Below are 72,089 nucleotides of genomic sequence, written 5' to 3'. Positions count from 1 at the left end.
TGTATGTGTAACGGTTAACCCCTAGAGGGCGCCAAAGCGCCTGGGTTTGTTTGTTAAGTTGGCTTGAGAAAGCCAACTTACTGATATCCGACTTAAACTTATTATTATTATTATTATTATTCTGAGACTAAATTTGTAAACACTATCTCCTCCTAGAGCTTTAACTCCACTAACTCCAAACTCGGCCCAGACCTTCAGACTGATCTCACGGGGTGTGCTATATCTTTTCTAACTGATCGGACTTACTAATTGCCCCGCAGGGGCAATTAACCGCCCCAAAAATCCCATTTACTTAACATTGAGAGAATTTTGACGGTTTGTTGCGCAGAGAGGGAATTTTGTAGAAACATTAAATTAACCCTATTTGAAGATGTTTGCAGCCTTTGTCAAAAGATACCATGCACAAGGGTATAAGTTTTACCCCCGGGGCAAGAGAGGTCCCCAATTTGCCCCATTGACATATAATGGGGATTTTGGCGATGAACTAGTCCCGCACCATTTATCGTAGACCCATGAGTGAGGTGTCAAAGTGTGCAGAATATTCGGGAACAATTTTTCCATGACTTTCCTAAGGGGTGGGCGGTTAATTGCCCCCGCAGGGGGCAATTAACCGTCCCATTGACTTATAATGGGGATTTTAGTGAATTATAACTGGTCCCGCACCGTTCATCGTAAACCAACAAATGAGGTGTCAAACCGTGCGCCTTATTCGGGAATGGGGTGCTGTGACCTTTCTAAGGGGTGGGTGGTTAATTGCCCCCGCAGGGGGCAATTAACCACCCACAGACTTAACATTGAGACCAACATTGCCCGAGTCCCATGAGTGAGGTGTTAAACCGTGCGCCTTATTCGGGGATCGGGTGCTGTGACTCTTCTAAGGGGTGGGTGGTTAATTGCCCCCGCAGGGGGCAATTAACCACCCACAGACTTAACATTAAAACCAACTTTGACCGAATCCCATGAGTGAGGTGTCAAACTGTGCGCCCTATTCGGGAATGGGTTGTCGTGACTCTTCTAAGGGGTGGGTGGTTAATTGCCCCCGCAGGGGGCAATTAACCACCCACAGACTTAACATTGAGACCAACATTGCCCGAGTCCCATGAGTGAGGTGTTAAACCGTGCGCCTTATTCGGGGATCGGGTGCTGTGACTTTTCTAAGGGGTGGGTGGTTAATTGCCCCCGCAGGGGGCAATTAACCACCCACAGACTTAACATTGAGACCAACATTAACCGAATCCCATGAGTGAGGTGTCAAACTGTGCGCCCTATTCGGGAATGGGTTGTCGTGACTCTTCTAAGGGGTGGGTGGTTAATTGCCCCCGCAGGGGGCAATTAACCACCCACAGACTTAACATTAAAACCAACTTTGACCGAGTCCCATGAGTGAGGTGTCAAACCGAGCGCCTTATTCGGGAATGGGGTGCTGTGACTTTTCTAAGGGGTGAGTGATCAATTGCCCTCGCAGGGGGCAATTAACCCCCCACAGACTTAACATTGAGACTAACTTTGCCCGAGTGCCATGAGTGAGGTGTCAAACCGTGCGCCTTTTTCGGGAATGGTGTGCTATGACTTTTGGTAGGGATCCGTCGCACGGTTTTCCCGAAATTCCCAAATAACCACCCTATTTTCCCCTATTCATTTCAATGGGAAATGGCCCGAAAAAGGGTGAAAACATGGGTCACTTTGAAAGCTTACCGTTCGGCCATAATTCGTCGTAGAAACATCATTCAAAGTTTAAACGGGTCACAAGACTTTGGACTTTTACGGATTGGGTCCATGTTTTGATAACTTACACGGTTGCTTCACGAGAGCAGCTTAAGTTTGATGAAAATTTAGATTTTCCACCATGCGTGCCACTGTCAACTGCCATATTCACAGAGTGTGAATCGGAGGGTGACTTTACACTGTCACCACGTCAATATAATACACTCTACGGGCATGAGGATTCAATATGTCGTAGTCAGGAAGTTCCTGCCACTCACGGTGAAAGATTTTTTGCGATCGGACCTGCGGTTCTCGGTTGGGAAGCGTTTGTTTGAGAGCTTAATTATTACAGTTTGCGGTTCTCTGTGTCTGTCACAGAAGAGTGTGCGTGCGCATGCATGACCCATCCCCCACACCACCGACTTGCTAATGCCAATTAGACTCAATCAAACTTCTCTTCTATGTACTATTTGTAACCCATTCAAACTCATCTATCTATCTATCTATCTATCTATCTATCTATCTATCTATCTATCTATTTGTAATCTGATTATTTCTATCTATCTATAGACTTCCCTTCTATGTACTATTTCTAACACATTTTAACTCATTCAAACTTATCTAACTTTTCTAATCTATCTATCATCTGACTATTTTAATTAATCTATCTATCTATCTATCTATCTATCTATCTATCATCTGACTATTTATTACTAATCTATCTATCTATCTATCTATCTATCATCTGACTATTTCTATCTATCTATCTATCTATCTATCTATCTATCTATCTATCTGTAATCTGACTATTTTTATCTATCTATAGACTCAATCATGAATCTATCTATCAATCTATATATCTGTAACTGTCTATCTGTCTGACACTATCTATCTATCTATCTATCTATCTATCTATCTATCTATCTATCTATCTATCTGTCTTTTAAACCTTTTAAACTTAAACTGTTTTAACTTTTTTAACTTCTTAAACTATTTTAAACTTTTCACACTTTTAAACTTTTATCTCCGGCTTTCTCAAGCCAACTTAAAGTTTGTCTAAACAAACTTTTGTATCTAGTTTTATGTTGGAGTTTGTTTAAGTTGGACTGCGTGTCCCAGACTGCACCTCGGTCAGGTGACGTGGGAATTCACCTGAACCGAGGTGAGATAATTAAGTTGATTATAAAGAGCCTGACTGGAGCACAGTCAGGCGTCTAGCTTTAGTTGTCGTTATTTTATGGTATTGATTTATGTCGGTGTCTCTTTATGTGTTTATTTAATAAAAACCATTGAACAAACCACCAGCTCGCCTCCTGCAATTATGCCACCCAAACACACACGCCGATTGAGGAATCCTGACAGTATGCAGTTACACAAGTAGGAATCTACCTCATGTCTTAGCATGCTTCATTAGAAAAAAGGTGTGTTTAAACACACATTGAAAGAAACAGGTTATGCAGGTTACACAAGCGAAAGTACACACAAAAAATTATAACATAGATTTTTGTACAAAGGTTTTATGTTTAGCACCGTCTTGTTAAGAAAATACAACATTAAAAAATGAGTAAGTACTTTCAATAAATCTAATTAGTTTTTTTTAATTGTTCACCTAGTGTAATTTGTAAAATCTTATTTATTGTGTGAATAAACTAAAACAATAATGCTAATCTGTTTTTCAGGGATTATGTTTTTGTGTGTGACTTTTCTGATTCTTTACAGTTTTTTGGAATCACAATCAGGTATGAACTCTCTCTCTCTCTCTCCCCCCCCCTCTCTCTCTCTCTCTCTCTCTCTCTCTCTCTCTCATATTCTTTGTGTGTTATACCTCTATACAATAAATTAAAAGCCTGCTTTCCTGTTTGATTTTTATACTCAGTGTGCTGTAATTTTACCGAAGTTATATAAGCTGGTTTGTGACTCTATTTAACTGGTGCATGAATATCTCCTCTTTCGGTGTTGAGAACCCTGATTTGCTAAGCTATTGGGGAAGTGTTGTTATGATCGATGGAGGAGACAGAAGGCATTTGATAGAAAGGCATTGATATATGGACTGACAATAAAGACTAGCCATTTTTATGTATATTTAAGCAGGTTCAGGACAAAACTTCAGTTAAAAACTTCAGATTTATTATCTTACCTTTGAGGTGTGAGTGCTTGCACTGAGAAAACTGTGCAAAATAATAAAGGAAAATCCTGTGATGACTTGCACGACTAAAATTCTCTAGAAGAACTGCGTGCCTTCTATCCACAAAGCAAAATATCTGGTAAAATAGAGAAAAGTAATGTTTTCATGCAAAAGCCTTGAATGTTTTTACACTTCTGAGGACAAATAACTTGCTCAAAAAATAAAAATAAATAATTCATACCTTTTGGGACCTTAAGGGCTCCATAAATCTGAGATTACATTTCTCTCTCTGAAGTTAAATTTTCTTCTAATTATATTTTCCTTATTAATCTACAAATCTAATTTAGTCTGCTTTAGTGAAAAAAGCAGACAGCATACAGTATATTTTTTTTTTATGTGCGCAAATCAAAATGGAAAATAATGCTGTTTCTAGAACAAGGTATGATTGCTGGTACCAGACAGGCTGATTTGAACACTATACTGTAGAAATTAATGATCTCCTGGGATTTTTACACACCATAGTCTTTAAACAGAATGGTGTGTCTTTGGAGAGTTCTGTTCAACTTGTTGTCTCATGTTTGGCCTGACTTGCACTCAGATATGAGGCTTTATATAAACAGAGTTTTGGCGCTTCCTAAATTATGTAGAATAAATGAGAACAAGATATTGTAACTGTAGCTAATATGACAAGGGCCAAATAGTGCAGTGAAAGGGAACCTACTTAATATTAAGCAGGTTGTCATAATGTTATGGCTGATTGGTGTGTTTATACAGTGGAACCTTGGATTGCGAGTAACCCAGTATGCAAGCGTTCTGCAAGACATGCAAAAATTTGTAATAAATTTTGACTTGAAAAACGAGCAAGTCTTGGTTTATAAGTACCAAATACCAAGTACTGGTTTATGAGTAGCACGTATGCACTCTTTGTTTTGATGCCAAGCGTCATGTGATCACAACTAAGCCAATGTTTTTTTTCTCGCATGCGCTGCGGAATTGTGGGTAATCGTCTTCCCTGCTCGCGCATCCCTCACTGGTATAATCATCTGTGCACGCATGTACTGTTTAATATAACACTTTGACCGTGTGTGTGTAAAGCCTCTTTTATTTTGTTTGTATGCATGTGTGTACAGCACGCATGTACTGTTTATTAAAACACACGTGTGTGCGCGCTTATGGGGAAATTTGCTTTGATTTATGAGTGTTTTGATATACAAGACCGCTTCCTGAAGAATTATGCTCCCGATCCAAGGTTCCACTGTAATACACATAATTTAATACAGAAAGTATTTGGTTTAATATCAGAAACTTTATCTGGACTATGGGAATATGACAATATTAGCATTGTATTATTTAGAAAATAACACTTTTGTTTGAAATGCTGTGGGTTTTACACACAGTCTAAATGTTTCAGTTATAATTTTAATGGTGGCACAATGACGCAGCAGCCAGAGCAGCTGCTTCAGAGTCTTGGACTAGATTCTAAGCTCATGTTACTGACTGTGTGAGTTTCCAAACATCCACATACTGTAGGTTTCCCTGTCTTCTCTGGATTCTATCTGTTTCTGAAAAACAGGACATGGGTAGATTGGGTAAGATAAATGAGGTCTCTGTGTATGTGCATGGTCTGTGTGTAACTGTGTGTCTGTGTGTATGTGCATAAATTTTATACTAAATCTAAAATATGGTGATTTGCGCATGATTTTTTAAATTTGGTTAATTATTATTACATATTAATTTAGAAATATACACATTAGATACCATAGATTTTGTAATTGTATAAAAACAAAAAAATGGCAAAGAGAATTAGACAAACCAAATTATCTGTTTCAGACTAAAGAGACAAGCTTTGTTTTTTGTTTTTGTTTTTTACTTATTGTACAAACATTTATTTTATGTTAAAAGCAAGATAGCAAAGAAGTGTGTTTGCCATTAGTCAACTGCTGCTGTAGCCACCAATGTTGATTTAGACTTCACAGCAAAATCATAAGGTGTCAAAACTTTTTTTTTATTTTAAAGCTAGTCTTCTAGATTGTTTAAATGTATTTTTCACAACAGTAAAGGTTTTTTGTCAAAATTTACTATTATTACTTTTAGTTAAAAAAACTTACATTTTCAACTATTCACTTCATGTGAGTAGAGATTTTAACACTATTAAATGTAATGTACACTCACTGTCCACTTTATTACTACTGTACTATAAAACTCCACATTCATGCCATTATCTAAGCAGTTGACCATGCAGCAGCAGCACAGTGTATAAAATTATGGAGATACAAGTCAAGAGCTTGAGTTAATGTTCACATTAAACATTAAAATAGGGGAAAACCCTCACTGATCTTCTGAACACACTCTAGAGTCTACACAAAATGGTGTAAAAGCCAAAGAACATCTTGTGTGCAGAGGTTCTGAAGCCTGAGTAAATTCTAGAGACTGTTGTGTTTAAAAATCCCAGGAAATATTTAAATTGACCACCCATGGGATGTACTGTCTTGTTTGGCACTGGGATGGTGGCAGTGGATGCTTTGGGTGCGATGAATTGTGTAGTGGGGCCTCCATGGATCAGATTTGTGGAGTTTGGAGGCCGGGTCTGTGGCCTTGGGTTCTTTGCCTGCTGGGCACCAGGCATGGTTGGCTGTGGTGCACTGGATGTTCTGGTGCCTTTCTATCACGGCCAGCATTGACTCTTTCAGTGATTTGTACTGCATTGGCTTTTCTGTGGGATTGGACTGGACAGGCTGGCGTTTGGTCACCCTGGTGAGCCTTGGGTGCACATTATTGTATCACCTGTTCCAGATCTGCTGTATAGTTGGTGACCAGTGTTGTCCAGTTCATGGTGATGTTACCTTTGGTATGATATGTGCAGCAGACATGTGAAACATGTGATTTGAGTCCCAGTAGAGCTTTCGTCTGGATAAACTTCTAGAATATATTAAAGGCACATACTTGGAAGTGCCATGAGAGAAATCTCTAACAGATTTCCATGGAGAGCTTACCAGATTTTTTTTTTCTCAAAAAAAAAAAAAAAAAAACAACCTTATGTTTCAAGAGGGTAAATAGGTTGACAAAGTAATCAAGATTATGCGTTTGAGCAAACTTTCTGTAAATATGCCAGTCACAGAGGAGACAGTTGCCAGTAATATTGGATTGGCAGCTGTCTTTCTCTGGAACCTCCCTATGTCTGGTAATTTTATTTTTTTCGTTGTGAGAGGGTAAACATTCATTTTGCAATACCTCTATGTCGAATAAAAAAAAGATTTGTTTTGTAGCACAAAATGTTGTGCTGAACAGTACATGGTTTCCCTCCTCCTTTTTCCCCCCAATCCAGAGAGTTTAAAGGTGGTTGGTCCCGAAGCTCCTCTTGTTGCTGTAGCTGGTGATGATCTACTTCTGCCCTGTTTTATTAAACCCAACAACAGCGCTGTGGACATGAGAGTGGAGTGGTTTAAACTAGATGCAGTGAACTCATTAGTGCATCTCTATGAGAATCATGAAGACAGAAATGAAAAGCAAGCTCAGTCCTACAAAGGAAGAACATCACTGTTCAAAGAGGAGCTCCAGAGAGGCGATGCTTCACTCAAACTCTCAGCGCTTCAAGTCACTGATGAAGGAGAATACAAGTGTTTTATTGAGGACAAATCCGGGTTTGATGACACCACTGTTCAAATCATTGTCGAGGGTAAGATCTACTACAATAAATACTATATTATTATTGTATATATAAACCACTTAAACATTCTGTAGTATATTTTGGTTATTATATGAAAGCATTTAAAATCAGGTATACACTCACTAGGTGTACTTCTAGTGTGCTTCTAAAACCCATCAATCATTGAAAATGTGCTCTTAGATTAAAAGCTGTCATCTAACCTGTATTGTTTGTTTAATGACTATAGTTAAGGGAAGCCACCCAGTGATCATGATGGAGAGTTATGATAACTCAGGAGGGATTAATCTAGTGTGTGAGTCCAGAGGCTGGAACCCTTCACCTGATGTTCAGTGGTTGGACAGAGAAGGAGCTCCTCTAACTGCTGAAGAGACACAGATACACAGAGAGACTGAAGGCTTCAGTGTGAAACGCCGCATCACTGTTTATGATTATAGTGACTCCAACAGATTTTACTGCAGGTTTCAACAAACTCATCACATGATTGAGGCAGAGGTTATTATTAATGGTAAGTGTCAATGATAAGTAAATACAACATACTGTATCTATTCTGCTGTAATTGTACATTATACTGTTTTGCTTTTATAGTAATTAATTATTTCAGATTCTAATTCTGTTTCTTGAAATGACATTACTGTGATGCATGTGGTATTTTTTAGGTAAAGTCTTTGATGCTTGGAAGTGGATTGTCGTGATTTCATTTTCTGCATGTCTTTTTACTGTTGGATGGATAGTAACTGCAGTCATTTTTCGCAAGAAAGGTAACATTTAAAAAATTTTCCCATGTACCATGAAGTACACTTCAATTTATAGCCTAGCTTCAGTTCACAGGTTCCCAATCTGACAATAGTCTGTTGACCACTTTACAGAGACAGATGTTAAAAAAAATAATGAAAGCTGGCCTTTTTATCTGTAAAAGCAGAAACAAATGTGTGACAGTCAAACACTCCAGGAACTGTAGCATATACTACCGGGGGAAAAAACCTTACCCCTTTATTGCCTTATAAAATTATACAGTTTATCTGAGATTACTGATTCATACTGAAGCGAAGAGATATAAACCAAATGATTTAGTAGTGTTTTTCCTGTTTAGGTTACATTACAGTATGTTTTTTATTTTTTAGTTATTTTATACTATATAAATACTTAATACTTTTATTTATGACATTATTTATTATCTTATTCTAAAGGAGAATATTAAATCCGGCACATAACAGTTCATAACATTGTTGTCATGTTTGTATTGAGGACTTTTGTCAATGTACTGTAAGTGCGTTACGGTCATTTCTGTGTGTTTACCACGTACTCTGTGTATACACAGTAAACTGTCGGGTTGATTGGCTCTGTTGAGTGATGGACAGACATACAGGACAGACATACATATATAAAAACATACAGACAGACTTGCAGACAGTAAATTTTCTGAGACTGGTTTCAGGTTCTCCAATGTATGAAATGTAAAGATATAATTGAAAGAGTGAGTATGAACAATACAGAACCTTTCTTTTTAGTTTTTCTTTTTAATTTATATAGTTAATGCTGCACAAATAATTGCAAAAAAATCTAAATCGCAATATAGACCTGCAGTTATTGAATCTGCAATTAATATACACACAGTCAAAAATTAAGAGTTTGTCAGTAAATTAAATACTTGTTTTTTTTCTTTTTTTAATAATAAATAATAAAGTTGATAAATATTTGCTAACATCCTCTTAACAAGAGATGGCATGTTTCCAATTATTTGCTGTTAGCCTAGATAAATATTTTTGAATCTACAATGGAACTTTTAATAGTTAAATTTTAGTTTAAATTTCCTAATAGGAAATATATATAGAAAACAATTGTGCATTTAAAAGTGATCCACAAAAATCTCTAAAATTAACTATTAACTCTCTTTTCAGTGCTGCAGCGACGGATGATGGAACATGGTATTTGGTTTGCAAAACTTTTAGGATTATTTTCATATAGAATTTTTTTTAGATTTACCAATTATTTTAACAAATGAATTGAAACTGATGAAAATATCATGAAACTAAAAAACATCCAATTCCATGTTTCACAGAGTTAGCAGAGATGAAGACTTTTGAAGGTAAGAACAATTTTACACACATTATAAACTCTCAGGATACATAAATCACTTAAGGGTTAAGCCACACTCTCCCTCATTAAACAATTACATTTCATCTGAAATAGAAAGAATAATCCCCTCATAATGCTGAGTTGACTAATTTCCCCATATTACATACTAATCCTGGGTAGATCCTTTGTTTGCTTTGTCACATGGGTTCTACAAGATGTTGGAAATATTCCTTTGAGATTTTTTCATCTTGACATGATTGCATCACACAGTTTCTGTAGATGTTTCATGCTGACAGTCTACCAGTCTACCACGTCCCAGTGGACTTTTCACAAGGTGTTATATAGGATTTGTATCTGGTGACTGGGGAAGCCACTACAGAAAATGCTGATCCCTTTGCCATGCTTGTGAAATTAGTTTGAGATTAATTTTGCCTTGTGACATGGTGCATTGTCATCCTGAAAAACAAAACAGAGACAACTGTAGACATGAAGGAATGCAAGTAATCAGAAAATAAGCATAAGCAACATCTAAGTACAGTTTTTGAAATGAATCTTTTTCTGTTTTCAGACCCACAGAGAAAGAGGGTGGAAGACGGTATTTGCACCTGAGTTTTTAAAACGTTTTGACTTTTTGTGTTTTTTTTTTTTTTTAACAAAATGAGGCATATACAGTAGTATGTGTTAAAAGAGAAGAAAATTATAAAACTATATAAGATCATCACAGCTTATTTACTTAATTGCCCTCATAAAATGTAAAGCAAATAAAATATTTTGGAAAGAAAATCTAATGATGGCAGCCTGGTGGTGTCTTGTTAGCACTGTCACCTTGCAACTCCAGGTTATGGGTTCAATTTCCGCTTTGGGGTCTGTGTGCATGGAGTTTGCATATTCTCCCCGTGTTTGGTGGGTTTCCTACAGTTCCTCTGGTTTCCTCCAACAGTCCAAAAACACAAAGATTAGGCTAATTGCCATACCCAAATTGCGCGTAGTTTGTGAATGAGCATGTGTGATGGTTTGGCACCCAATCCAGGGTGTACCCTGCCTTGTGCCCTAAGTCTCCTGGGATAGGCTCCAGGCCCCCCATGACCCTGTATACAGAATAACATGGTATAGACAATGAGTGAGTAATTGAGTGAGTGAGTTTAATGATTTAAAAGTTTTGTACTTTTGTTCTATATCTATAGGGTAAATATCTTTAAATATTTGTTACTGTACAGTTATTTTTTTTTTATTTGTATGTTATTTTAGAATGAAAAATAACATCTTGCTTAATTACATTTAACAGAATTAGCAAGAAAGAAGCAGTATTCAGGTAAGAACAATTTTACATTTGTATCTTTACTCCATCACACACAATATAAGGCAGATTTTGATATTGTGGCTAATTTGTGTAGACTCAAAGTCATGCATACATACATACATACATACATACATACATACATAGACAAACCGTAAAAACAGGAGGATAATCATAGAGAGATTCTCTTTCTTTCTTTCTCTCTCTCTCTCTCTCTCTCTCTCTCTCTCTTTCTCTCTCTATCTCTCTCTCACACACACACACACACCAACTCTGCCTACATAAGCATTCTTGGTTCACAATGACAATATGTTTTATAAAATCTCCATCACTATTTCTATGAAAGAAAATTTGGTTTTGTTGTGTAATATGTGTTTCTTAATGTTTCTCTTAGTGGATGTGACTCTGGATCCTGATACGGCTCATCCTAATCTCAAAGTGTCTGAGGATGGAAAACAAGTGACATGTGGAAACACACCTCAGGATCTCCCTGATAAACCGCAGAGATTTGACTATGGTCCCTTTGTTCTGACAAAGCAGAGTTTCTCTTCAAGGAGATTTTATTATGAGGTGCAGGTCAGTGGGAAAACTGAGTGGACATTAGGAGTCGTGAGAGAGAGCATTAACAGGAAGGAGACGATTACACTGAATCCTCAGAATGGGGTCTGGACTATTGAACTGAGGAATGAGAATGAGTATTGGGCTAATGCTGATTCTGATGTGCTTCTTACACTAATGGACAAGGTGGAGAAGGTGGGGGTGTTTGTGGATTATATGAAGGGTCAGGTCTCCTTTTATGATGTGAAAGCCAGATCTCATATTTTCTCCTTCACTGCTCAGTCTTTCAATGAGAAACTCTATCCACTCTTCAGTCCTCGTGAAGAGGATAATAATTTAGCACCGCTGATCATCACTGCTGGTAACGAATAAATATCTATTTTATATTCTATCCCATTTTAATCTTTCTTATAAGATGAATATCAATTTAAAACATTAAAAAAATATATTAAATTAAGGTGTGTTTACATTACTCAAAAAAAGACAATAAAATAAGAAAATAAAATGAAATTAAATCCAAAACCAAAATAAAACAACAATAAATGATTTACTCTCATTGCATAAAATAAGCAAATAAAATGATAAAAAAATAGATAACAACAAGTAAAAATAAATAAAGTCAGGGAGAAGAACTCATGTCGTTAAATGTCAAAGAGTATAAAACGGTCATGAAGTGAGATTTTAAAAATAGGAAGTGTATAGGCGTGCCTGATGTACAGGGGCAGCTCATTCCAAATTTTAGGGGCTGCTAGTGAAAATGAACGACCGCCCCAACTCTTCAACCTAGATTTAGAAACTGTAAGTAATAACTGATGACCAGACCTGAGCGATCGTGCTGGACTATAAGGCTTTAAAAATGTCAGAAATATATTATGGTTTTAGGTTATTAAGGTCTTTGAAGGCCATTACCAAGACCTTAAACTTGACCCTAAACTGCACAGGGAGCCAAAGTAAAGACGCCAGGACAGGAGTTACGTGTTCCCCTTTACCGTGCCTTTGGTAAAAAAAAAAAGTGCAACAGCATTTTTGCAACCGTACAAGAGAGACTTCTCATCATCAACATAGAGGTCATTACAATAATCAAGCTGACTTGAAATAAAAGTTCTAACTTGGAGTGGTGTTTGTTTATACAGTATCAGCTTTAAGTGTTTCAAACACTAGGAAACAAAAATGACGAGTTTATCTAGCTTATTCTTGTTTTATTACTACATTGAGAAATGATGATGGAACATAATTTAATACACATGTAGAGATTTGCAGACTTAAGAGGAAAATGCTATAATTGTGTTGGAACTATGTTTTTTTTTTTTTTTTTTTTTGTAGTTTTGTCTGCTCAGTGGTGTTCATGCTATATTAAAGCTTGAGTTTGTTATTACCTTAGGCTTGATCCAAGTCTATTTTGCTTAATTTAACAATAAACCCAGTCTCACAACACAGTTTGTGGTGGTGTTGTCACAATGGTGGATTGTGTTTCCCTGCATTTTTTCCTCTGCATGATATTCATGTCTTCCTACTGTAGGTCCAAACACATGGGAATAACTTGATAAACTCATTGTCACATGGGCAGTGGTGGCTCAGAGGCACAGAGTTACTGATTGGAAGATTGTATCATAAGCGAAGAAAGAATTTTACTGTGCTGTAATGTATATTTGACATATAAAGACTTAACACATTCATAAATTGTGTAGTAAGTGATAGTAAGATCAGACTGGACTGGTCAGATTTAAACATCAAGAATGTGGGTCACACCCTCCATGTGAAATACATCTAATTATCTAAACTATTTTTTCATTAAAATATTTATAGCATTTAGCAATGATGTGGAACATGTGGGAGAGAAGTACAGAAGATTTCATATTGTGCTCTGAGATGTGTTTGGCAGTGGAAAGTGCAGTGCAGCCTAGCTGGGCTTTTCATAAGCTTTTTCAGAAGCAACCCAAAGATTTTCAGGGCTACCCATTCCATGCATGAAGGTGCGACTAATGGCGGTAAAGACAGTGTAGCAATGGGATCATGAACAGGACCGGGACAGAACAGTGGTGACAACCACAGATGCAAGAAAAGGGGCTATAAAAACCTAGAGCTTAAATAATGACACTAATCAGAATGAACATGAAATACCTGTTTAATGAGGCTGGACTGTGAATCCATAAACAAAAATTCAAAATCAAATTTTATTTGTCACATACACAGTCATACAGATATACAGTGAAATGCTTATACGACTGCCCGTGACCTTAAAAATGTAAAAACAATTAACAAGAAATAAATAGTGGAATAAAATAAGAATATGTTTAGCTATAAAAAAAAAAAAGCAAAAAAAAACATAGCTATAGAAAATAGTAAAGATAATGTGGCATGGGCGGGGTTTTGCATTGGGCAGCAAGGTAGCCCTGGGAGTCGCTCCACTTCCGGTTCGGCGCGGGTGACTGTAAGGAGGCCGCGTGCGAAGAGCTAGCGAACCGCGAGCGGCGCACCTCCGAGCAATCATTCTTTCTCATCCATTCTTTGTGGCAGGCATCGAGGATGATTGTATCTTGGGGTTAGACTTTTTGGAAAGGTGGGGTGCGGTACTGAATCTCACGGACGGAACTCTGCGTGGTAACATCGGGTTAGCCAGGTTGCTAGTGCCCAAAGCGCAGCCGGACGTGTTAGTAGCATGCACCAGATCCTGGCGCATCTCGTATTTTTATCCTCGACACAGACGCAAGCGATGTGGGGCTGGGGGCTATACTATCTCAGGTTTCCGAGGGCAAAAAGCGTGCTATTGCCTACTTCAGCCGTGCGTTGTCTGGACCGGAGGGGAACTACTGCGTCACGCGGCGCGAGCTGCTAGCGGTCGTTGCGGCTCTTAAACATTTTAGGCCGTATTTATATGGGCAGTCCTTCTTGCTGCAGACCGATCACGCTTTGCTAGTGTGGCTGCTTAGTTTTAAAGAGCCTGAGGGACTGTTAGCTCGCTGGCTCGAGCGGTTGCAGGATTACGATTTTATCGATCAGCACCGAGCGGGGAAACTGCATGCTAACGCCGATGCTTTATCCTGCCGGCCGTGCAGCAACGAGCGTTGTCGGTACTGCGGGAGGGTGGAAGAGTGCACGGATGATTGCGGCGTTGAACACGCTCCGAACCCCGTGAATCAGAACAGTCTTCCTGCGCAGTCCTCCGGAGCCCCCGTCGGTAACCAGCTGTCCAAGCCGGCGTGCAGCCAAGTTACTGCGTTGCCTAAACCATCACCTGTAGTCGTTGCGCCTGTGCCACAGCTGGACTGCGATCAGCTAATTGCCGAGCAGGAGAAGGATCCGGCGCTGCAGCAGGTACTAGGTTGGGTTAAAGCGGGCCGGAGACCGGATTATAACGCGGTCGCTCACCTGGGCCTAGAGCTAAAAGCTCTCCACTCGCAGTTTAACCGACTAGCGTTAAAACTGCTAGTCGGGGGGGGCTAACTCTACCGCCACTGGGAATGGCCGTGCGGCGCTGGCGAGTATTTTCAGCTGCTGGTGCCGCGGACTCTGCGGGCACGTGTGTTAGGGATGGTCCATAGGCACGCGGGCGCGGGACACTTCGGGGTAACGAAAACTTTGCGGCGGTTGCGCGCTTGCTTCTACTGGCCGGGCTGTCACACTGATAACGAACTCTTTGTGCACAGATGCGACGTCTGCACGGCAAAGAAGGGCCCTACCCAGCGCTCGCGAGCACCTGTGCAAGACTTTTGGGTGGGGGCACCTATGGAGTGTATGGGTGTGGACATTCTCGGGCTGTTTCCCATCTCCGAGCGCGGGAACCGGTATGTGCTAGTGGCCATGGACTACTTCACTAAGTGGCCGGAGGCGTTTGCTGTTCCTGACCAGAGCGCTTCCACCACGGCTCGAGTGCTGGTGGATGAGGTGTTTAGCCGTTTAGCTGGTCTGCCTCAGGAGGAGGGCTGCACCCCTCCTTCCCCCGCAAAAAGACTCCGGCGTTCACAACGCCAGCGTCGACCACCGGCACGCCTCCTAGACTGAGTTCGCCATGGTGACCGGGGACGGTCACAGCTCGGGTGGGGGCAGTGTGGCGTGGGCGGGGTTTTGATTAGCAACCATCATGCTTTGCGGGAGGGGTTGTTATGTGTTCACCCTGTTGGGGAAAGGTGTTTGGGGTAGTGGCTTCGGCCAGGTTGCGTGTGTGCGTGTTAGATGTCTGTTTTGTTACTTCTGGATGTGTTGTTTGTGCTATTTCGTGCCATGGCTAAATAAACTACTCCCAGCCATTTGCATTGGGCAGCAAAGTAGCCCACTCGTCTCTCCAGGATCCTTCTTAGCGGTGAAAAACGCTACAATATGTAAAATGTAAAAATATTTAAATATAAAAAACTTATCTATACAAACATAGAAAAAAATAGGAATGAATTTAAATGGAAATGTCCTGGAGAGTGTGGAATTGTGCATGTTATGTGTATCTCTACAATGTCCATGAATGTCCAGGGTATGTGCAAATGTGCATGAGTGTACAGTCCACAATCACCTATTATCAACACTAAACAACAACATTAATAAAAGCACTAAACACAAAGTTCACAAACTCCAGAGCAGCCACAGCCACATGCCTCTGAGGGTAACTCTGACACTCTGTTTCATATGTTCATGCCATTATTATATATTTTTAATCTTATTGATAAACCATCAACACATGAAATTGTTTTTGCATTTTAATCAACGTACCACAGTGGTCACATCTCCCCAGCTAGAACGGTTTAGTTAAAGCTCTCCTCATTTTCAGCACATGGGCGATGTCAGGCTGGGTCATGTTGAGGTTTAATCCATTAGTTCTAGTTCTAGAACCTGAAGAAAAATCTTAGCTCAACAAGAGGTGATTGCTCTGTCCATTTATTATTTAAAGCAAGATGGTCTCTCTTATTTAAAATAAGGGTATAGTAAGTGTGGTGGAAATTCTGTAAACATTATAAAGACAAGTAATTCATACACTGAGTAAGAGCAAAGTAACAAAGGTTTTATTTAAACTTCTGCAGAAGGACCAGTCTCATACAGCAAACAGTTGCAGCATGGAGAAAGGTGATCTCTTACTCTCAGCTGTCCCATTTTATACACAAACATCTCTGTTAACATAATCAACGCCTTGTACATGAAGTTCCTACATTTAAACTCACGACTCTTTATCTGACCCAGACCAGATGTCCTCGCCTTATCATTTATTCAGAAGTAACTACAATCAGTTTGTTTCTGTTCTATTTTCGGCCTTGTGTCTCCATATTTCATCAGATAGGTTTAAAGCTTCTATTGTCTACATGACACACTTACTACAAAGATCAGAATTAATACACGATTAAAATGTGATTTTTTTTCCCATTACATAATTTAGCATTATTCCAATTTAAGATCATGATCATGATACTTTTGTTTATTATTAAATAAACAAAATTAAATTTTAGTATACATAGCTTACACTAACAAGTATACAGAAAGCTTTAGGTAGCTTTAGGGCCTGTGCTTGCACTTAATATTTTGATCAAGAGATACCAAAGAAACCTAATATTAAGTATTCTAGCCTAAAACACAAAGGTCAAGTACACTTATCTTAAACTTTGGGGTGGAACATCTTAGAGTAAAAATAATAGATTTAATAAAAATAAAACAATAATGTTAACATGGTAAGATATCTTCTAAAAAATCCATATGAGTGGGTAGAAAGCCTCTTTCATTTATAGTACATGAAAAGTACAGTAAAGTTGAACCTGATCTTTTATGTACTTCCATGGTGTGAAAGTGATTTTAATAATACTGGCTTATATTAGCCCTTAGCCTATATATTTATATACTACCATTAGTACTACCACCACCACTGTTTCTGCCATCCACATACTGTAGCAGCAATGATTTTCATTCTTTCCTCATTAAATAAGATTTGATTCAGGTGATCACTTAATTAAGACCTCTATAAACAGAATAAGCTGTGCTTGTGTTTGAATTCAGCAGACGCTGAATGGAATGGTTGCTATACTTGTATTGATGCGGATTTAAGAAAAAATTGAAGTGGTCTAATTTTTTTCAGAGCAGTGTATATATACCAATCAGCTATAAAATTACAACCTAAAATATTATGCCCAATAATGTGTAGATTTCCCTTGTGCCACCTCAGCAGCTCTGGACCCTTGGGGACATCAAAAGACCTCTGGAAGCCATGTGGAAGTGTTGTGGTATCGGGCACCAGGACGTTGGCAGCAGATCATTTGGGTGCTGTGGGTTGTGGGGGGGGGGGGGTGACCTCCCTGGATAAGACTTTGTCCAGTGTATCCCATACTCAATCAGATTTGAATCTGTATGTAATTGATAATAAACGTTAATGTGTCATTAATGTCATGGCTTATTGGCCTCCAAACTCCGAATTGTAGTCTGATCAAGTACCATGGAACGCACCATACAAACACGGCAGCTTGAGCCACCCTGCAACACACAGCACCCAAAGGATCTGCTGCTACCGTCCCAGTGCCAGACACGACAGGACACTCTGAGAGGTGTCTCTGACCTATGGAGTCAAATCAAATTCAAATTTTATTTGTCACATACACAGTCATACACAGTACAATATGCAGTGAAATGCTTTTACGACCGTCGGTGACCTTAAAAAGAAAATAAAAAACTATATATAAGGAATAAATATTAATAAAAAGAAATAAAATACTAAGGAAAAATAAATGTAATAGTCAAATAAACAAACTGTACAAATAAGGGGATGTAAAAATATCACAAAATATAGAATATAAGAATATGGGGGGAAATATACGTATATATAAAAATTTTAAACATTTTTAAAGTGGCATTAAAATGTTTTAAAGTGGCAAAGTGGCAAAGTGTCATGTGCAATGGCAGATAAACATGTATTGTATAAAGTGACATGTGCAATAGCTTTCGATATATAAATATGTATTGCATGAATGTGTCCATGATTGTCCAGTTAGTGTCAATGTTTAAAAGATATTAACTCCTGTGTGGTGTGATGTGATTGAGAGACCTTATCGCCTGCGGGAAGAAGCTCCTCCTCAGTCTCTCTGTGTTGGCCTTCAAGGAGCGGAATCGCTTCCCAGACCGCAACAGAGAAAACAGTCCATTTTTGGGATGGCTGAGGTCCTTCACGATCTTCCTGGCCTTGGTCCAGCACCGTTTGCTGTAGATCGAGTGCAGGTCAGGGAGCTCGGTGCGGATGATGCGCTCAGCTGATCGCATCACCCTCTGTAGAGCTCGTCTGTCCTGCATGGTGCTGTTCCCAAACCAGGTCGTAATGTTTCCCGTCAGGATGCTCTCTATGGTGCAGGAGTAGAAATTTCTAAACACCTTAGAGGGCAGTCTAAAGTCTCTCAAGCGTCTGAGGTGGTAGAGACGCTGCCGGGCCTTTCACGGTGTTGATGTGACAGGACCATGTCAGGTCCTGTGTGATGTGAACACCGAGGTATTGGAAGCTGTTCACTCTCTCCACTGGTCATATCCAGGGCCAGATCTGTGTGTGTGTGTGTGTGTATGTGTGTGTGTGTGTAATTATCTTTCAAAGTCTGAAAGGAGCTGTGTTTGAAAGGGTGCATCTCTTGACTGTTGTCACATCCAATTTCAAAATGATATAAAAGCAACAAAATAACACACACACACACATGCAAATGTTAATTGTAACAGTAGTTCTAAATTGTAAATTTGGAATGACTTGTTGTTGTTTTTTTCATTCTGTAGTGTTGTAACTAAGTGAATTTCCCCAATAATGGGACAATAATACTGTAGTTCATCTCATTTTAAAAATGTAGGGTAGTATGTGCAATAAACATTAATGAAATATCGCTTATATGGCTATACTGTGTGTGTGCGTGCGTGCGTGCGTGCGCGTGCGTGCGTGCGTGTGTGTGTGTGTGTTTATTTTATTCATTTTGCATCATTTGAAATCGGATGTGACAGCAGTGCTCTGTTGTGCTGCCAGTGTTCAGTGTAAATATCACTTCAGGGACATCAGAGAGCATGGAGCACCACTATGGTTTGGTTTGGTGTAAATGATCTCCAGCTTGAATCTAAAAGATAGTTAATAAAATTTTAATTATAATTTTAATTAAAATTTCAATCTATTTTAATTATTTTTTAAATGTACATTGACAACATTTAGCAGATACATTTGTGATGCACAAAAAAAGGGCTGTGACATAAATAGACAACACAGTAACTTTTCACCACGTACCTATCACACTGAAAGGGCATGACCTGAGTAGATACATAAATGAACATGAATTTATTGCCTTTGTCTTAAATTTGTTAGGAATATGTTAACAATGCTTCTGCTACTGTTAATCCATTAGTAGGCTACAGATTATGAGACAAAGTTATAATCATCCATTTCAGCTTATACTTTTTTTTAAACCATTACAGTCATGTGATGTGCTGATGCAACAACATCTTCCCATCATTACAAATACAGTTAAATACAGATAATGATACTGAAACAAAGAGCATATGACTTCTAGCACAGATGAATTATGGACATTTAGCAGATATTTATTACTTAACATGACAAATTTCACAGAATAACGTTCCTGATGCTCGATCATTATAGGGCAAATTCATGTTTCCCCTACAAACACACACTGCACAAAATAACATTTTAACATAAAAATGTAATGGTAAGTTTGTGTGCATCATAAGTGTACTGTATCTGCTAAATGTTTTAAATATAATTGTAAAAAATGGGTAATCCATTGGTAGGCTACATATACAGTACATACAGGAGGAAAAAAGGCATTACTCTTATAATCAACATCCCAATTAAAAAAACAATAATGAAATGAATAAATAAATACTCATAATTAAAAATAATAATAATAATAATAATACTAATAATACTACTATGTAAACAGCACAGTGGCTTAGTAGTTAGCCCTGTCGCCTTGCACCTCTAGGGTCCAGGTTCAATTCCCACCTCGGGTTTGTGTGCATGGAGTTTGCATGTTCTACGGTACTCTGGTTACCTTCCACAGTCTAAAGACATGCTAATTGGAGTTCCCAAATTGCCCATTGTGTGTGAATGAACATGTGAGTGTGTGTATGTGTGTGTGCCCAGCAATGGAGTGGCCTCGTGCCGTAGGTCTCCTGGCATAGGCTCCAGGCCCCTGCGACCCTGTACATAGGATCAAGCAGTACAGACGATGAGTGAATGGATTTGTTTTTAAGAAATTGAAAAATTTAGGTTCAGTATTGCAAATTCAGTCAATCAAAACTGTCTCAAAGACACAACCATAAGTCATAGCATACTTTGATTAATGTGAGTGTTGAGTCTTGCCATTAAAAAAAAAAAACAGGTTAGACAGGTTACACAAACGAAAGTGCAGTACATCAAACTGATACTGCATTTCAGAACAAACAGACTTGGGTGTTTTTTTTTACTTCATTGTTCTTAGTACGCACTTAGTACAGTAATTTGTTAAATATTATTTAGCAATAATGACAAACTGTCTTTCGTTGATGTTTCTGACTCTCCAGATTCTCTACAGCTTTATGGATCTTCAATCAGGTACAGTATGAAAACTCTCTCTTTGTGTGTGTGTGTGTGTGTGTGTGTGTGTGTGTGTTGTAAGCAACATACTCTGAATTCCAAGGTTGTTTTCACACGTCAAGTTTTATCAATAGTGTTGTACATTAATTATTGTAAAAGCTGTTTCTGTTCTTGTAAACAGCGATGTGTAACTCTGTAACTGAGCCCTAGTGTGTGTCTCACCACTCAGAGAAACATGACAAATGGCAGAAAGGTGTAAATGGCAGAACTGCTGTAAGGCATTGGTTCTCAGTTCTTATTCCTGTAGAACCAATGCTCTGCATATTTTAGTGTTTTCCCTGTGTTTTCCCGAGTACTACACGAACTTTAAATAATAGGCTGTTAATTAGTTCTGTAGTTAAATCAGGTGTGCTCTGAGCTGAGAAAGCACTATAAAGTGCTCCGGGACTGGAGTTAAAAAAAAATGCTATAAGAGAACTAATTAGGGAAAAATTCAGAAATGTGCATGATGGTGTCTTTTGTGGTTGGGAAAGAATTGCCTACGACAAATGTAACTCTATTGTAATATATTAACATACTGTAGTTTTCTGAGACAGGAACATATTATGGGATTTTATTTATTTATTTATTTTAAAGGCTTTACATTTTGACACCATAACCCATAGTGAATATGAATACACAATAAAAGTGTATAGTGATATATAGCATTTGTGTTACAGAGAGTTTAAAGGTGTTTGGTCCAGATGCTCCTCTTCATGCTGTAGCTGGTAAAGACCTGGTTCTGCCCTGTTTTATCAAACCCAGCACCAGCGCTGTGGACATGAGAGTGCAATGGGTCAGACTAGATGTGGGAGACACATTAGTGCATCTCTATGAGGATCACAAAGACAGAAATGAAGATCAGGCTGAATCCTACAGAGCGAGAACATCACTGTTCAAAGAGGAGCTACAGAAGGGCAACGCTTCACTCAAACTCTCAGCTCTCAGAGTCTCTGATGAAGGAGAATATCAGTGTCTCATTGAAGACAAATCCTGGTCTGATGACATCATTATTCATTTTACTGTTGAGGGTAAGTTTCACTTCTACACTGAAGTTTTTTTTACAATGACTGCTACAATTTATTAGATTTTCTCTTAATAATATAACCAAATGGTTTGTGTACAAATTTTGTAGTTACATTGCAGCCACCTTTATTTTTAATTGTAGTATTTCAGATTTACCATTAAGGATGTTTTACAATTGTTTGCTCACTGATTGATTAAAAAGAAGAAGAACACAGATGATTGAAATAAGAAAATGAGGGAAGGGATGTAGAAATGAATGTGAGAGATGAAGATGAGGGTGCAACTGAATCAGAGTGATGAACAGAAGCAGGGGATGATGTGTGGCAGGTGAAGATGATCCTACTGTAGTTGCAGTTGGACATCATAGCATGATTTTCTTCTCTGGTCATAAAAGTTTTAGTTCAGTAACACAAATTTTACTCACTCATCATCTATACCGCTTTATCCTGTATTCAGGGTCGCAGGGGGCCTGGAGCCCATCCCCACACAAATTTCAATAAGTAAAGTTGTTTTTTATGATAAGTGTTTTTTTTCCTCATTTATCAAATGTAAAATCAGTAATCAATACATGTATGCTGCGATTGAAAAATATTTATTTATTTATTTATTCATTTATACACACCTCCCTCACTGTAAACCGACCTCCCACGCCACTCTGACAAAAACGTTTTGCCACCCCTTCACCACCCCACCAAAAGTGCTGTGAAAAACGATTTGCCCCCATCCTGAATTTTTATTTTTCGCGTATTTGTCAGACATAAATGAATGAGATAATAGCATTATGTAAAGATAACCTGAATAAAAACATAATGCAGTTTTAAATTATGATTTCATTTATTAAGGGAAAAAAACTGTCCAAACCTACCTGGCTCTATATGTAAAAAGTGAATGGAGTAACAAATTCCTTAATAAAGAGCCCAGAACAACATCTAAAGAACTGCAGACCTTACTTCCCTAAGTCAAGTTCATGTCCATGATTCAACAATAATAAAGTGTCTGGGCAAAAATGGCCAAAAAGAACATAAAGACTCGTCCCACATTTGCCAAACAATATCTTGATTATCCTCAAGACTTTTGGGCAAATGTTCTGTGAACTGATGAGACAAAAGTTGCTGCCAACTTTTTGGAAGGTGTGTGTCCCATAGCATCTGGCATAAAACTAAGATTCTTTCATAAAAAGAACATCATACATCATGTACAAACAGTCTAACATGGTGGTGGTAGTGTGATAGTCTGGGGCTGCTTTTCAGCTTCGGGACCTGGCCAACTTGCCATAATTGATGGAAACATGAATTCCGCACTCCTGAAGAAGAATGTCCGGCCGTCAGTTTGTGGTGAACCACACTTGGATTATGCAGCTGGACAATGAATCGAAACACCCAGCAGGTCCACCTCTGAATGGCTCAAAAGAAAAAAGAAAAAGGTTTTGGAGGGGCCTAGTCAAAATCTGGACTAGAGTCCGATTGAAATGACCTAAAAACACGCCGTTCATGTTTGAAAATCCTTCAGTGCCTCTGAATTAAAACAATACTGCAAAGAAGAACTGGCCAAAAAAACTATTTGCCAGTTATTACAGACGCTCGATTGCAGTTGTTAGATTAGGAGGAAGTAGATTGTAGTTAGGAACAGTTTTAGGAACAGTTACTGTTTCACATAGGGCCAGGTAGGTTTGGACTAGTCTGTTAAACAAGATTTTGGAGAGTAAGAGAATCCCAGAGGAATGAAGGAGAAGTGTAAGAACAAGGGGGATGTGCAGAGCTGTGGCAACTACAGAGGAGTAAAGCTGATAAGCCATACAATGAAGATTTGGGAAAGATTAGTGGACATTTTTAAGGGCAAAGGTGAGCAGCAATATGATTTCATGCCTAGAAAGTGTATAACAGATGCAGTATTTGCTTTGAGGATGCTGATGGAGAATTACAGAGAAGGTAATAGGGAGTTGCATTGTGTCTTTGTAGATTTAGAGAAAGGGTATGACAGGGTGCCGAGAGAGGAGCTGTAGTGTTGTATGAGGAAGTCTGGAGTGGCAGAGAAGTATGTTAGAGTGGTGCAGGACATGTATGAAAACTGTAAGACAGTGGTGAGATGTACTTTAGGTGTAACAGAAAAGTTCAAGGTGGAGATGGGTCTGCATCAAGGATCGGCTATAAGCCCTTTTTTGTTTTCTATGGTAAAGGACATGATGACAAATAAGGTTAGACAGGAGTCTCCATGGAAAATGATGTTTGCAGATGACATTGTGCTTTGTAGCGAGAGCAGGGAACAGGTGGAGAAAAATCTAGAGAGGTGGACGTACTGTATGCTCTGGAAAGCAGAGGAATGAAGGTTCGCCGCAGCAAAACAGAAAACATGTGTGTGAATTAGAGGAATTGTGTGAAGTGGAATGGTAAGGCTTCAGGGGGCAGAGGTAAAGAGGGTGAAATGGATGGAGAAAAGTGTCAGGTGTGTAATGCGACAAAAAAGTATCAGCAAGAAATAATGGAAAGGTGTACAAGACAGGGGTGAGACCAGCAATGCTCTACAGCTTAGAGACAGTGGCACTAAAGAAAGGACAGAAGGCAGAGCGAGTGGTAGCAAAGATGAAGATGTTGAGGTTGAAACTGCCAGGCAAGAGGTCCAAAGAAAGACCAAAGAGAAGATTTATGGATGCAGTAAGAGAGGACATGAAGTTAGTTGGTGTGAGAAAAGAGAATGCAGAGGATAGGGTTAGATGGATGATTCACTGTGGTGACCCCTGAAAGGGAATAGCTGAAAAAAAAAAAAAGATTGGACAGCTTTTTTCGCTTAATAAATGAAATCATCATATAAAAAATGTGTTTTGTATTTGCTCGGGTTACAGTCTTATGCAAAAGTTTATGCACCCATTGATAAATAAAATTTTGGTGATTTTTTTTATTGAAAAGATGTTAACACAGTCTCTCTTGGAAATGGAAAAAAAATTCAGCAAACATTGGTGTATAGTTACTTTTTATGTCATAAATTGAACTAAGATAAAAATAATAAAAACATTATTGTGGCACTGTGCAAAACTTTGTCCAGATGTTTTTCTCACAGTTGTAAATAGTGATTATTTGAGATGTCCTTCCTGGCAGATTTAAATGATCTGGCCATTTTCCCCTGACCACTCTTATAAACAAGGTGTTTCCATCCAAATAAGCTCACTTAAAGTTATAAGATGAGTGAGTTCTGAAATATTGTATGTAAAGTATCTTATTAGGCACCAACATCCATGCCATTTTTAATGTCACCAAGATTTACAACACTACTTTTCCCCATTGATTTCTAGCCTGATGTTTGCTATGAACATTAACTGTGTAAAGTGTAAAGCTCTTGACCTGCACATTCATGATTTTTTTGCATAAGTGTACAGCTGTATGTAAAGCAAAAGTGGAAGGTGAGTGTATGCAATTGCATAAAATAGGCAACTGTTTATTAATCATCACATTATTATTTACACTGCATGAAATTTTGTTCCAGAAATTATATGCTTTTCATGAGTATTTTTGTTGCGTAATATTTAATTCAATTCAATTCAATTTTATTTATATAGCACTTTTAACAATGGTCATTGTCTCAAAGCAGCTTCGCAAAAAAATAAAGAATTTATTTATTTTTTAGAAAAGAAAAGAAAAGAAAATATTTGGCAGTGTGTACAGTATGTGTGAGAAAAATGTGTCTAGATAATAATTAGATAAATGAATGATGAATGAAATGTCTCTGATGACAAGCCAAGGGTGACGGCAACGGTGGCAAGGAAAAACTCCCTAAGATGGCAATAGGAAGAAACCTTGAGAGGAACCAGTCTCAACAGGGAACCCATCCTCATCTGGGTGATAACAGATAGAAATAACATCATGTTTGTTGTGCAGGTGAAAGTTTAATATAACAGAAGTTGTGTAGATTAACATGAAGTCCACTTCAGCACAGGGAGTCAGTAGGTGCAGAGGGCAGATGGGGTCGGGGTCACTGGAAGCACAGGAGCAGGATGTGTAGCTCCAGCCATCATAAAGCAGAATCCAGCTGGAGCTGGTCCTTCTCTGGATGCCTCAGGATCCTCACAGGGTTGGCCTTTGTCTACTGAAGCTGGTACAGTCTCCAGATGCCTCAGGATGGGTGGGAAAATACAGAAAAGGTGGATAGAATTAGCGTAGTTGCCATTCAGGATAGGTGTACTGGAGTATGAGGTTATGGGATGAGTTAAGAGATTAAAGAGATGCGTCTTGAGTCTACTTTTGAATTGGGAAACCGTGTTTGCTCCCCGAACACTGTCTGGAAGGCTATTCCAAAGTTTTGGAGCTAAATATGAAAATGCCCTGCCCCCTTTTGTAGATTTTAAAATTCTGGGAATTACCAGAAGTCCAGAGTTTTGTGATCTTAAGGAGCGTGGTGGATTATAGCGTATCAGAAGATACACAAATAAACAATATACAAATAAACTTCCACAAAAAGAAAGTAAGATCCACAAACGCACAGTAAGGTATTTCCAAATATAGAACTAGTTGCATAAATTAAAGGAACAAATATTTTGATATACTCCTCCTAGGGAATTTTTACAATGGTAACCAAACGGGGCCTGTGGGATCTAAAGACATGGAGGATGCAAAATTGTAGAGTTATTTTTGTTATCTTAACAGCTGTGACGATGCCTTAAACTTATGCTGAAAAGTGATTAATAACTTTCTGTGTGGCATTATATTTAGTGGCATTATATTCAGTGACATCACAGTGTGATGCTTTTCTTCCAGCATCTGTGGCCTATTGTACACACATACACATCACAAATGCACTCTCACACTCACACATACACACACACACATCACAAATGTTAACATTTACATTTAGGCATTTGGCAGACGCTCTTATCCAGAGCGACTTACATTTTTATCTCATTACACATCTGAGCAGTTAAGGGTTAAGCGCCGCGCTCAAGGGCCCAGCAGTGGCAACTTGGTGGTTGTGGGGTTTGAACATTTACAGCACATAAAAAAATAAGATACATTATCAAACAGTTTGTAAAATGTAACAAAATGGAAGTATGTAAGTTATGTGTTTGTTTTTTTTTTGTATTATATGTGTATCTGTTATTTTCATTGTTCTTTATCAAAGTGTCTGAAATAAATATGCTGATCTACAGTGGTTGCCAAAAGTATTGAGACAAAAGTGCATTTCAAAGTTTAAATGGCATTCTTACATTTTTAAAATAATGACAACCAAGATAATAAAAATAATTTGTTTTATGCTATGAAATTGCTATGAAATATTGAGTAATGAATATTTAGTATGAAGTCCTTTATAGTTCAAAACCTGCTGGAAACAGCTGAGCATAGAGTCAAAAAGACACCTGCAGTACTGTTGGGGGAATTGGTTAATCCATGCCTGCTTGATTGCTTCCTGAAGATCATGTACAGATATTTGCACATGGAAGTTACGATTAAATTACTTGTCACATGTACTTTACAGCGCAGTGAATTAAAAAAAAAAAAATCCCGGTTAGAAAGCTGAGGTCAGAACGCAGGGTCAGCCAGGATACAGCACCTCTGGAGCAGACAGGGTTAAGGGCCTTGTTCAAGGGCTCAACAGTGGCAACTGGTAGTGCTGGGGATTGAACCTCCAAACTTCCAATAGTAACACAGGGCCTTAACAGTTTGAGCCACCACTGGCTCTAACTTACAATTCACTTGCACAATCCCTAGTTTCAGTCATTTTTTGCAGAGGAGGACACCCTGGTTTCAAAAAGTCAAGGTTCTGCTACACATTTGTGCCATACGTTAACTAAACAAGCCAATTGCAATTAGCACAACTAATAAGTAAAATCACATGTTGTACGCACAGGCAGAGCTGTAATGCAATAATAATACTATATTATAATAATACTAATAATAATAAATTATGGAAATCATTTTTGCTATTACTGCATGCAGAGAATTAATAAACTATCTCTGTTGTCAATACTGTATAAATCCAGCTACGTCTGCTTTACAGCATAATGAAATTATTTTCCTTGCGTATCACAGAATGTTAAGAAGCAGGGGTCAGAGCACAGGGTCAGCCATGTTACAGCACCCCTAAAGGAGACAGGGTTGAGGGCCTTGCTCAAGGGTCTGCCAACTGTCTGATCACTAACCCAGAGCCTTAACATACAGTACATTGCTACTACTGCTCTGTTGAACAAAGAAAAGCAGTAGAATCACCCATTGGATATAAACAAAATAACCTGGTATTCAGTACCTTAACTTGTAACATAATTTCTGATTGGGGATCAAGTTCAAATGACTTGAAACAAAAATACTTATGATGAAATATCAATAGACGCTGATGCTTTTACAAAAGATAATGATAATGATGATGATTATTATTATTATTATTATTTTGTACATTTTTCACACACCGTTTGAAACCATGTGTTTAGTCTATATTGAAGTTCGTGACTTTTTTCATTTATAACTTACATGGTTCAGTTTGAAGCTGCTTTCAATGCAAAACTAGTAATGAACGATCCTCACCAAACACTCATTATTCGTCATTACAGGTCTATGAAAACCTATAAATATGGGCTCCACTGAAGGATTCCACAAAACAGGCCATTTACTGTAAAGCAATATTATCTCCTGATACTTCAATTATTGGGGCAAACTAACTTCTTCTTCTTCTGCTTCTTCTTATTATTATTATTATTATTATTATTATTATTATTATCATTAACAAGCTGTTATCCATCTGCTTCTAAAACGTTCAAACAAGCAACTTACAAAAATATATGGACTCTAATCTTCAATTTTAAAAAGAGATGCAAGGTGTACATAATACATGATTTTATGTAGAAAACAGTGACTGGTCTTCACAGACTGGCTAAGTTTGTACCGATTATGTCACAAATAATGCTACTAGACCGGCCTAACCAGAAACAGCTGAACACCAAACAGGAAATAAAACAGGAAATGTAAACACTGTTGTAAAATAAAAGTCTGTAACGAATAGTCTAAATCTAGATAAATCATTTTACTAATAAGTAGAAAATGCACCAAGATTCCCGCTCTCTAAAATGTTTGATCAATTCTTTCTGATTTCCTGCACTGTGTGGTTAGATGAGTTTGGGCTCAAATTGTGAAAGACAGATCCACTGCACAAGACAAAGAAAACACAGAGGATTCACAGAGGATTACCGGAAGGGTGCTAATTTAATAATAGTTAATAATTAGCTAATTTAATGTATAACACCATCACAATTTTAAATTGCATGCTTTTAACCAAAGATAAAGAATAAAGTAATAAAATAAAGTTTAATTCAAATACATCTTTAATTTGAAAATTACCATTAAATAATAACCTATAATATATATTTATTACATGTTATCTTTCTTATTTTATTTAATGTTTAATTAAATGTTGAATTTACTTTCACTATATTTAAAATTATATTTTTATGTATTGTTTATAGCTCAGGGAAGCCACCCAGTGATAATGATGGAGAGTTATGATAACTCAGGAGGGGTTAATCTAGTGTGTGAGTCCAGAGGCTGGAAACCTGAACCTGAGGTTCAGTGGCAAGACAGAGAAGAAAACATTCTGCCTGCTGAAGAGACACAGATACACAGAGAGACTGAGGGCTTCACTGTAAAACGCCGCATTACTGTTTACGATTATAGTGACTCCAACAGATATTACTGCAGACTTCTACAAAACCTTCACGTGTTGGAAGCAAATGTTTTCATAAGTCGTAAGTGTCAATGCAAAAAAATAAAAAATAAAAAATCTTATACTCACTGTCCACTTTAATAGGAATACAGTACCTGTACATGGTTTATTATGCACTTATCTCAGCAGCACAATGCATCACATCATGTAGATACGGATTACTCAGTTAATATTCACATTAAACATTAAAATGAAGAAACATTAAAATGACTTCAGTGAAAATGCTATAGACTGCTGTGTTTGAAATTCTTTGGAGATCAACAGTTTCTGAAATACTCAAACCAGCCCATCTGGTGCCAACAATCATGCTACGTTTAAAGTTACAGGAATTACATTTTCACTGTTTCTGAAGTTATGTTCAGTTCACTGTTATGGAGTATGAAGTAAAACAACTTTTGAGCTGTATCTGCATAATTTTATGCATTGTGCTATTGTGATATGATTTATATAATTGACTGATTGGATAAGTGCATAAATTATTAGGTGTACAGTTTTTTATTAACGTGTATGGTGAGTAACATACTGTACACTGTGGTGTTGAATAAAGTTCTACTGTAATCATCAGGTGTACAGGTGAGATATTAATAATGAAACAGAAGTATTATGAACAGGGCTCAAGGGCGTTTATCTATTTATTGGCAAAAGGATATTTTAAAGTTATTGATTAACTATTTTCTAGTTTCTTAAAGTATTTGGTAATATTTGATTAATGTACTTTAATTTTAGGTAAAGTCTTTGAAACTTGGAAGTGGCTTGTCGGCCTTTCAGTTTCAGCATTTTTTATTGCTGTCGGATGGATAGTAACTGCAATTATCTTACACAAGAAAGGTAATATTTGAATTATTTTAATATTATAATAAGCTTAAATTATAATGCAGGTTGTGCCATTGTTTTAGCCCAGGTTAGCTAAGCAGGAGCAAACTAATACATGTAGCACTGTATAGTATGTGTAGCTGGTTGTAACATTAAATCGTTACAAAACTATAGTTTATTTTTTATTTGTCTCACAAAGTACAGTAGAATTTTGCAAAATAGCAAATATCTCATCTACTGTACTGTGGCTCTCTTCTTCACAAGTATTTGAATAAAACTGTGAGAAACGTATACATAAAAACAAGATCTACAGTATCTGACAGAAAGACAATTTTTACTGATTGATGAAACTCGAAATGTTACATATCCTGTCTGAATAGGTGTTTGTAATCACATATGTTAATATAGTTCTCTTAGAAATCTTTTATTTTTGCAATTTATTTTGCATAGTGCATATTTGGCACAAAATCCCTTAAAACATTTTTGTTGTTCTTGTCTTTTTTTTTATATACTGCCTTGTCTTATATCAATTTATTTTAAGATCTTAAACAATTAAGTGTGACAAATCTGCAACATAGTAAAAATCAAGAATTTGCAAAAACTTATAACACTTATATTATATGGCTTTATGTAGGTAAAGTTCTGCTGTTTATGTAAATGTACTGTAAAGTAGAAAATAGAAAGATGTTTTTTATTTTTTTATTTTATACTATTATTGTATTCCATATAAACAGCTAGTAAACAGAAAATTGTAACAATTTAAACAAAATCTTCCAAGTGTCAAAGAACAGGCTCTGATATTTACCCCTTTTTTTCAGAGCTGGAGAGACAGAAGGTGGAACGTGGTAATTATTTTTGTATATTACAAGTTGATTAATTTGATTTGTATTTTTAGACAGGATGAATATTACTTATGTACACTACCGTTCAAAAGTTTTAGAACACTTTCTAACTCCATTTTCATTTCTTTTTACATTGTAAAGGAATGCTGAAGGCATCCAAAAAAATGCATTAATCTCCTTGAACAGTTGATATTGAGATGTTTCTGCTACTTATACTCTGTAAAGACTTCATAACACCTTTAATCTGAGGTGCTGTTAATTGGTCATTTTTCAGGCTGATAACTCTAAATGAACTTCTCGTCTGTGGCAGAGGTAGGTTTTGGTCTCGCCCTCCTGGGATGGCCTTCATGAGAGCCAGTTTCATTATGGTGCTTGACGGATTTTGCAAATGCACCTGACAATACTGTTCTTGCAAGAACTATTACAGAAAGGCTGACCTCTGTGTCTTAAAATAACAACTAACTGTTGTTTTTGTTGTTGTAACGTAATTACCTAATTCCATATGTGTTATTTTGTAGTTTTGAAATCCCCAGTATTGTTGTAGAATGTAAAAAATAAATCACTAAACAAAAAAAAAAACAAAATAAATTTGCAAGTTCTAAAACTTTTGAACGGTAGTGTATATCTAAGTGTATTTGGATAAACACAAAACATTGCATAATTGTGTGTTTTACAGAGTTTACAGATAAGAAGAACTTTGCAGGTAACAATCATTTAAACACCACATACTGTAGTAAGATAATACCATGGAAAAATAATAATAATGTATTAAACCAGTATTCTAGAAGCTTAAAAACACAGAATCTAATGTTAACTTTTGTTATATTGCCAGAGCTGCAGAGTGAAAGGATGAAGCATGGTAATTACACCTGTTTCTATAATGTTTAATACTTTTTTTGATTTTATTTATTCATTTTAATTTTGAAAGTGAGTAGAAAATTTTATATTTATGTATAAAAAGAAATGGATTGGTGCATTCCTTGCATTTGCATTGGGCACGGGGCATCTTTTTAAATTGTTTCTTCTTTAGCAGCATAACACACTTAGAACAAGTCTCTATCTGCTCCTGACCTCTGCATAAATTGTCAAGGACGAGACAGAATTGGTATCAAAGGCAGACACAGGAGTTTAGATGATTCCTGCAGAGTGAAGTTGACAGAATAATGCACGTTTAAGCAATGAATGAGAAGAAAGTGACAACCTGTGGTGAGTCAATGTGCACCCGGATTCGGAGCATAAGGAAAAATCTCCTGAGTAATGCAGAAAGTATTTGATCAAAGATGGAATGAACATAGTCACTAATCCAATGTTCAACTCACCTCTTAGAGAGTGAATAAAGAAAAACAACTTGAGCATTACATTACAGCATTTAGCAGACACCCTTATCCAGAGCAACTTGCATTTTCGTCTCATTATAGATCTGAGCAGTTGAAGGCCTTGCTCAAGGGTCCAACAGTATCAATTTGGTGGTTGTGTGGGTTTGAAACTGAGATATTCAGAACCATTGGTCCACGCCTTAACCACTGAGCTAACCTCTTACCCTCCAAAGCCAATCAAGCAGGTTAATTCACTTACATGAAACACTCTTGACAGATATCCGCAAAAAGGGGAAGCATCCACACGAATTATCCACAACAGAGTGATTAGTTCAGGCAGGGTCAATAGCCGGGTGTACAGTATATATATAATCCAAAATCAAAGTTAGTTAAACAACTCCGAATCATAATCAGAGCGAGTCCAGCAGCTAATGCAAATCGGGAAGCGTGATTTAAAGGGGTCATACAGGACTACATGCACTATTTTAAGCTGTTTGGACTGAACCGTGTGTTAGGAGAGTGCGTACACAACCACTCTACGATGATAAAGAGCCGCCCAGTGGTTTTATTTTCATTTATTACAATAACATGCCCCTTCTGAAATCAGGCTAATCACAAATGCCTGTCGATGTGATGCCACACCACAAGAGGCCGCTCCTACTATAGTTGATTGACACTGGTGTTTTAGCAAAGACCCGCCCCGAGTGAGAAGAAGCTGTCGGCCATTGTTTTTCGCCGCTGGAGCAAAATGGCGCCTAAGCGAGTGTTGTGTACAGTTGTTGGGTGTAATAGCGAACACAGCAGTTGTCATTCACTACCTAGGGTTAATGACCTAGGGTACCTACCTAGGGTTAGGTATCTGAGCCACTAAGGACGCAGTGGCTGAATTTAGTTTTTAAAGCTAACGTCCCCGCTGATTTACCTAAATGCGTTCATGTTTGCGATAATCATTTTTCACCAGACTGCTTTATAAACGTGGGTCAGTATAAAGCTGGTTTTACTAGGAAGCTGCTCCTGAAAAATGGATCTGTACTAACGCTTCGTGTTCCTGCTTTATCTTCATCAGGCTTAGTGAGTAATTTATTTTTCTATGACTCTTTGCAGATCGCCTTTTCTAACAATCACGATGAATGCGGAGTGTAAGTTAACTTATACTCTCATAGAACATGGTTATGGCTTCTTCTCTGTGTACATCCGTCTCTATATAATCCCTAATCGCCCGTTTATAATAAACAATGCATTAAGGTGATTGTCTAGTTGCAAACTGTGTACGTAGTCGGAAAACTATATTATGCTTACCTTTGTAACGTTAGATGGTTTATAACGATGTCTGTCGAAGATTAAGAAGTCATGTAAACACATCAGTAAACACATCGCGTCCGTATCTCTCTCAGTAAGCTTCTCCGCTTTTCTTGTTGTTGCTCGCGGCAGCGCAACAGCCCGTTAATTCATGCACATGCAGTGATGAGAAAGACAAACGGGTCGATGTATGTCCATTCTTTTAATTTCTGCGTTGTCAGGCGATATTACAAACTTTCGCAGAGGTTCCGTACTTAAATCAAACCAAAAACGACTGAAGAAAACAGGCTCAGGCTCTATAATCCAGCGTTTTCCAGTTTGGACTGCATTACCCACAAAGCACTGCGTTGTGTGCAATGCTTTGTGGGTAATGCAGTCCAAAGCATTGCCCGCACTGGACTACACTTCCGTGGCTATACCCCACGTGTGTTGTGAAGACACGCCCCACAGAACTGGGGGGGGGGGGGGGGCGGGCTCAGCAGAGGTCATGAGCATTTAAATTAGCATGTACTGAAACAGGTTGCTGAGAACAGAGCTCGTTTTTACCAGGTAAAATTAGTGTTTTTTTACACAATGATTTTGAATTTTTAATTAACGTATAATACAAACTTTTCATTAGGACCCTAAAGATCATATTAACATTTAATGAAAAATATGATGTGTAGGACCTTTAAGTAAAAGAAAAAAATAGGCTAGGTCATGCACAGGAGTAAATCCAGACACCCATGATAATCCAAGGGGCAAAGACAATCTGAGAAACAGGCACTGTTTCTATTTCCTTCTTAATGCCCAAAATCCAGCCACAGTGCCGGTCCCAGACATGGATAAAATGGGAGGGTTGCATCAGGAAGGGCATCCGGCATAAAATCTGTGCCAAGTTGTGTGTGCGGGACAGATGGTCCTCTGTGGTGACCCCTCAATGGGAGCAGCCGAAAGATAACAACATACCATACTGTGCAAATGTTTTAGACAGGTGTGAAAAAAATGCTGTAGAGTAAGAATGCTTTCAAAAATATGTGTTAACAGTTTATTTTTATTAATTTGCTAATTGGAAAGTACATGAACAGGACAAAAATTCTAATTAAGTCAGTATTTGGTGTGACTACCCTCTGCCTGTAACAGAGCAAAGAGGAAATCTGGACTCCTCAGACAACATGGACTTTTTTCAATGCTTCATTCTTTATGCTCTCTAGGAAATTTAAGCATTTTTTGCCCAATACACAGCCACACAACTGTTCAGTCCAAATCCCTTTAGTTTTCTTCAAATTGTATGTGTGTGGAAATGCTCTTACTTTCACTATTAAACATAGCTGTGAGTTCAATTGTTTATTTTTTTTTTTTTTTTATTTATACTGTATTTTTTTATGATTTGATTTCTCCAAGCATTTAAGTTGGGGTGTCAAACTAGATCCAGAAAGGTCAGTGTGGTGCAGGTTTTCATTCCATCCAAACAGAAGTCATACCTGATTCTACCTGTTTAATTACTTGGCTTTCAATAGACCATCAAGTGTGGATACAAATGTTTATTTCCTCACAACACTTTCTCACATCCTTCCTCTAGGATTATGGTTCACTACTATCCTTCCAGATTTTAATAATGCGTTTTACAGTTATTAACCCAATTTTAGAAGTATCAGCAAGCTCCTTATTTGTCTTCTTTGCTTAATGCAGGTCAGTAATTCGACCCTTCTGAAACAGAGTGAAATCTTTGCCACATGGATATGTCTGTATGTACAGGACATGTCTTCTAACATGGTTGTTAAAGAAATTTGAAGCTACTCACTGCATCAGTTAGGGTTAAATAACTCGTTGAAAGCTAAAACATATTAATAACTACAGTAATCATCCAATGGAAGACTCTTAACTATTTACTTAGTTAAATCCAGATTTTATTTAATGAAGAATAATATTGCTTAATTTCATGTTTCAGTGTTGGCAGCGAAGAAGTCGTCTGCAGGTAAAAGCTATTTTACATTTTATCTTCATTACAGTTAAATCAGGAAAAACAGCAACAGGCCCAGACTCTTCTGTAGTTATTATATTCTGTTTATGCGTGCGTGTGTGCATTCACATGTGTGTGTATGTTAGAGAGAGAGAGAATTTTTTTTAGTTTACAAAAGACTTTTATTTACAGTTATCCATTAGTAATTTGGAGTAATAATATTTAAATAATAAATATATAACTGTAATAAATAGAACTACAAAAAATAATAAAAAATCTTTAAAACAAGTTGTGTGTAAAACAGAGCTCATTTTCAATTATAAGTGCTTCATTAAATCACCAAATATTCGCAAAGGTTGTAAGGTTTTCTGTTTCTTATTAAAAAAAAGATTAAAACCCTTGATTTTATTAGTGCAATTGTGACTGACACAACACTAAAATTTTACTTTTTTATCGATTTTGTTTCTTTGACTTAAGTATATGCCCATTTTTGCTTGGCCCACAATGTAGTTTAGCAGTTGACTTTTTCTTTTGTTCACTGGGTATATTTTACCTATGGAGCGATATCCCGGACAATATTTAAAAGGAATTGCAAATTACATTGCACAATGACATTTGCAATTGCGTTTCCCATATGTGGACGCACAAAGTGTGCCATAATTCAAATGCAATTGCAAACTTTGCATTACCGTTTGCTGTTTCGCCTTCGTGAACGCACACTGACTGCCAAATTTCAAATGAAAAAGAAAAGTCCATTTGCATCTGTATTTCCCATGTCTTACAAGTCATGAACCTGCCATATTTAAATAGCAAAATCAATGACCACGTTTGCTTTTTCACTCTCTCTGTGTCGCGCGTCAAGCCGGCCAAAATTCAAACGCAATCGCTAATCCATTTGCAATTGCATTTCCAACACATTACACAGACACCTGTCAATCAGCGTCAGGGGCGGGTCTATACTGTGGGGCGGGATTGTGTGGGGAGTGACGTCACTCGCAGTCGCCGACCAAGAGCAATGGAGGTGAACCGAGATTATCTCATTTGTTTATCTAGAAATAAACACACAAAAATGACAAATCGCATATTTTATTACTCTGAAGTGGACAGAGAAGCTTTTACAAATAAATATTTTCTCCTGTTACAGCCTGCTGGAGCTAAATCTTTCAAAAACGCTGCTTACCGGCGCTTTATAGCGATAGAGTCACTAAGGGACCGTCTAAAAAGTGCATGAAAAAGACCCAACCATTTGTTTACAAAATAATACACAAGATTACAGAGAAATACTGTACTTCACAGGACATCAAACGTACTACACTGTTAGGCTACAGTATGGATTTTTATTTTATTTTTTTGTTTAATTGATTAATAATTATTTCAATGTACATTTTAAAATAAATTATTACACAGACATTCTTGTGGCAATAAAACAGATTATTTGTTAAATGAGAGTTAGGGTGTTTTTTATTATTAAAATAATAATAATTGTAAAGATATGTATAAAAATGAATGCAGTCTATTATGAGTTGCAAAAATTACAAATCAACAAAATTCAATAACTTTTTTGCTATAGAAATTTAGCATTTAAAAAATGTTAATTTTTTTATTCATTTTTTTTTTTTTTTTTAAAGAAAGAAATCAAACTGAAACTGATAGCGGATTATAGTACAACTGGTTTTACATGTGTAATCCACATAACGAAAAAGCTATTGAACTTTTTTTTTGTAATGTTATGCGCTAAAATGCCTCCCTGCCACGGATTGCCATCCCCCACCCCCCCCCCCCACACACACACATAACCTCTATCAAATATTATATTAGAACATAAATTAATAGGTTTATGATTTACAAATTGCACCAAACGAATTTGATTATAAAATAAGCAATATAAAAAAGACATGTTGTATAGGGAAAAATATATAAATTATATATTTTTTTCATATATATGTATATTTTTATATTGCTTATTTATAATAAAAATCGTGTCGTGTAATTTTTCATTATAAACAATATTTATTTAGTGTAAACATTTTTGTATTACATGACAAACCCCTGCAAAATAAATGTTCCACAAAAAAAACATTATATGAGAATTTGTATTACGTGTCTTAATTTTCTGTAATATTATTATACTTAATTTCGTGTATTAATATGTCACGTGCCTAGGGATAATTATAATAGTAATAATATATTTGATAATAATAATAATAATAATAATAATAATAATATGAATTTTTGATTATGATGTCCTAATATATTTTATAAAGATTTTGTAGGGGGTGCAATCCGTGAAAGGGGGCATTTTAGCGCATAACACAACTTTATTGGGGAATTTATCTCAAATTCCCCATAGATATAGCTATGAAATTCCCCTCTCTTGGTCGGCGACTGCGAGTGACGTCTTTCCCCACACAATCCCGCCCCACAGTATAAACCCGCCCCTGACGCTGATTGACAGGTTTCCGTGTAACGTGTTGGAAATGCAATTGCAAATGGATTAGTGATTGCATTTGAATTTTGGCCGACTTGACGCACGACGGGGAGAAAGTGAAAAAGCAAACGTGGTCATTGATTTTGCTATTTAAATATGGCAGGTTCATGACTTGTAAGACATGGGAAATACAAATGCAAATGGACTTTTCTTTTTCATTTGAAATTTGGCAGTCAGTGTGCGTTCATGAAGGTGAAACAGCAAACGGTAATGCAAAGTTTGCAATTGCATTTGAATTATGGCACACTTTGTGCGTCCACATATGGGAAACGCAATTGTGAATATAATTTGCAATTCCTTTTGAATAATGTCCGGGATATCGCTCCATATTAACCCCTAGGATAAAAGCCTTCAGTAAAGAAAACTCAGTAAAATCAATAAATAAGGCTTTCAAAAGAGTAAAAAGTGGTTGCAATCTGGAGCACTCTGCAAAGGCATGAAATATTGTCTCTTTCTGTTTACAAGAAGAACATCCTTGCTCTGTGTTGGGGTACAAACATGAAGTAAAAACATTGACCGCTAAAATACCATGTAAAATTCTCCACTGTTAGAGCCGTCAGAGCGGAACTGGAACTTTCCTTCACACCTAAAATTCGCTGCATCGAGAAAGGATCAATATCTCTCCCTCCGTAAATTAAAAGTGAAGGTGTCTAATTAATATCGAGGGAGGGCAAAACATCCGCACGCGCGGTAACATAAAAACACTGTTAGCTCCTCCGCTATATTTGTAATGTTGCTCGCGGCAGCGTTATAGCCCGTTTTTTATTTGCTGCATTGTCAGGTTACAGTACATTTACATTTACATTTAGGCATTTGGCAGACGCTCTTATCCAGAGCGACTTACATTTTTATCTCATTACACATCTGAGCAGTTGAGGGTTAAGGGCCTTGCTCAAGGGCCCAACAGTGGCAACTTGGTGGTTGTGGGGTTTTGAACCTGGGATCTTCAGAACCGTAGTCCAATGCCTTAACCACTGAGCTACCCCTGGCCTTCAGTACAAACTTTCAGGTGGATCCCGCACTTAAATCCAACTAAAAACTACTGAAAAGAAAACTAAACTCAGACTTTATATCCCAGCTTACATCTCGCATTCGCGTTCAACTTCACACACACACACACACACACCAGACCTCATTACCCACAATGCATGCTCCAGATGGCCAGTCCGCCACTGCCGGCGGATTAGGGTTTAGGTAAGAAAATAAATAAATAAATAAAAACGTTTGAGCTAGAACGCTGAAACACGCTCGCACTCACACTCAAACGCGCTCCGCCCACTCACTCCCAGCATGCACCCAGAGAGAGAGAGACAAAATGCGTTTGTGAGAAATAACTCACCGGTTAAACCGGGTAAACATGTTAACCGGGTAAACATTCAAAAATACACTGGCCCTTGCTTTGGGAAGCCAAACAAATCATAAGAAGATCCAAAATGAGCCACAGATGTGCATTAAATCAAATTGTTCAACAATAGTTGAAACAATTTTAAATAATTCTGAAACTCCTTACCAGAATAGCCGATGCCCTTAAAAGAAATAACAAAAATAGGAAAATAAAACAAACACACACAAACTCAGTAATGAGGGGTGGCTACAGTGAGTGGTCCAAACCATGCCTCCTCAACCCTCTCACACGCGCACACACACACACACTACAATTGTAACCATGTTGGCTAGAAATTTTTCCTTGTTTGGCCCAGGACAAATGTTGACAAATTGTTGTTGTTGTTGTAGATCAATGCATAAATATATATATTTTTAATTGTAGATAGTTGAATTTAGAGAAAGTCTCTGGCAAAAAAAATTGTCAATATGGCAATATTTCTTGAGATCTGAGTCGTTCTGTTATAATTGCTTATAGCTACATGATGCCTTTGGCAAATAATACACACTGGAATCAGCTGTTAGATAGTTTTGCTAACAGCAGCATGATCCAGCTAGCTAACATCAGGATAAATACTAACTGGCTGTGTAATCAGTAGTCAGGTTTGCTAAACAGTAAGCTAACATGAGGCTAACTATATTAGTGTGAGACTCGGCAGTATTGCCGTGAGGAGAGAAAGGAGGACCTGAGTGCAGAGTTGATGAATAATGTGGAAAAGTTCTTACAGTTCTGATGGTGATGCACAGCAAATGTGTGAGTCAAAGCCAACATGCAATAATTCAAACGGTCTCATGGTCAATAACAAACGCAGAATTCAGAGAGGTGTTATGTGCTAAAATTACTCCCCTGCCATGGAACATTCTCACCATCAAATATTATATTACAATATAAGTATATATCCCTATTATGATTAAATATTATATTCCTATTACTATGAATTCTATTCACATGACAGCCAGAACATTAATAAAAAATGTAAAGATAACGTTTCTTTTTGGGCACATTTATTTTGCAGGGTTTTATCACATAATATAATTTTTTTAAACAAAGTAAAGTTTTGAATAAGTATTTAAATCATCATTTTAACATGTTTATATATAATTAATTAAAAGAGTTAGAATTTTTAAAAATAAAATAAACAATAGAAAAGTATGCATGTACCGTATATGAAGACTATTGCATAACTACATGCTGTTTAAAAAAAAATTGCCATAATTTTAGTTCAAAGTCAGAAGAATGTGTCAAAAAGACATTTTATATGCCTGTTTTTCATAATTGTCACCTGTCACCAGTCTCAGAAAGCTCTAAAGCTCTAAAGCAGTGACAGAAGGAGTAAGAGGAGTAGGAAGGAGTATGCTTCTAAAAATCCATAGAAGCAGGGAAATTGTGGACAGACAACAACAAACAAAGAAACTAAATCAACAAACTTTTTATAAATTTATAAATGAATGAATAGTTAAAGTAGTTCATTCATTCTGTAGTGTTTCTAAGGATACTGAAATATTCTATAAGGATATAGAAATTTTAGAGCAGTATTGCCACATGAAAGTAAAGTGTGTGTGTGTGTGTGTGTGTGTGTGTGTGTGTGTGTGTGTGTGAGAGAGAGAGAGCTTTCTTTAGTTTCAGTTTGTTAAGTTCCTGTTCATGTATTTATCCTGATGTTAGCTATGTGGATTGTGCTGATGTTAGCCTGATTAGCCTAATCTTCTTACAGCTAATATCTTAGTAAATCATATTTAGGATTGTATACTGTCTCACATTTAGACCTACTTTAGACCTAATACACCGTCTTGTGTTTCACAGGTGGAGTTGCATTAAAACACAATGTTTTAAAGAATTGCATGGCTGGGTCTGTTAAGGTTATTTAGCTATGAGTTTGTGTCGGTAAAATGAGTGTTAGGAAATGAGTAAAGATATCTCTGTTTCAAATGGGCTGATCTTCATGCTCTCTTTTTAAAGTTTCTTCCAGTTTGTTCCATAATTCGTGTGTGTTTAGTGACTCCTCAGTTAGTGTCAGTTGTTTCTGTAAGTGTGTGTGTGTGAGGTGCCTTTTGGTTCTGAGTCTATGTTTATATGATTTGAGTGTTTCATGGTAAAGAAAGCGTATGTTAGTGTCATTTGGATCTCTGTGTTTCTAGTTTGATAATTTTAAGTTCTTTTGTACCTTTTGAACTGTCTTTGACTAGCTGTCTTCGGTTTTAATGAAGATCTTGGTTTTTTTTTGTTTGGATTGTGTACAGCTTACTGTGTGTGTGTGTGTGTGTGTGTGTGTGTGTGTGTGTGTGTGTCAGTCTCTGTCTTTTTCATAAACACAGTAATTTCCCTGTGATCAGACAGAGGAGTTAGTGGTTTAACATTAAATGCACTGGGAGTTAAAGGGTCTAAATCTGTTATCATATAATCGACTGTATTGTACTCCTTGACACTGTGGTTATTCAGGTGCACATGGTCATACAGGTGATTAGGTGTGATGCTGATGTGGTGAGCGAGGTGTACATTGGGGATGAGATCACATCCTCTGCTGATATCAGTGTTGACTCTCTGTTTGGTGTTCAGGTGAAAGTCTTTGTGTGGTAGGAAGGTGGAATTTTTGTAGAGCTGGGAAATGTCTTTACAGCTCTGCACTCCACGCTTCCAACTCGTTTCTGTTCTGCTCTTGTCTGTGAGAGTTCAGAGGTGATCTGTGAGAAACTGGACATGAGCTGTGTGATGTCAGTGTGAGTGGTGAAGGTTATGATGTCATTCTAAAAGTCTCTATAATTGTGTTTTGGTTGTGCAGCTCCCTTTTGAGGATGGAGATCTATTTCCATTCTTTTGTTCAAGCATTTTAAAGAACCACATATAACCATTTACATCATTTTTTATTCTTTGTTTGATTTACTTTTATCTGTAAGGATTTATTTAAGAAGAACAGTTTGATCATTTCCGTTCTATCCTTGGAGGAGACGTCACACACGCACGCACGCACGCACACACACACACACACACACACACACACACACACACACACACACACAGACACACAAAATCCCAATTAACTGAATTAGCTTTATTAGTAAATTACCTGGTTATTTTGCAGTTATTGTTTCTGCAGGAATGTAAGTGTTCTGGTCTTTCACTGACATCTGACAAATAATATAACAGTTGTAAATTTACATTTATAGCATTCTGCAGACTCTCTTATACAGGGTGACTTATAGTTTAAAACTCTTGCACTAATAAATGTGGTTCTACACACAGTGGATGATTATTTGATCATTTAAAAATAATTAGAATAATGAGAGAAATGAAATCTAATACTGAAGTGAGATTTCCCATCAGGTGAAACAGTACACACCCGTCCACATCACACATTTCACTTCATCTACACTGTAAGTAAAGAACTACAGACTGTAATTATATTTACTGCTTCCTGCTGATTACTGAATAAACCTGATTATTTAACATTAAAAAGCACTGACTGATATTATACTGACTAATATGATTAACATAAAGGAGATTAAAACTGTTGTCTCTTGAATATATAAGTGTCTATGTATATATGGATATTTATTTAAAGTATTAAAGCTATTCATAATATAAAAATTAAGAGCTGTATAGTCAAATATAAGAATAAAACATTTATATTTATTTATTTTTAAATTTGAAATAATGGAAATTTTATTAGGCTTCATATTTGTTTCAGTTTTCACAGATTCAGTTTGAATGATCAGATTTCCAGAAGTCTGTGTTCAGGTTTTAAACTTAGGCTGCAAAATTCAACACCAAACACATTCTATTGTAACATCATGGTTACTCAGAGCTAGACAAAGATAATCGAGCATCGAGCACGATGTACTCTTGCGCTCTCTCTCTCTCTCTCTCTCTCTCTCTCACACACACACACACACACACACAGTTGCGGAAGTTAAGCGTAATATTTCTCGTCTTTGACAGGCTCGTACAGGCTTTTCCACAAATCCTCTTATAAATCCTAATGAATCTGATCCACTGATGATGATTTAATCTTTTTAACCTGAAACTCACATCTCACTCTGTGTTTCTCTCAGTGGATGTGACTCTGGATCCTGATACGGCTCATCCTGAACTCATCCTGTCTGGTGATGGAAAAGAAGTGAGACACGGAGACACGAGACAGAATCTCCCTGATACACCACAGAGGTTTAAATATAATCGCTGTGTTGTAGGAAAGCAGAGTTTCTCCTCAGGGAGATTTTATTATGAGGTGCAGGTCAGCGGGAAAACTGCTTGGCTATTAGGAGTCGTGAGAGAGAACATTAACAGGAAGGAGTGGATTACAGAAAGACCTCAGGATGGATTCTGGACTGTGTGGCTGAGGAATGAGAATGAATATGTTGCTAATGCTGATCCCCGTGTCCCCCTCACACTGAGAGAGAAGGTGGAGAAGGTGGGGGTGTTTGTGGATTATGAGGAGGGTCTGGTCTCCTTTTATGATGTGAACTCCAGATCTCATATCTACTCTTTCACTGGTCAGTCTTTCACTGAGAAACTCTATCCATACTTCCGTCCTTGGGATAATAAACCACTGATCATCTCTCCTGTGTGTAACACTGAGTGAATTTTCACCTCACAGATTTCATCATCTGTTAAATGTCAGAATAAATAAGAACTTTTTCTGTTTAATTTTAGAAAATACATGTTTACATTTCTACAGTTTTTATTATTTTATTTGTGTTTATGTTTTGCCTAAACAAATAACTTTAATAAATTTTTTTTAATTAAAAATAAACCTTTTAATAAACGACGAGTTACAGTTAACATATGTGTGTGTGTGTGTGAGAGAGAGAGAGAGAGGTGATTTAATAACGAGACAAGACATACAGTAAAGCGGTACAACATGCTCCAGACTCGATTAGCTTTATCTATCAGGGTGTAACGCTAGACAACATGTGTGTGTGTGTGTGTGTGTGGATGTGGATGTGTGTAAAGGAGAGAGAGAGAGAGAAAGAATGTAACATGTTTGTCTGTGTGAGAGAAAGCGGGAATTGTGGGTAATCGTCTCACCTGCTGAGTGCACGTCTCTCACTCGTACAGTCAACATCCCTGCGCATGTGTACTGTTTACTACACTGTGTGTAACACTGTGTCCACATGTGTGCGTAAAACATCTTTTATTGTGTGTGTGTGTGTGTGTGTGTGTGTGTGTGAAAGTCGTCCTGTTTATTATAACACACGTGTGCGTGCGTAAACAAAAGCAAGATCCTGTTTCTCTCTCCGTGTGTTAGAAAGCACTGATTCTGTTAGTGTGTGTGCACTTGAATGTCATTTAGAGAGTGTGCCTCCTCCTCTCGCCTTCACACACACAAACACACACACACACACACACACACTCTAAAGGTAAAGTGCAGGTTAATTGATTTATTTTTACTTACAGCAGTGATCCCGTTAGTGTGTGCGCGTTCATGTCATCAAAGAGGTTGCTTGTTGTGTGTGTGTGTGTGTGTGTGTGTGTGTGTAAAATTCGTCCCACACTGCAGCCCTCCATTGTCTCAAATAAGAGGGCAGGGAGGGCTGCTGTGTAAAACGAGGGGCGGGAGGAGTCCCCCCTCCTCTTGTCTTACTTTAGCTTCACACACATACACATCGCGTACGCGCACAAACACACACACACACACATACACAGCCCGTACATGCACAACACACACGTACACAGCGCGTGCGCTTCCAGAATGAATTATGCTTACAATCCAAGTTTCCAGTGTATTTTCTCTTTAATTTGATCTCAGTTCTAAGTGAATGTTCTTAGCTGGATGATTGTATGTGTAAATGTGTTTATAATATTTTTACATAATCCTGTGTGAAATTGTCTCTTAGTGAATGTATTTAATTCTGATCTACAGTCTTGTTCCTGATTATTTTCCTGTTATGTGAATAAAACTCTGTGTCTCTGGAGCAGCTGGTTTATTGTGACACTAAGTGTTGATGTTGGTTTAAATGAGTCGCTCTTATTCACTGCTACTGGTTTGTGTTTAATCTCACTGGGACTCGTTTATCAGGACAAAGTGACAGTCGTGTGTAAAAGTGTCGTCTCACCACCATCACATGAAAACACACACTGAGAGCTGCTGTCTTATCTAATACAGAGTGTGTAACTAACTCTTTCTCCCACACACACACACACACATTCTTATATTATACAGAGTGTGTAACTAACTCTCACCCTCAGTCAATGATTGAACTGTAAAAAAAAAAAATCGAGGGATGGTGTGGTCAAGTATTTTATTATATTTTTTTTGTGATGGAGGTTATAAATAATCATACATAATGATTGTGAAATATGTCACATTTTTAAGAACAGTTTTATTAACAAAATATAATCTTGATTAAATCAACTTGGAGCCATCAAAACAAAACACATGCATTTAAACATGCGATTGTCAAAACTATCATTAGATCCTTTCCATGACTTTCATCTGGAGAGGATTATAAGAACAGAATAAAAATCTACATAAACATTAGTAATAAAATAATTTAATTTAATAGTTCTTTATTTTGTATGATTACACACCAATCTCTCTCTCTCTCTCTCTCTCTCTCTCTCTCTCTCTCTCACACACACACAAATAATCAGATTACTATTATGGCATTTAAAAATCTATTTTTGACCTTTTTGTACCGAAGCATGTAGGTGAATTAAAAAAACAAAACCTCTTCTTTAAATTAAGAAATAAATTACACAAATTGGTAACACGTCTTTTGTAACCATTAACTCGGTCTGACATTTGGAAAACTGAATCCTTCATTGAGAAGGAACTGTGTGTGTATTTATCATACTGTACAGTATCTTCAGTTCTTTTCTTTTTAAAATATGTCAAACTTTTGACAACTTGAACTGTTCTCTCGTCCATTGCGAAAATGCGAACAGCGCAAAAAATACTGCAAACGTACATGAGCTTGTGAGCAGCGTGTTACTATATTGAATTATGATTGGTTAATCACTGTTATTAGTAAAAAAATTATCATATATAGAGTGTTTTAATATTTAATTTTTATGACAAATATGACATAATACACAGCGTTATTAATCCGAAGGAGTTTTACAGAGGAGATGATTTTTGTCATTTTTTTCAATAAAGGGATTCCAGCGTTCCTCCAGGACCAAGGTGCAAGTTGTGTGACGACTGCAGCGTTGGATTAAAGTTATCTTGTTGTGTTGGGATGAAGATAATCAAATTTTACTTTAAGAGTTCTGTCTCAAATGAGAAATAATAGCCCAGATCACTGAGGACATCACTCACTGTTCAGCAGTGTAGATAAAGATAAATAAAAAATAAAAAAAAACAGTTCACCCAAAAATGAAAATGCTGTTATCATTTTTCCTGCATGGAAAAATGATCATTTTTCTGCTCCTTAACACCAACACACCCAAGGAGCTCATCCTGGACTTTAGGAAAGTAAGAAGAGGTTCACATTTATTCATTCACATCAACGGGATGGTTGTTGAGCCTGTCTCATCCTTTAAGTTCCTCGGGAACCACATTTCGGAGAACCTATCCTGGTCCACTAACACCTCTAGCCTGGTCAAGAAGGCTCACCAGCGCCTATTCTTCTTGAGAACACTTAAGAAGAACCAGCTGTCCTCAACTACTCTGGTGAACTTCTATCGCTGCACAATAGAAAGCATCCTAACCAACTGTGTCACAGTTTGGTACGAAAGCTGCTCTGTTGCTGAGCGTAAGGCACTGTAGCGGGTGGTGAAAACTGCCCAGCGTATTATAGGGACTCCACTTCCGGGCATTGAGGACATTCAAAAGAAACAATTCTTAAGGATTACTCTCACCCCGCCCACAAACTGTTTTCTCTCCTGCTTTCTGGTAGGCGCTTCAGGTGTCCCAGGTCAAGAGCTGTCTCCTTATTGAACTCTGCCCCCCACTGACACCTGCCCACCCCTCACACACCCCTATACTCCTCCCATTACACTATTTACACTTTACACTATTTAAATAGGAATGCACTACAATGTACATACCTGTTTGAAAATACAAATATCCATGCACAATACAATTGTAAACTTCTGATTGAGTATATACTCGTACATGTCTACTTGTAAATTCCTGTACATTATGTTTATATCTACCTGTATATGTCTACTTGTAAATTCCTGTCTATAGAAAATAGCAACCTGTACATTATGTTTAAATCTATTTGCAAATGCCTGACTACAGTTAATAGCAACTTGTATATACGGTTCATCCATCGTGAATTTATAAGTATAGTTACTAGCAATCTGTAAGTATAGTTCTAGCAAAAACTTAGTCTGTGCTCATAAATCTTTGACTTTACCGTTGAGCCCTGATTTATAATTGTTAGTCAGTCCAAAGCATTTAGTGACTGAGCAACTATGTTCCAGGTCAGACTTTTTCGTACTGTTTTTCCCTTATTTCTAACATACTGATTTATAACACTGGCTTATGTTACTGTTACTTTGTGAGTCAGGATATCTGTGGTTACGTAATGGCAATGAGAAGGTGTCATGGACTGTGGTACATTATTATAATCATTTTAATTTTTTTAATGAACATACTTTACATTTTGGCAAATAGAAGGTATTCATGCTCTGTATTATTAGTCTGTAGTTAACCAACAAGCAAATACATTTCTCTAGTACTTTTTTTAGTACTTTTGAGTGATGTGAATGGCTGTAGATGAAATCCTAATGGACGTAGAAGTGTTTCCTTATGAATTTATTTGTCTCTTGTAAATCTGTAAAAAAAAATTCTATTAATTTATTTTTGTTGACACATTATGAAGAAATATTTCAGGTTTCAGCTTGTAAATGAATTGTAGATGCAGAAATCAGATAATAAAATCAGGCATGTTCAGGTAATTATCACTAAACTGTTTCTGAAAATACATTCGTCACAACTAATCCACTCATAACTTCCTAGGGCCACCCTTAGCAGCAATAACTGCAATCAAGCGTTTGCGATAACTTGCAACGAGTCTTTTACAGTGCTCTGAAGGAATTTTGGCCCACTCATCTTTAAAGAATTTTTGTAATTCAGCTTTATTTGAGGGTTTTCTAGCATGAACCGCCTTTTTAAGGTCATGCCACAACATCTCAATAGGATTCAGGTCAGGACTTGACCACTCCAAAGTCTTCATTTTGTTTTTCTTCAGCCATTCAGAGGTGGATTTGCTGGTGTGTTTTGGGTCATTGTCCTACTACAGCACCCAAGATCGCTTCAGCTTGAGTTGACAAACAGATGGCTGGACATTCTCCTTCAGGATTTTTTGGTAGATAGTAGAATTCATGGTTCCATCTATCACAGCAAGCCTTTCAGGTCCTGAAGCAGCAAAACAACCCCAGACCATCACACTACCACCACCATATTTTACTGTTGGTATGATGTTCTTTTTCTGAAATGCTGTGTTACTTTTACACCAGATGTAACGGGACACGCACCTTCCAAAAAGTTAAACTTTTGTCTGGTCGGTCCAGAAGGTATTTTCCCAAAAGTCTTGGCAATCATTGAGATGTTTTTTAGCAAAATTGAGACGAGCCTTAATGTTCTTTTTGCTTAAAAGTGGTTTGCGCCTTGGAAATCTGCCATGCAGGCCGTTTTTGCCCAGTCTCTTTCTTATGGTGGAGTCGTGAACACTGACCTTAATTGAGGCAAGTGAGGCCTGCAGTTCTTTAGATGTTGTCCTGGGGTCTTTTGTGGCCTCTCGGATGAGTTGTCTCTGCGCTCTTGGGGTGATTTTGGTCGGCCAGCCACTCCTGGGAAGGTTCACCACTGTTCCATGTTTTTGCCATTTGTGGATAATGGCTCTCACTGTGGTTCGCTGGAGTCCCAAAGCTTTAGAAATGGCTTTATAACCTTTACCAGACTGATAGATTTCAATTACCTTTGTTCTCATTTGTTCCTGAATTTCTTTGGATCTTGGCATGATGTCTAGCTTTTGAGGTGCTTTTGGTCTACTTCTCTGTGTCAGGTAGCTCCGATTTAAGTGATTTTTTGATTGAAACAGGTGTGGCAGTAATCATGCCTGGGGGTGACTACAGAAATTGAACTCACGTGTAATAAACCACAGTTAAGTTATTTTTTAAAAAGGGGGGCAATCACTTTTTCACACAGGTCCATGAAGATTTGGAGTTTTTTTTCTCCCTTAATAACGTAAACCTTAATTTAAAAACTGCATTTTGTGTTCAATTATGTTATCTTTGACTAATAGTTAAATGTGAAATGTGTTCGATGATCAGAAACATTTAAGTGTGACAAACATGCAAAAGAATAAGAAATCAGGAAGGGGGCAAATAGATTTTTCACACCACTGTATATATATATATATATATATATATATATATATATATATATATATATATATATATATATATATATACTCAGCAAAAAAAGAAACGTCCTCTGACTTATAACTGTTTTTACTTTCAGTAAACTTAATGTGTAAATATTTGTATGAACACTAAAAGAGTCAACACCATAAGACATAAACTAAAAATGTTTCACAATGTGTCCCTGAATGAAGGGAGGCTCAAAATCAAAAGTACCAGTCAGTTTTTGTTGTGGCCACCAGCTGCTTGAAGTACTGCAGTGCATCTCCTCCTCATGGACTGCCTATTGCGGACAGTAGCAACAGGTGTTGTTACATGTGGTCTTCCACTGCGAGGATGATCAGCTGTCCTTCCTGTCTCCCTGTAGCGCCGTCTTAGGCGTCTCACAGTGCGGACATGACAATTTATTGCCCTAGCCACATCAGCAGTCCTCATGCCTCCCTGCAGCATGCCTAATGCACATTCACACAGATGAGCAGGGACCCTGGGCATCTTTCTTTGGCTGTTTTTCACAGTCGGTAGACAAGTCTCTTTAGTGTCCTGCGTTTTTAGAACTGTGACCTTAAATGCCTTCTTTCTGTAAGCTGTTAAGGTCTTAATGACCATTCCACAGGTGCATGTTAATTAATTGATTATGGTTAATTAAACATGCATGGAAAACATTGTTTATACCCTTTACAATGAAGATCTGTAAAGTTGTTTGGATTTTTACAACATTATTGTTGAATACACAGTCCTGAAAAAGGGCCGTTTCTTTTTTTGCTGAGTATATATATATATATATATATATATATATATATATATATATATATATATATATATACACACACACACACACACACACACACACACACACAATAAGATAATGTTTCAAAAGCACTGTCTTTCAAATTAAAGTGTGGGGAACTTATTTTCCTGGGCATCAGGAAAATCTGTTCCCCCCTCCCTACTGGCTGTGGAAGTATCAGGGATGTCTGAAACTAACTCAGAGATATGTGTGCCCGTAGCAAAGATAAAATAGTGATCAGAATGTTTTAAAAAATGCTGTCTTTTAAATTGAAGTATGGGAAACGTATTTTCCTGATCATCAGGAAAATCGGTTTCCGCCTCCCTACTAGCTGTGGAAGTATCATGGATGTCTGAAATTGCCTCAGAGACATGTGTACATGGGGCAAAGGTAACACAATGCACAGAATGTTTAAAAAAACACTGTCTTTCAATTGAAGTATGGAAAACGTATTTTCCTGGGCATTAGAAAAATGGGTTTCCCTCCTCCTACTGGCTTTGGAAGTATCATGTCTCTGAGGCAATTTCAGACATCCATGTGTACATGGGGCACAGGTAACACAATGCACAAAATGTTTTCAAAAACACTGTCTTTCAACAGAAGTATGGGAAACGTATTTTCCTGGGCATCAGGAAAATCTGTTTCCCCCTCCCTACTGGCTGTGGAAGTATCTGAGATGTCTGAAATTGCCTCAGAGACATGTATACATGGGGCAAAGGTAACGCAATGCACAGAATGTTTTTAAAAAACACTGTCTTTCAATTGAAGTATGAGAAACATATTTTCCTGGGCATCAGGAAAATGGGTTTCCCTCTTCCTACTGGCTTTGGAAGTATCATGGATGTCTGAAATTGTCTCAGAGACATGTGTGCAAAGGTAATACAGTGAGATGATGGTTTTTTAAAAACTATTTTTAACAAGAGACTCCTGAAAATCAATTCACCCAGTTAACATTTGTAATAAACTTTAAGTTTTCATACTTTGTGAAATTAAAGAAAAAGAACTAATTTAGATACATTATTTAATGTAAAAATGCTATTATAATATGTGCTGTGCCAATTATGTATGCCTGTTTTATCATGGATATCTCTACAGTATATCATGGACTTCAGGATATCATGTTTCCCCATCATATGCGGGTGCTAAGATAGATAGATAAATAGATAGATAGATAGATAGATAGATAGATAGATAGATAGATAGATAGATAGATAGATAGATAGATGGATGTGAATAAGATGAATAACTATGAGTGTGGTGTCCTATAATTCCTGTACCTGTGTGTTTGATATGTAACCAGATGGTTTAATAAAACTGGATGTTTGAGTGGGTAAAAAAAAAAGAGTATTGTGGTTATCACGAGTAGACACTCTACCCTTGAGTTAGATGCTATAATAAATTACAAAGTATAACTGTAAGGGTTAACCCCTAGAGGGCGCCAAAGCGCCCAAAGACTCAGACAAAGGCTGGTTTGTTGTGTTTTAGTTATAGTTTGTGTGAAGGGGACTTCATTTCCCATAGGGCACCTGGGTCAGGTGATGGAAGCATGCACCTGATCCAGGTCAGTCATTAGTTGAGTTATAAATAGCCTGACGGAAGCTCAGTCAGTCGTGTAGCATTTGTTATGGTTATTTTGTGTTGGTTGTTTTCAGTGAGATATTATATTAAAGATTTCTAAGTGCTCTTTGAAAAGAGCTTTTGTTTTTGCCTTAATATATCAATAAAAAGAGTTTATCTGGAAGTTCTCGTCTCAGCCTCTGCATTTATGCCACAACGCCGACACAGACAACCAGAACGTGACAATAACCTTAAATATATTTAGAATAAAAATATTTATGAGAAGGAGAGTACAGAGCACGAGCCCAGCTGTGCTGCTCCGCCCGAAATGCTCTATTGTTTTACCCTTTTCTTCACTTTTACTTTATGTTTTGTATTATAATTTTGTGACGCTGAAAAAGGCTGATAAAGGTTTTGTGCTGAACGCTATTGTTGGCTCTGAGCTCTCTTTTTCCCGGCTATCCGGCGCAAAGCGGCACAGTTTGTGTGCATGTGAATGTATTATTGTAATCCTATTCCGTACGTGTTCTAAAACCACGCCCCCTTTCACTTTCAATTTACAGAGGGAGAGATATGGATTCTTTCTCGATACAGCAAAGAATTAATAATTACCATGGATGAAAATTGAAAAAAAAGAAAAGGTTGAGCTGAAAATTTATGCGACAAAAAGAAAAAGCTTTAAAAGCAAATGCTGTGAAATTATTTAAATTAACAGATTATGCATTTGGCGTGAGGGTAAATTACCGTTCCGCAGGCTCTGACAGCTCTAACATTACGGTCATTGCCAGCGAGTCTGGATCCAGCAGCCTCAGGGTCAGTGATGATAATGACCAGCACCTCTCCCCTTCTGTACCCGAGCCAAGTGAAAATCAACTGAACAGATAAACTGGAATAAAATCAGAGACAGCATTAGCTCGGGCTAGTAAACTAGTTACTAATTTTAATTATTATTGTAAACAATATTAATTCAAAATAAGGGTGAGAAAATATTATTTTGAATTAATATTGACTACAATAATAATTACTAGCATGAGCTTATGCTGCTACTGATTTAATTCCAGATTACCTGTTCAGTTTGATTGGCATCATTTTCACTCAGGTAGAGAAGGGGAGAGGTGTTGGTCATCATCAGCAGGCACTGGTTCATCATCACTGACCTGCTGCACTTGCAGCTTACACTGATAAGTGGTGTATCTTACACTGACTGCATCAAGATGATCCCCCCCCTCCCCACCCACCTAGCTAAAATATTGTCTTTATAGTTTTATAAAGACACCCCAGCAATGGACTGTTCTCTCTATTGAGGTCAGGAAAGCAAGTCCGCTCCCTGAAGGCCAACACAGAGAGACTGAGGAGGAGCTTCTTCCCGCAGGCAATACGGTCTCTTAATCAGTACACCACGCAGTACTGATCCATTTTGCACATCCACACACACGGTTTTGCACTCACTGTGGACATTCTGGACATTCACTTACACTAGTGGCCACTGCACAACTACACATTCGTGGACATTAGTTAAATTATCACGTCACTTTAAATATGTCACTTTCAAGCATATTTGCACCCCCCCCTAAGCGTTCTGTTACCTGTATGCACAAGTCACTTTAAACACTTTAAATATGTGACATTTCTATTTATACTCAATTTATATTTAACCTCATTCCCACACAAAAAGTCCATAAATTCTATATCTCTGTATTGTACAGCTGTTTCTTATTTTCTATATTTTTCATATATGTTTCTTATATTGTATATTTTGTCCTGTACAGTGCAGCTGTCTCTTATTTTTCTATATATTTTTTTACATATATTTCTCTTATATTGCATAGTTTGTACTGTACAGTTATGTTATTTTATTTTAATTTTATATTTTATTTTATTCTTTCTTAGTTAAATTTACCTTCTTTTTCATATTTATTTTCTATTCATAGTATTTTATTTTGAGGTCACGGGCAGTTGTCTAAGCATTTCACTGCATATCGTACAGTGTATGACTGTGTATGTGACAAATAAAATGTGAATTTATATGTTGTTTTTCTTAACGTTCTTTCCTTTGTTTTACAAATATGACCCAATATATTTCTAGTTGTTGGTCTTTCGGCTGCTCCCAGCAAGTTGTCGCCACAGCGAAATATCCAGTTTGCACTACAACTTGGCCCAGGTTTTACGCCGGATGACTTTCCTGACGCAGCCCTCCCATTTTATCCGGGCTTGGGACCGGCACTGATCAATCGAACCCGGGCCTTCCGCATGGCAGGCGAAACAGCTACCACTGACCCATCATATATATTCAGTGATACTTCAAATAATACTGTATGTTTAAAAAAAGCAATTATTTCTGTATTGCATAATATTTTTATACTAGTAAGTTGTGTGCTAAGTCAAAAGTCACGGAAGATGGCGGACTGGTGTGAACTTCAGCCAGTTCTGCTGATTTTAGCAGATCAGATAGAGAGGGATAATTTACCGGTAGACACTGTACTGCCACCTACTGCATAAAATACGTATTGCACCAGTAGACCTAAATCGAAATTTCATGCGCTATTACTTACGTCTGAATAAGGAGCAACCAATCACACAGCTGGCTCCGCCCTATCGCTCTTGATTGACAGAACGACTCATTCTGCTGAAAAGTCGCATTATAAAATGAATAGGCCATCGTGAAAAACAGGATTTTAAAATAAAAACTGACTTTGAAAAAATTACATTTTGAAATAAAAGCAGCAGGAATTAAATAAAATGCCTCTGCAATAATCTCTGTTATTGGGAAAAATAATGACCATGAAATATTATTTTATAATAATAAGAAAATTTATATAGGAGAGCAATATATTTCACAATAATAAGCTTTTTTTTCCAAAATTTGTTCCATTATGTCACAATATCATTCTCATATTACATACTGTATCTGTGTCCTATTTATTCATAGAGTGATTTATTTCATCATGTCCTATTTATTTATTTAATTTTGAACATTTTGGAGTTCCATAATATTGAACATTTGTGAAGCTTTGTAAAATCGGATATAACATCTCTATCCGTTTGAGTATGCTGTTGGAATTTTTATAAATATATATATTTTTTCAAATGAAGCCTATTTAATTTCGTTTGGTTCGGACATGTAATCACTCACATACTCATATTTCAAATTATGTCAAAATGTTTGGGGCACCCTGTATAATGGCCCATCTATCGTTTCTGACGCTGAATGCTGCCACCTTGAGGTTATTCTACGTAAGTTACCATTACGCCAAGTGACGTCACATTAACGTGAAATGAAGACGGAGAAGTTCATTTTACGTTCATTTCTGTGAACAGGTGACCTGATTTAAGGTGAGTATCCGCCTTAAAACACACATTATTATTATCGAAATCGTATTGGAAAGAGTTTTGAAAGGGAAAGTGTTGAGTTTGTGTGTACTACCGAGGCGGAGACGAACTTCCACTAAATCCTCTGTGGGACGGTGTTCTGTCTGAAACGTCCGGTGTAACTGCAAGTCTATCGGTTTCTGTCACTGATAGCATTTTGTCGTTATGCAGCATTTTCGTCACGTGACATGTTAACTTTAACAGGAAGAAAGACGGAAAAAAAGTTACGTGGGATATTTGATCGATTTTGTGAACAGGAGACGTAATTTAAGGTCGGTATTCTCATAAATCACATCTTTAATATGGAGGTGTTAGCGGTTAAGTTTAACAATCTATATAACTTATTATTATATCACTGAATTAACTTAAATATGAAGTAAAAGTGAAAGTGTTGAGTTTGAGGAACAGGATGAGATTTCGCTTTGCTCCGTCAGCTGGACTGTTCGCGCCTTCAGTTTCTTATTATTCACTGTCTGTGCTGAAGTGGGAAAAATGATGAAAAAATAAAGGATTAAGTATTTAATCAAAATGGGAAATTAAGTTCTTTACACTTTCCCGGGCGGGTTGGGGGAGTAAAAGGTTATTAACATTTAATCAGAGAGTAAATTAGGGTCTTTTTGTTGTTTTTTTCCTTCAGTTTTATGTAATTTCATTCCGCTGACCGCTGACAGCATATGCATGAGAGAAATAATGAACATTAGTCATTAACCCAGGTTTTAGTGCCTTTGCCTGGTCGATGGTCACCTACAGTATGATTTTCGAGTGCAGAACTTCAGAAGAAGCACTGAAGGGACGGGTTTATTTTAACTGGCTAAGTTTAATTATATTCAGTTTATATTTGTACAGCACTTTTGTATAACAATTAAATTAACCAACACCTTCTATTTCATTCAATCATCTGTCCTGTGATATTAATATTGTAATCAGCACATAATTACTTTTTTTGCATAACATTTTAATCTTAATTAATCTTTAATTCAGGAGTAAACCTATTGTTTACTAACCTATACTGTTTAAAATACCAGACCCCCTAATATTGTAACTTATGCACCTAATATAATTTGTTGAACATTATTTATCAGTTATTTAACTGACCCAATAATGGTGATCTTTCTTTCAGGAATTATGTTTTTATCTGTGATTGTCCTGATTCTTTACAGCTTCACTGAATCTAAATCAGGTATGAAATTCTCTCTCTCTCTCTCTCTCTCTCTCTCTCTCTCTCTTTCTCTCTCTCTCTCTCTCTCTTTCTCTGAGTACATACATGCATGCTGGGAGTGAGGTTATGGTGAGCGGTTGCATGAGAGTGTTTAAATAAGACTGGTTGCACACACAATCATACATGAGCAGTAGACAGAGACAGAAAAAAGGGTTCAATAAACAGGAAATTTTCAGACTAATGAATGCTGTGACAACCATCTAACAAGAACTAAGATATGGTTGCACAGTTACAGTGTGAAATAGCTTATTATCATTTTACTAAGTATACGTTTTTCTCATAGTAAGTATCATGAGTGATTTTAAGATCTCTTCACTCAACACACGGTGGCAAGAAAAATTATGTAAACCTTTTGGAATTTCATGCTTTTCATCTGATCTTTAATCTTTATTAAGTCAAGGGTATTGACAAATATAATGTGCCTAAAATACTGTAATAACACAAAGAAATCAGATCTTTTATGTCTTTATTGAACACACTCATTCAACTTACAAAATGATAGTGGACAAAGCAAGTGAAATCATTAAAATTAATAACTGATTCACCCGCCTTGGCAACAATAACCACAACTTCCTGTAGCTTTGGATCAGACCTGCACATCGTTAAAGAGAAGTACTAGCCCATTCTTCCTGGAAGAACTGCTTTAGCTCTTTCATATTCTTTGTGTGTCTTTAACATGTGTCTTTAACATTCTCTGCAAGTCATCCTATAGCCTCTCTATTGGGTTGAGGTCTGGGCTCTGATTTGTCCGCTCCAAGAGGCAGATTTTGTTTTTCTGAAGCCATTCTGTTATGGACTTGCTCCAGTGTTTTGGGTCATTTTCCTGATGCATAACCCAACTTCTACAGAGCTTAAAGTTATGTACAGTCATTGTCATATTATCCTGAAGAATGTTTTGATATGCTTGAGAACTCATCTTCCCCTCTATGACTAGAAGCTGGCCAGGCCCTGATGCAGCAAAGCAGGCCCAAATCATGATGTTTCCTCCACCTTACTTTATGGTTGGGATGATGTTTTTATGAAGATATACAGATATTCCAATACCACTGTGGAGTGTCAATGTGCTCTTTCACAAACTTCAGGCATGCAGCAGTGTTCTTTTTAGTAAGCAGTGGCTTCCTTTGTGGTGTCTTGCCAGGGACACTCTACTTGTTCAATGTTTTACGTACTGTAGACTCATGAGCAGATATAAGCCAGTTGCAATGATGTCATCAAATCTTTGGCTGTCGCTCGGGGTTGTTTCTTAACGGCATTGATGAGTCTTCGTTGTCTTTGGGTCATTTTGACTTGGTGCCCACTTTTTGGTAAAGTAGCCTTAGTTCCTAAACGTCTCCATTTGCCTAACTGTAGACTGGTGAATTGAAATCACTTGGTAACCCTCTCCAGCTTTAAGTAAATCAACAATTTTTTTATCATACGTCTTCTAAAAGTTATTTTGGCAAAGCATGATTCACATAAGTGTGTTTCCTTTGTATGAAGCAAACTCAAAGTATGAGTGGTTTTTATCAGTCAAAGTAGCTCTACTTCACACCTCCAAACTCATTTCCTAACAAGACCACAGGTATTCTAACACCCGACTTTAATTAGTTTTTTGAGGTCATTATCTCAAGTATTCACACTCTATTTCCACTAGCACGATGATGTTTTTATGGTTGTTCTCAATAAAGACATGAAAGATCAGATTTTTTTTTTTGTTATTATTTTAGACACATTATATTTGTCAATATTCTTGACTTAGATCCGTGGTTCTCAAAGTGTGGGGTGCGCCCCACTAGTGGGAAATACAGACATGACAGGTGGGGTGCAATGAACGGGAGGGAATTAGTGGAAAATAATAGGAAAGTACCTATTCTAATTCATGCTTTTCTTTATTGACAATAAAGATCGGACACTCGAAACTAAACAATCACACGCAAAGAAATAGATAATTAGTACAAGTAAATTAAAATAACATCAGAGAAAAAGTGGAACCATAGTGCAACAATAACGGTTGAACGTCGGCATGTTAATTGCAGAGTTAATTGCACAATATATAAGGAAACATTCCGTATTGTATATGTAATTTCATTTATTCCAATGTGTATGCTGATGTTTTTGTATTTTTGTTAAAAATGAATATTTTATCAGGCAGTACTAGTCTGGCATTTCTACTGTAGTTTCCAGTGTGGCAACAAAGTTGCTTTTTGATCCTTCAGGTGCTGAACAGAAGGGAAGATCAATATCGTTCTACGCTTTTTGTTAGTCTGCGGCATTTTGCGATTGCAAGTCAATGTTGCGTTGTTGCGAATAATGATGTTTATGCTTTCAAACGTATAATTTAGGTACTTAATTGAGAGAAATGCTGGTGTAGCTTTAAGACAATGTAGAGAGGAAATATATGTGGGTATCTTATTTGCTGGTTTTTACGCAGCTAATAAAACCAGAGATGCGAATATGCGAATATAAAACTAACTTTACAGCCGTCACAAACCGGGTCAGTAGCATACTGTATGTAGTGAGCATAATAACGTCAATGGATACATTTGTTACATGGACCACCAAAAAGCAGGTGATTCAGCACTATCAGCCTAATCAACCAAAAAGCCAGCCGAAAGGAAAACATGATGAAGCCTACTGTATGTTGCGCTTGGATTCATGGTGGGGATGGTGGGGCAGAGGAGAGACCTCTGTGTGTTTTGTGTCTTAAACCGCTGGCAGCAGACAGCATGAGACCCAACAAAATAGGAAGACACTTAGAGACAACACACCCCGTCACGTTAATAAGCCACTCCACTTCTTTGAAAGAAAGCTAGCAGAATACAGACAGCAGGATAATCGCATGGTAAAATCTGAATCAGTGGACAGCAAAGCACAAATTCAAAGTTGCATACAGAATTGTGCAGTGCAAAAAAAAATACAAACGACTGCTGAGCAGCTAATCCCTCCGGGTTCTGTAGACATGGGGTCAATTATGCAAAGATAAGTGACAATGTAAGCCTTTTATAACTGTTGCATGTGTATTTAATCAGTTTTGAACTTGGTGATATTTGATCTTATTGGTTTAGACATTGATATTTCAATAAATAGTAAACTTGGCCGATTTCGTTATTATTTTGTTGACAAGTGGGGCTTGAAAATTTGCCCACCCCCTTAAGTGGGGAATGACAGAAAATGTTTGAGAACCACTGACTTAGATGAAGATCACATTTTATGACAAATTAATGCAGAAAAACAAGAAATTCCAAAAGGTTGCCACTGTAAATGGGGCTAAATATAGGAGACAAAAGGCTTATATGTCTAAACTACTGAGGTTAAAAAAAAACATACTGTAAATGTGAGTTTTATCCAAGAAATGCACAGTGATATTTTAAATGAAACTGACTGGAAAAGAGTGAGATTTAGAGGTCGTTTTTAACTATTCTGTTAGGTAATCCAATGGAGAAGTGTCTATCCTGCTCTCCAAAAACCTCCTATAAGAAGTTTTGAAAAAAAAAATAGTGCAAGGCAGATTAATGGTGGTCAGAATCAAACATAAGCCCTTCACATTGACGTTTATAAATGTTTATGCACCAACTACAGGACCTAAAAGGGTTCAGGTCTTAAAGGTCTAGATTAACAGTTTTTAGAATACAATTTGTCCAGTGTTACCTCACTGAAGTTGAGGATGGTTTGTGGAGACCACTAACAAGTTACATTTTAAGAAACACAGTACACTTGAAGATAGATGTCCTATTTTAAATGGATTGTTCTTTTATTTGCTTAAAGGGTCTACCTTTATTTTATTAAGGACTGTTTAGAGCATGAACTTGTTACTGACTGCTGGGAGAACTGCTGATCCACGGGTCCAAACTGAACATCGAGTCTGCAGTAAACCCAGACTAAACCACAGGTTATGCTCAACTGGAGTTATGAAACACATACTTGATGTTGCAGGAACCTGTTTTTATCACACACAGAGGCAGTAGCCTCTCTTTCTCCATCTAAGATCTACTCGCTTTACCACAGACTTAATTTGTGGATGAAATTGACCGATGAGGAGCTGATCATGCTCTCCTGAGGAAATGGATTCATTTCCCAAACTCAGTCTCAATATGGATTTAAATGAATTAACTGGACCACTGTTTAATTTTAATATTACTGCTAATACAGACCTATACATGATAAAAGAAAAAACACTGTACAGATTCTGTGTGAAGGCCATGAATAAGAAACTGCTGAGTGTGAAACAAGACACTATATGGACAAATGAACTGGGTGTGTATGATGAGTACAACCCTGTCAAAATTTTTTTTCTTTTACAAAGCACTATTAAATAATAGGATTGATGATCTGCAATAGAGAAATCCACATGGATTGCTGGCCACAAACAGCCTGGTAGCAAAAATGTCCCTCCTGTCAGGTTACAGAGACATTTTTTCATTGTTTCTTGAATACGGTTTTCAAGGTTTTAATGAAAATGGTCTAAAATGGGGTTTATTTTTGGTGCTGGACATAAAAAATTAGAATGCTCAAAAATGGCAGCTGTTGACCCCCAAATGTCGCAGTGGTAAAGCACTTGCCCTTTCATCCGGAGATTGCTAGTTTGATTCCCGGGTAATGCTGTAGCACAGTCGAGGGCCCTTATAGAGCTGATTGGTCGAGCTCTCTCAGCGGGGTAGGATGGGAGGCACTTAGCGCTCTCACATTAATAACAGCTCTACGGCCAGTCATGGGTGTCTGTGAACTCACGCAAGCGGAAGGAGCAGATAGTGCTGTCCTCCAACACTGTTACACCGCCCCCAATGGTGCATGAGCGAACAGTTCGAAAATATGCGGTCGGCTGGCATCACGTGGTTCAGTGGAAACACGTGATAGTCTTCGCCATTCCCTGACTGACTGGTAGTAGTACCTTGTGTGTGTGTGTGTGTGTGTGTGTGTGTGTGTGTGTGTGTGTGTGTGTGTGTGTGTGTGTTAGCTACAGTATATACAGTGAATTCGAAACCCGTTTTACTTAAGGGTGGCGTTTATGTACAATGTAAGTTTTACAGAGTTGTAAAATATGTTTTTGAGGGGACAAATATTTAAAGAAACACAAGACAAATGGTTTACAACAAAAACAGAAATGTTTCAGAAGAACACATAACTTAACTACCTAGCAGATCATTCAAAATGAGAGCACCTGAGAGCAACACAGTACTGAGTACAGTATGTGTCCTTCTTGGCAGCTTCATTTTAAATACATACTGTACATATTACAGGAATTTTTAAAAGACAGCCTTTAAAAGACAGATTGTTATTGTCTTGATCAATGTATCTACTGTTAGTTATACTGTAGCAAACCTAATGAAATGTTAAAATTAGGTATGTCACTATTAAAAATAGTTATGTACTGTACAGTATTTGCAGGGCTTTTTTTCTACAATAAAAAGCATTTAAAGGTGGTTGGTCCAGAAGCTCCTCATGTTTGCATGTCCCCATATAGCTAGTAAAGATTCTGCCTTGCTTTCTGAAACCCAACAACAACACTGTTTACACGACAATGAAAGGTAAGACAGGTAAGAAGGTGATTAAAACTGACAAGGACTCCATTAATGGGCATAAAATCAATAATAACTCAATAACGACATTTATGAGTCGATACCAAGGCATTAACGAAGCATTAATATCGGGAGAGGTAAGGCGAAATTTTGGAACATGCTTCAACTTCCCTTTCAACAAAAACAATGCTGACAAGCTCCCTGTGCTTGTTGGGTTTTCTCCGGGTACTCCGGTTTCCTCCTACAGTTCAAAGACAGATTAGGCCAACTGGCATTACCAAATTGTAGTTCAGTTGTACTTCAGGCCCCCTGTGACCCCTTTACAGAATAAAGCAGTATAGACCATTAGTGATTGACTGAATATCATGCTATACAATCTGCAATACTCACACATTATCTGGCCTGAGATGAACAGAATTGTCAGGAAAAGTCCTCCGTTTCTTTCTTGAGTTCTGTATTTGCTTCTCTTAATACATTTAGAAGAATCAGAATGAAGTGATGTGTCTGCTGATGGAAAGATCTCTGATACACTAGAGAGATATAAATATGTGTGCTGTGTTGTGGGAAGCAGAGTTTCTATTCCTATTTTCTATTTCAATTTTGTTTTGGCCATGGGTAAAGAGAATCCTGTTGCCCCCTAATTATTCCAAAAGTCTCGTCCACATCAAAAGAATAAGTCTCTAGCAGATACAAACAATAAGAATTTTGTTCTTCAAAATAAAAAAAGGTGCATTCCATTTAATACTGTCCTGAACCAAATGAACATAAACCATCGACTATAGAACAAAAATTAATTGGGGAAAAAACTGTAGTACGAACTTTGTTAGAACAACACACTCAGTACCTGAATTAAGTGTAGACTTTGACTAGAACTGTCCCTGTGAATCTTTTTCACTGCTTCAGTAATATTGTCTGATTTCATCTGCCCCTTTCAACCCGATGTATCCATGGGGTCCCCGAAAGAAGGCCCTTATTCCAGCTTTCCTCACCTGCTCAATGTGAAGCCACAATCTTCTTCTTACCTCTAAATCTTCACAGGGTAGTACTACTGCAAAATTAATGCCTTTATCCTCTTTGAGTAAACTGAATGATAATATGGCTGTTTTTATTGTCCAACTTTTCCGAACTCTGTGTACAATATCGATGGCTCCTTCCGTCTTAGTCTTCATATCTGGGACACCATCTTATTCTGTATCGTTCTAGTTCTCTTTTTCTCATTTTCTTTACTTACAGTAGATGGACATTTAGTTTTTCCAAGTTTTCAATTTTGTATTGGCATTTATTGATTTCTGTGTTAAACTGGACTGCTTTTGCTAAACTAGAAATCATGGCACTACTTTGTTTTGTCTGCTCATTTAATTCTGCTAGCTGTTGATCAACCCCTTTTTTGAGATTTAATATGGCCGTCAAAATGCTTTTGTTGTCAGTTAAGCATTCTCATCGCCAGATGCTTTGAATCTCTTTTGCTTAGCAATGTACAAGCCACTAGAAACTGAGCTGCAACAAGCATTTTTTTCTTTCAAAGTATGCATATGTACATGTATGTATTCACCAACTGTACTTTTTGCCCATTTTAAACTGTGCCCATACTGTGAAACTATAAATCAAATAGGAAATCATATGATTCACAAGATTCAGCCACTAGAGCAGCATGTCTCGAACAAATACTTGCTGCAAACAAACTGCTTATCATTATCAAGGATGTGTTTAAATGCAATCAAAAAATAAACGCATTATTTATAAACCAGGTAAAAAAAGCTGACATTTATTCCTGTTCTGAAAGATCCACTCTGATTTCTTTTATTTTGCAAATTTGTTAGACATAATTTTTTCTTGTTTCAAATCTTATATAACATACACAACCAAGGAAACAATTTTTTTTTTAAATAATCATTTCATTTATTAACATCAAAATGTTGTCCATCATATCAATTTGCTCTGGGGGAAAAAAGTTTAACCAACAAACCATACTGTACTTACAGTAATTGATAAGTGGTTTCAATTAAACTACACACACTCATACACCCCATGAGTTTCAAAAGACTTAGCATTCCATTAGGAAGCTGGCAAAACCTTAAACTGGCAGTTCATGTTTAAATGTGTTCCAATGTGGATGAATTCAAGCAAGATAAGAAAGAAACACTGACGAAAATTATTTTACAGATATGTGAAAGGCTGAACTTAATAAATATATATTTTCTTTGCATTTTCCACAATACAGAGCAGTTAACGGTATTTGGTCCAGAAGTTCCTCTTTACGCTGTAGCTGGTGAAGATCTGGTTCTGCCCTGTTTTATCAAACCCAATACCAGTGCTGTGGACATGACAGTGGAGTGGTTTAAACTAGAGGCAGGGGTCTCAACAGTTCATCTCTATAAGGATCATCAAGACAGAAATGAAAAGCAAGCGAAGTCCTACATTGGAAGAACATCATTGTTCAAAGAGGAACTACAGAAAGGCAACGCTTCACTTAAACTCTCTGCTATCCGAATCTCTGATGAAGGAGAATATACGTGTCTAATTGAGGATAAATCCTGGTCTGATGACATTGCTGTTCATATCTTTGTCAAGGGTAAGTTCCATTTCTATTTCTTAATTTCTGCATTGAGGATATATAGTATACTTTTAACTGAATACTGGTTTCCCCCTCTTAACATTGCTCGTTATTTTTACTTTGGTTCTCTGAGAAAGGAATTTGAGAAAAGACAGTGATGTAGATGATTTGAGTCCTTGATAATGTAACGATCAGATTTGTTGTAAACCTAGTTACACTAAAACGGGGTCTTGAATCTAACTTCTGGTGCGGTGTAGGCCTAGCGGCACAAGAGAAGACAAACAACAACAATTTAACCAAAACCCAAAGTGTATTAAGTGACAAAAACAAAAAACTAAACGGTGCACCAAAGAAACACAATATATACGAAATATATACAAATACCCAAAAATGGATGGGTGTGTGAAGTCTGGGTTATTTATGAGTGTGTTTGTGAGTGAGTGTAGCGGGAGAGATGGCTCGGTCTCACCGGTATTATTGAATCAGTCCAGGAGCACGAAAACGGAGCAAGAGGTGTATTGAATGAGTTCGGCAAGGATTTATCCAGAAAATGATCAAATTCCACTCGTCACGGTCTTCACTCTCTCTCTTGTACATTCACAGTGCTGTCTCCGTTAATCTCTCCTCATAATCTCTTTCCCCTCTTGCTTCTTCGCGGCAGACCAGGTGACCTCTTGCGTCACTACCGACCTTGCGCGACCAGGAAGCGCAGTCTTGCAAGAGTATGATCCAGATCCAAAACCTGGTTTATGGGGCAAATAAAACCCAAAAGGACACCTTCATGGAAAACAGCTGCTTAACCTTTATCAGTTTATTAATTTTTCATCTATAAAAAGTCCTTTATGTGGCTGCGCTACAATAGTATTCATTGCTTTGTCTCGTGCAATTGTAACCGGTCTGTCGCTGACCGCTGTCACTCTCTCTTGCGTTGTGTTCAAAGAAAACCAGGACACTGGCTACTGCTGTTCACTGAAGCAGGTTTATTGATGCACTCTGTCCACCTGTGTGTTAATATCAATAAGTTGATATTACAAGGCTGTGGGCACTTCTCAACAGGCACACACCTCTCACCAGAATATGCAACTCAAACTGCTATGTGTAACAATTTAACAAAATATTTCTTAACAATGACATATAATATTTAACAACACAAGCCAATAATAAAATACAATACAATAATAGACAAGACAAATAAATTAAAGACAGCAATCAACAATAGCAAAAACAAAGGAAATACCTGTGTGTTAAAATCAATAAGTTGATATTACAAGGCCGTGGGCACTTCTCAACAGGCACACTCCTGTATAATACAACACATGTTAATATGGTTCTCAGTGGTGTCAAAAGTATTCACATTCATTACCTGAGTAGAAGTATATACTAGGGTTTTAAAAGTCTTCTTTAGAAGTTGAAGTATCAACTCAAGCTTTCTACTCCAGTAAAAGTATAAAAGTACTTGTTTCAAAACTACTTAAAGTATAAAAGTAAAAGTAACGTAAGGGAGGAAAAAGCATTAAGGATAAAAGCTTAGGCTGTGCCACAGGCCTATATACTGCACTAACACCTCATAAAAAAAAATAAAAAAAACGTGTTGTTGTTTTGTTGTATTTTTTTAACAGCCATAGTGATTTGGGATACTGTATATGTCAGTAAGCAAAAAAAGAAAAAGAATGCATTTTAGTACAATGCAAATACATTAAAGAACAATATATGTGTACTACTGAGCATTAACATGTTTCATGGAGACAAAGATATGATAACTAGTTGCCTATAAGTATTTTAATGGTGCAAAAAGTCAAACTTCAGAGGCGTGTCATCGGTAACCTTTATTGGAATGTAAATGTACATCCAAGCCTAGCTGCAGGAATCTGTGAGGGCAACATACAAGAAAATTAGTGTACCCAGGGCAGGCTTAGTAACAATTATATATATATATAACGCCACACTGCCCCCACCCGAGCTGTGACCGTCCCCGGTCACCATGACAAACTTCGTCTCGGAGGCGGTCGACGCTGGCGTTGGGAACGCCGGAGTCCTTTGGCGGGTGAGGGATAAGCGCGAACATTGTCCTGAGGCGGTCCGGCCTCCACAGAGTTCGATGTTGCATCGGCATGCGGCTGGTAAAGCGCAAGACGGTCCCGGTGGAGCACAACTCGTGCCCGCCCCGCCAACCGCACCCGGTAGATGACATCGGAGAGCTGGGCAAGGACTGTACAGGGGCCCACCCAGTGGAACATAAGCTTAGCCGAGAGCCCCCTCTTCCTTCCGGAGGAACACACCCATACCTGCTCTCCAGCAGCAAAATCTCGCCCACGGCTGTGAGTGTCCACGCCCATACGCTCCATATGTGCTTAGCGATGAGCGGATCACGGTCCAGCTGTGACACCGGCGAAGCGACTACGGATGACGCAGTAACTCGGCTGCACGCTGGCTTGGACGGCTGATCACCGCCGGAGAGCCTGGAGAATGTTCGGAGTCGAGGGTTCTACGTCGTCACGGCGCTCCACTCGCTCGCAGTACCGACCACGCGCTTTGCTGCCCGGCCGTCGGGGTAAAGCGCCGGCGTTAGCGTGTAGGTTTCCCGCTTGGTCTGCTACCGGAAGTTCCGCCCCCCGGGTGTGTGCTACTAACCTGTCCGGCTGTGGTTTGGGTCCTAGCAACCTGGCTACCCCGAAGTTGCCACGCAGAGTTCCGTTAGCCAAATTCAGCACCGCACCCAATAAGTTCGCTTACCCACTTGGACTCGCACCGTGCGACACGCCCGTACCTTCACGTAGCCCCCAGTAACGGTGCGGATGTTGAAGGCGGGATTAGGAAGTCTGCAAACATGCTTGCTTTGCCCCAGTAATCCAGAGCGCAGCATCGAAACAGTGGAGCCGGTGTCCACGAGCGCGCGTAGTAAGACGCCGTCCAGCACACAGTCGACGTAAATCCCAGCGCGGCTTCCCAAACGTCCCCCCGGCGCTAGTTCAGCGGCTGCTGGAGTACGCTGTCCCTCAGGCCTTAAGACGTTGCTGCGGTAGACCCGAGGTCCCGTGCCTCGGCATCGCCGCGAAACCTCGGAGATTTGCTCGTTGCTTAGCTGCGACGGGTAGCCCTGTCCCTGGCTAGGTTTACCTACTGAGTGCCACTGAGCTGCGGGCGTTGCTCGGATCTTTCGCCGTGATGTTGCGCCATTATGGGCTCAGCGCGCTCGGCCTCGCGCAGCACCTCGGAAAGGGAAGCTGGGGCCGCTAACCTGATGTGTTCGCGGAGCCCTGGCGGTCGGAGTCCCCGGACAAATGCGCGATAAGCTAGCTCTTCACGCTTGTCGTGCTCGAATTCCGGATAGCACGAGACATCTTAAATCTGTGGCGAATGCCCCCAGTGACTCGGAAGCGCGCCGCTCCTTGCACACTGCCTCCTTACGGTCACCCGTGCCGAACCGGAAGTGGAGCGACTCCCGTAGCTTTGTCCAGTCCTTCCGCTCATCGTTCCGGAGATCTTCCAGCGCCCAGAGCGCGTCGCCCTCTAGCGAGAGAGCTACCCGGACGGCTGTTTCCGCCGGGGACCAGCCCGCAAAGTCGACGGCTAGCTCTACTTGGGCGAGGAATGCGTGGGGTTCAACGGCGCCGTTGTAGGAAGGAAGGCGTAGCTGCAGATCGCTTCGCCGGTGGACGGCGCACGGAGCTGTAGCTTGCTCCTGCGCTTGCGCAGCGTCGACGTAGGGTTTCCCCCCCGAGATCCAGTGCCGGGATCTCGCCGCTCCTCTTTGGTCGCCGTGGTGTGCTCGCGCTCACTCCGTCAGGTAAGAGCTTTCTCTTACCCAGTAGTCGCTCCGCTACTCGGCGGCCTGCTTGGATTTTCAGTAGGTCCTCCGTAGTGCGCTCCAACTCGTTATTCTCCATCCCACTTCTGACACCAATGTAGCGTTTTACCGCTGGAAAGGATGTTGGAGAGACGAGTGAGCTTCTCACGAGTCGTCAGCCGCCGCCCACGCCACAATATATATATATATATCATTCCTGTTACCTTCCTGGTGCTGTTACCTTCCTCGCTGGTGCTTGGTTGTGACATTTCGTTTGAATCTTGAGTCTCTATCACAGACATCTTCATCTACTTATCACAACCTTATCAACCGAAAATGCTAATTTATTCAAACGTCCTTGCTGGAGTGTGTGATGTGACGTCATGTGCAGGTGCGATGGATCCATACCAACCAATAGGGTGTTGGAATGGTATGTTTATACTTCTCATACAACCACAAGTAACGAGGCTATTTTTAAAATGTAAGGAGTAGAAAGTTCAGATAATTGCGTGAAAATGTAAGGAGAAGAAGTAAAAAGTCGGCTGAAAAATAATTACTCCAGTAAAGTATAGATACCCTAAATTTCTACTTAAGTAAGGTAACAAAGTATTTGTACTTCGTTACTTGACACCTCTGATGGTTCTTAATTTTTTGTCAGCTAACACATACACACATACAGTCCACTTAATATATAATACGTATACATACTGTACAGTCCACTTAATATATAATACGTGTGCATCCACACACCAAAACATGCAACAAAACACTGTATATTGTCTTAGTACTATTTACAAGAAGAAATTAACAATATTTTCAAACTTTATTAACTTCAATTGCTCTTAAAACCGACAGCTCTGAAAAGCACCTACCTCTCACCAGAATATGCAACTCAAACTGGCGGGAGGCTTGCACTCACGTCAAAATGGCGTCAAGACAGCCATAATTGACAAAATAAAAGTCTCTAAACGATCAATAACAAAAAAACAACATATTTTGCTAAATAAAAGACAGAATGAAAACAGAAAGGATTTTAGTAAAAAAGCAAATAGTGCATTACACTAAGATTTTATTCACTATGAACCTGCTACACAATGTTCAGGGGCCCTTGTCCAGGACTGATGCTACTTGTCAGGAAGCTCTCCAAAGTGCCCAGGTAGAAACATGTGAGTGTGCAAGGAGGAAACCAACTGTTTTTTTTTTCTTTCCAGCCTGTGCAGGTCATACAGGTGTTGCTGTGTCTTCTTAATTACTGTTTCAGTATTGTGTGATCAGCTCAAATATTATGATGCCACATGTTGGGTCTTTTCAGAAGCTCCAGTTGGGTTGGCTACAGTCCCAGTCAGACCACATTTAACCACCGCAACATATAAACAGCACAAAATTAATGCGACTCGGCAACTGCCATCTGTGAATGCCAGTTTATTTACAGTACTGATAGAACAATGGCAGTTAACAAAGCAAATATCAGCTGATACTAGAGAAAGTAAAGAGGAAGAATTGCAAATTGCATAACTACTGTGTAAATTTTCGAAAGGTGTTTGGCTCTATCTGGTCAGAGGTGTTGCGGCCCACACTGAAATCTTATGGGTGGTCAGAGATATTGATTACAGTATTGGAAAACACATATCTGCAGTGAGAATTGGTAAGGTGCTAGGAGATTGGTTCAAAGATATGGTGGGGAAAAAGCAAGGAGATCCAATTTCTCCTTGTGCATTTGTTGTCCACTTGAATGGGTCTTGGAACATACAAATGCAAACATGTCAGTACATGGAAAACTGGTAAATAACTTGAGATTTGCAAATGATGTGGATTTGAACGAGGAAAAACAGGACTTGTTGCAGTAAAATTTAGACCTACTGTATTACATAAGGCTAGCAAGATGTCAGGATAGAGAACCAACATTGGTCAAACAAAAACATGTGTTTGGTGAAAAGGCTTGAAAAGAAAATTAAGATTGAATAATGTGGGAATATAGAATGTGGAAGTAGGAAGCATATTAACTTGTGATATTGACCGTGATATTGAAATGCAGAAAAGAATTGAGAAGGCTCCCTAAGCAATCACTAATCTTAAAGATAAATGGTGAAAAAAAAAAAAAGCAAATAAATCTAAATATGAAGTGTAAGCTACTACAAAGCTGCATCTTCAATGTACAGTACTATGGCACTCAAGCAAAAATACACACTCAAGAAGACTGACATGGACCTAATATTGTAATTTGGAATAAGGTGTTATTGCTGAATCTTGCATATTGGACAGAAACAAATGATATCAAACAATGACATAAAAAGATGTATTGGACAGACACAGACTTTAGCACAGACTGCAATAGGCGGAAACTTAACTTGTTTGGTCATATTTATAGGATAAATCACAATCAGTTGATAAAAGTGGTGATGTTTAAAATGATAAATTGGTCAAATCAAAAAGGGAGACCATGCAGGAAATGACTTGATGATGATAGACACGGGTGTAGGGACAGTGCACAGAACTTCAATCACAAGCCCAAGAACAGAAATGAACGGAGAAAAAGAATACAAAGCGCCATTAACACCACCCGGCGGGGCCCATGATGAGTCAAATTGATTAAAATGCTCAAATGCTTCTTAAATGTGCACACTCATCCTCTGAATAGTGCTTTTTGTTTGTGAAATGAAATGAGTTAAAGCTCAAGTACTGATGTTTGGTTGAATTATTTGTGCATTGTTTCTAATGATTACAAGCTTTGATTGTTGTCATTGCTCACTGTTGCACCAGAAGGTTTAAAGTGTTATATAACTTATGCTCTTACAGTCATAAAACAGAACTTTCTTATTTTGTCAAAAAAATTGGAATTTAATTGTCATTACTGTTTATAGCTCATGGAAGTCACCCAGTGATCACGATGGAGAGTTATGATAACTCAGGAGGTATTAATCTAGAGTGTGAATCCAGAGGCTGGAACCCTGCACCTGATGTTCAGTGGTTGGACAGAGAAGGAGCCCCTCTGCCTGCTGAAGAGACACAGATACACAGAGACACTGAGGGCTTCAATCTTAAACGCCGCATCACTGTTCAAGATTATAGTGACTCCAACAAATTTTACTGCCGATTTCAACAAATCGATCACATGATGGACACAGAGGTCATCATTAACAGTAAGTCGTAATGATGCGTTAAAAGAAATGCTCTTAGACTTTTAGATGTAAATTGAACCTTCTATGGTAATTAAATATGCAC

General features: G+C 38.0%; 3 protein-coding genes across 6 annotated transcripts in view; all 3 read left to right on the top strand.

The window, feature by feature from the left end:
• The first annotated feature begins 3,364 nt into the window (after positions 1–3,364).
• LOC128526229 (butyrophilin subfamily 1 member A1-like) lies at positions 3,365–11,875 on the top strand. Its single transcript, XM_053497856.1, has 9 exons — positions 3,365–3,443; positions 7,155–7,505; positions 7,723–8,001; positions 8,153–8,254; positions 9,395–9,421; positions 9,556–9,582; positions 10,141–10,167; positions 10,858–10,884; positions 11,264–11,875. The coding sequence occupies exons 1-9, from the start codon at positions 3,365–3,367 to the stop codon at positions 11,797–11,799; spliced, it is 1,455 nt and encodes a 484-aa protein (XP_053353831.1). The 3' UTR covers positions 11,800–11,875.
• Positions 11,876–20,866: 8,991 nt separating this feature from the next.
• On the top strand, positions 20,867–44,488 carry LOC128527606 (butyrophilin subfamily 1 member A1-like). The gene is made up of 9 exons (XM_053500075.1): positions 20,867–20,959; positions 21,661–22,011; positions 29,445–29,723; positions 30,428–30,529; positions 31,333–31,359; positions 32,033–32,059; positions 32,189–32,215; positions 35,902–35,928; positions 43,835–44,488. The coding sequence occupies exons 1-9, from the start codon at positions 20,890–20,892 to the stop codon at positions 44,362–44,364; spliced, it is 1,440 nt and encodes a 479-aa protein (XP_053356050.1). The 5' UTR covers positions 20,867–20,889; the 3' UTR covers positions 44,365–44,488.
• Positions 44,489–55,912: 11,424 nt separating this feature from the next.
• LOC128518726 (butyrophilin subfamily 1 member A1-like) overlaps positions 55,913–72,089 on the top strand; it is a 51,941-nt gene continuing 35,764 nt past the window's right edge. For 2 of the 4 annotated variants that reach the window (XM_053491983.1, XM_053491968.1), the window contains exons 1-4: positions 55,913–56,084; positions 56,933–56,992; positions 64,748–65,098; positions 71,729–72,007. In XM_053491983.1, coding sequence (XP_053347958.1) covers positions 56,938–56,992; positions 64,748–65,098; positions 71,729–72,007 — 685 coding nt within the window. In that variant the 5' untranslated portion in view covers positions 55,913–56,084; positions 56,933–56,937. The remainder of the gene's footprint in view (positions 56,085–56,932; positions 56,993–64,747; positions 65,099–71,728; positions 72,008–72,089) is intronic. The other 2 variants (XM_053491992.1, XM_053491974.1) reach the window with 1 other exon arrangement.

The sequence above is a fragment of the Clarias gariepinus genome, chromosome 1 (assembly GCF_024256425.1).
Source record: "Clarias gariepinus isolate MV-2021 ecotype Netherlands chromosome 1, CGAR_prim_01v2, whole genome shotgun sequence".
NCBI classification, from domain to species: Eukaryota; Metazoa; Chordata; class Actinopteri; order Siluriformes; family Clariidae; genus Clarias; species Clarias gariepinus.
Note: the sequence above shows the minus strand (reverse complement) of the source record. Positions and strands in the feature narration are given on the sequence as shown.

What these genes read in the sequence shown, in the direction of transcription:
- LOC128526229 (XM_053497856.1), top strand. Translation starts at nt 3,365, where the DNA reads ATGCTAATCTGTTTTTCAGGGATTATGTTTTTGTGTGTGACTTTTCTG. An exon ending in GCGACGGATGATGGAACATG is followed by an intron (nt 9,422 to 9,555) that starts GTATTTGGTTTG and finishes CATGTTTCACAG; the next exon opens with AGTTAGCAGAGATGAAGACT. An exon ending in GAGAAAGAGGGTGGAAGACG is followed by an intron (nt 10,168 to 10,857) that starts GTATTTGCACCT and finishes TACATTTAACAG; the next exon opens with AATTAGCAAGAAAGAAGCAG.
- LOC128527606 (XM_053500075.1), top strand. Translation starts at nt 20,890, where the DNA reads ATGACAAACTGTCTTTCGTTGATGTTTCTGACTCTCCAGATTCTCTAC. An exon ending in GAGACAGAAGGTGGAACGTG is followed by an intron (nt 31,360 to 32,032) that starts GTAATTATTTTT and finishes TGTGTTTTACAG; the next exon opens with AGTTTACAGATAAGAAGAAC. An exon ending in AGATAAGAAGAACTTTGCAG is followed by an intron (nt 32,060 to 32,188) that starts GTAACAATCATT and finishes TTATATTGCCAG; the next exon opens with AGCTGCAGAGTGAAAGGATG.